The sequence below is a fragment of the Argentina silus genome, assembly GCF_951799395.1.
Source record: "Argentina silus genome assembly, chromosome: 4".
Taxonomy (NCBI): Eukaryota; Metazoa; Chordata; class Actinopteri; order Argentiniformes; family Argentinidae; genus Argentina; species Argentina silus.
In genome coordinates, this window is record NC_139658.1 from 15357019 (window position 1) to 15428603 (window position 71585).

General features: G+C 41.9%; 5 protein-coding genes across 11 annotated transcripts; 3 read left to right on the forward strand and 2 right to left on the reverse strand.

The window, feature by feature from the left end:
• The first annotated feature begins 14644 nt into the window (after positions 1 to 14644).
• Positions 14645 to 17988, forward strand: LOC310804213 (uncharacterized protein). 2 transcript variants are annotated; one of them, XM_083669335.1, is made up of 5 exons: positions 14645 to 15069; positions 16767 to 16832; positions 16984 to 17328; positions 17453 to 17680; positions 17977 to 17988. In XM_083669335.1, exons 1-4 carry the CDS (start codon positions 15043 to 15045, stop codon positions 17606 to 17608), a joined length of 594 nt encoding a protein of 197 aa, XP_083525461.1. In that variant the 5' UTR covers positions 14645 to 15042; the 3' UTR covers positions 17609 to 17680; positions 17977 to 17988. The 2 variants fall into 2 exon arrangements, with proteins under 2 accessions (XP_083525461.1, XP_083525460.1); XM_083669334.1 differs by having other exon boundaries at positions 14645 to 16832.
• Positions 17989 to 19353: 1365 nt separating this feature from the next.
• Positions 19354 to 30028, forward strand: tbc1d20 (TBC1 domain family, member 20). Its single transcript, XM_083668419.1, has 8 exons — positions 19354 to 19739; positions 20473 to 20658; positions 20835 to 20915; positions 21736 to 21922; positions 25705 to 25806; positions 26264 to 26405; positions 27452 to 27636; positions 28275 to 30028. Exons 1-8 carry the CDS (start codon positions 19682 to 19684, stop codon positions 28540 to 28542), a joined length of 1209 nt encoding a protein of 402 aa, XP_083524545.1. The 5' UTR covers positions 19354 to 19681; the 3' UTR covers positions 28543 to 30028.
• A 191-nt stretch (positions 30029 to 30219) lies between these two features.
• On the reverse strand, positions 30220 to 42279 carry rbck1 (RanBP-type and C3HC4-type zinc finger containing 1). 6 transcript variants are annotated; one of them, XM_083668351.1, is made up of 14 exons: positions 42166 to 42239; positions 41968 to 42032; positions 41785 to 41829; positions 41449 to 41593; positions 40828 to 40924; positions 39568 to 39766; positions 38966 to 39081; positions 38508 to 38681; positions 37436 to 37596; positions 37078 to 37189; positions 35917 to 36096; positions 34730 to 34828; positions 34200 to 34343; positions 30220 to 32445 (listed from the first exon to the last, which is right to left on the reverse strand). In XM_083668351.1, exons 3-14 carry the CDS (start codon positions 41819 to 41821, stop codon positions 32365 to 32367), a joined length of 1545 nt encoding a protein of 514 aa, XP_083524477.1. In that variant the 5' UTR covers positions 41822 to 41829; positions 41968 to 42032; positions 42166 to 42239; the 3' UTR covers positions 30220 to 32364. The 6 variants fall into 6 exon arrangements, with proteins under 6 accessions (XP_083524477.1, XP_083524480.1, XP_083524476.1 ...); XM_083668354.1 differs by lacking the exon at positions 41968 to 42032 and having other exon boundaries at positions 39568 to 39730; positions 42166 to 42279; XM_083668350.1 differs by lacking the exon at positions 41968 to 42032 and having other exon boundaries at positions 42166 to 42279.
• Positions 42280 to 43999: 1720 nt separating this feature from the next.
• Positions 44000 to 52412, forward strand: maf1a (MAF1 homolog, negative regulator of RNA polymerase III a). Its single transcript, XM_083669134.1, has 7 exons — positions 44000 to 44876; positions 45015 to 45143; positions 46194 to 46368; positions 46762 to 46883; positions 47228 to 47347; positions 49279 to 49374; positions 50002 to 52412. The coding sequence occupies exons 1-7, from the start codon at positions 44794 to 44796 to the stop codon at positions 50024 to 50026; spliced, it is 750 nt and encodes a 249-aa protein (XP_083525260.1). The 5' UTR covers positions 44000 to 44793; the 3' UTR covers positions 50027 to 52412.
• Positions 52413 to 52981: 569 nt separating this feature from the next.
• trib3 (tribbles pseudokinase 3) lies at positions 52982 to 58563 on the reverse strand. The gene is made up of 4 exons (XM_083668996.1): positions 57714 to 58563; positions 56238 to 56543; positions 55079 to 55371; positions 52982 to 54692 (listed from the first exon to the last, which is right to left on the reverse strand). Exons 2-4 carry the CDS (start codon positions 56541 to 56543, stop codon positions 54236 to 54238), a joined length of 1056 nt encoding a protein of 351 aa, XP_083525122.1. The 5' UTR covers positions 57714 to 58563; the 3' UTR covers positions 52982 to 54235.
• Positions 58564 to 71585: the final 13022 nt, after the last annotated feature.

Sequence of the window (71585 nt, forward strand, 5' to 3'; positions counted from 1 at the left end):
ATCTAGCATCTGAAAAAACAATGTAGCTGCAAATGTGATACTTCTGTTGCTAAGTTATATCTTTTAAGATTCAATATTTTAAAGTATGGTATGTTTCAATCATTCAGGTGCATTTGTAAATAAAATATTTATCTAATTACAAAAAAAAGTTTGAAAAGGGACTGCAGAGACCTAACCAGCATTTTGATTATTCATTTAATAACTGTGTTTTATTAGAATTATACTTATAGTCTCATCAATTTATTTATTTCATATTTAGAAAGAAATATAGAGAGTGGTGTAGACAATTCACAGATGGGCTCAGACAAATTAGTGTCAAAGTGATAAATGCCGAAAGCTGGGTAGAAATTAAAATGGGGTGGAGACTCCCATCTGGTGTGTACTTCCAACTGAGCAGCGCATTGATGAATAGTATTCCCTGAACAGCCCCCCTTCCTCCTCACGCACACACACACACACACACACACAGACACACACACACCGACACCGACACACACACACACACACACACACACACACACACACACACACACACTGAGTCTGCCATAACCAGCATGCCTGTCTACAGCAACATCTCAACATGGCTGCCAGGTTGATGGCTACCCTCAGCTGGCCCAGTCAGTACAACCAGAACCCCCCAGCAGAACCAGCAGAACCTCTGACCACAACCTGACCACAACCTGACCACACAACAGCAGCATTGGGAGAATCCAGTTACACACACAGAAGAAGTTTTCTTCTATTTTTGTCCTCACAGCAAGGGTTGTTATGATTTCTGTGGACATCTATGATTTGTAATATATTCACCAGCGCGTTTTTGAAATGTCAAAAATCTGACAGAACATATCTCTGTGATATGAAACACTTTGAACACTGCTGATGAGTTGCTAGTGTTGCGCTTTGAATGTCAGGATTGTTTTTGGGGATATGGAGGATGTTTAAAGACATTTTCATGTGTTCCAAATAACTGTACTCCAGTCTGAGCAAATAGCCTGTCAGATATATGAGTATTGGCCCTGTTAATCAGTACATATTGGCATGAATGGTACTGTATAATAATACTGTAAGTCTTGATTGGTATTGGTATCTAAAGTCTGACATGCAATAATACAGTTATTAGATCTGTATGTAGAAATAGTATGTGTCGCTCAAATGGGAGCAATGCACATAGAAGTCTCCCATGCAAAACATTTGTCAAGTTTGTGAAACTGAACTTGAGAGCTGGAGTTTGATTGTGGAATAAGCACCACAGTGCTAACGTAAAGAAGGCTGTATACACCTTGTTTTATGAATTTGCCCATAACATCATGTATTTCTGTCAATCAGTTACCATAGAGTTTTGCCATTTGAAAAGCTCACTCATCCTGTATGCAAAATGGTTTCGCTAGCTATCTCATCCATCTTAACGTCACGTTTGACACACAATTAGCATTGCTTTATCATGTATGCATCTATGTAGACCATTCTTCTGCTTCCACAGCGGGTATGTGTATAGAAATAAAAGCACTTTTTGTAAATAATGTACGTAGCTCTGAGAAACGCCATTTGTATTTTGAATAGAGTTAACTTATCTGTGTAGTGACGCTCCATCACCGAATAAAATGTCTCCATCCAAGCCAGAGTGTGTCTTTGTCTTAAACTGGCGGGACATGAACACTGGTTATAGGATTTGTGGGCCAAACAAACAGGAATCTGAATCAGAAAATTGTTGCTAGGAATTTGTCTTGGTTTTATACAGCATAAGCTATAAAAACAGCAGTGAACAATACAGAGAACATACATACGCACATACACAGATATAAGACATAAATCAGGGCACACATACAATACAAACAACAAGTAGGCCGAAGCTAGACATGGGTACCGTGTGTGGTGCAGAAGTTAAGCTAACAGTTAAACGTATAGTCTTTAAGACCTTACTGTGAGGGTGAGAGAGGACATTATCTGCGTCAGCATGCACATGTGGTTTTGTGGTGGTTTGATGTGTGTCAGTGTTGATTCCCTGATTCTAATATGATGACTTTGTGAGAGACACCTGAGAGGATTACACATTGGATTACAGGGAGCAGAGCAGCTCTCACACTAGATTGAGCGTAACTCACTGTCGTTATATTGGCAACATGTCTCTCTGTCTATCCCCCCCCCTCAGGGCTACTGTAAAAACTCTGTGATACACCATATTGGGCTACATTTTAACAGCATAAAAAAACTGTTTTAGCGCAAACACAGCCTGTGTCGGGGGCGCTGCCGGTTTCGTTGGTGCTATTTTCAAGGCCAGATTTTTCAGCACAAATGATGGCACAACCTGCTTATTTTCTGAAACACGCCTCTATTTACCGCTACTCTACCCACAGACGAGACAGTGGTCGAGCGCAGTGGTATTTTCACAATACCGGCCACACAAATTGTCAATATGCCTGCGTTTGGACTTGCGTCTGTTTTGCGCCGGCTTAAAATAAAGACCATAGGCTCAAATCCAGGTCTCTAACCACATGCTCATTATGGCCCATCAAGGCAGTCATATAGTAGAAACCCGCCATCCATTTTGGTTCACTACCTAGAGGCGTTACACCTTCAGAAGCCTCCCCTACAAAATGGGTTTGAACCCAGATCTCCAGCACATAACAAGACTGTGTTAGTCTGCTTAGCAAAAACCCCCCACTAAAAACAGCCTCTTCTTGTGGAACAGTTTATTGAGTTGCCCAGAGAGCTTGGCTAAGCACAGAGCTGTTGCTTTTAGTTGACTAACCAAATCATTGGATGCCTATATTTCACTGGGACCAACTTCCAATTGGCTCCTTTTGGAATTGTCCAATAACGGAGCAATTTTTGCACCACTTTTCTCCGGGCCAGAGAGTGAAATGTGCACTTCTGTCCCTCCTGATTTATCTGCCATCCATTGTATTACACACTCCTGATAGGAAAGGAATGAAGTCCTTCTCTAAACTGCTGCGTCAGTTCGCTGAGGTCCATACCACAATCAATTAGCGCTGCCTAATTGCTGTTCTTACAATTACCCACTGATAAGCAGGGAGACATGATTCTTGTCAGGGAGCTAGGAGGGAGAGTCTTTAAGAGTGTGTGTGTGTGTGTGTGTGTGTGTGTGTGTGTGTGTGTGTGTGTGTGTGCGCACAGGTGTGTTTTTGTCAATGTTGTGCATTTACATTCATTTGGGTGTGTGTTACTGTGTGTGTTTTGTTCATGGGCATTTGTGTGTGTGTGTGTGTGTGTTTGTTGTGGATTTGTGTTCATCCATATGTGTAGTGTTTGTGTAGTAAGCAGAGGGAAAGAGACAGGGTAGTAGGAGAGAAGAGACAGTCTAGGCCTCTGTCCTGTGGTGTCATCTCTCTCAGACGACAAGTCTTCCCTGACCTCAGTCTATGAGAGTCTGCAGCCCACAGCCAGTGACTAAGGGCTCCCACCGAATCTCTCACTCTCGCCCCCCCCCCCCCCCCCTCCCCGTCCCGTCTCCCACTCTTTTAAAACAAGCACCATGGAGTTTATTTCAATTGTTTACCTTTCTGAACAATAAACCAGACTTCTACCAAAGAGGCATAATACTGACAGAGTCACCTCCATTTGAACAAGTGGAATGTTTTTTTGTCATTTGACCAAATCCAAACCCGTTGAAGTTGCTATGTTCCATTTCCTGTCTATGCATAATGCATGTGTTCCAGTTTGGGTAAAAGGAGAGTGCAGTGTTAGTCCTCTACCCAGCAGCCTCCAACAGTCTCACTGTATGTGGTTTCTGCTTGGCTCTTTAATCCCACATATGCTGGAGGATTGACCCTCTTCTCTGGGGGTTTACAGTCAAATGTGGGGCTGGGATTCCCACTAAGCCTAGCTTGAGCCCTATAAAAAGGATGCTGGAGTTTTGGACTGCAGTGAAATGCTGCTCTTTGTGCCTGATAACTGTGCCTTGTATAGCCTTGTAAAGTTATGGCCTGAACCGAGCTACCATTGAAAATGCAGAATCACATTAGATAATTTTCCCTAACGTTAATTTATGCCCGATAAACAGCTTGCTGCTGTTCCGTCTAAATGTTGATGCTCCTCCATGACAATCAAGTAAATAATGCCATTATACGTCCTCCATATGTCCAATGGCAATGCCGCCGGTGATGTAGAAGCTAGCTTCAGGAAGCTAGTTAACCGAAGCTTACCGCAAACATTTGCACTGTAATGTTACCTGCTTGGCAAGAGGAAGATACGTTTTCTGGTCGTCATTAGCTACTGTCCAAGCTTCAAACCTGGCCAGCCTGCAACATGCAACACTACATTTTCAGACAAGGGAAGCTGCTAGTTAGCTAGCGAACTCAATGCATGAAGTAAAAGAATACCCAATAATGGATGTAAAAAGTTTAGTAAATTAATCGGATTAATAAAGCACGAACAGGCTAGTACTGTTGCCATAGCCACGCCAAATAAAGCCACTCTTTCAAGCTAGAGGACAACATTGCAAAACAACGGGTCAGTCTGGTCCCATTGTAGTTTTACTGTTTTGGTTACATATGAAGATTGGTCCAGTCCCTCCGTTTAAAGGTGACATATCAGAGGGTCATTACATTATTCATACTGTACAAACTTCGAGCCTGGTTGCCTGGCCTATAATTGCATGTTGCTTGTCTAGGGTGGCTAAAGTTTTGTTTCGTATCCAAACATGTCAGCTACTGTCATATTTATGAATAAGCCTAGTTTTTAAATGTTTTTGTTCTTTTCTAATTGGATTGTCTCACAGGATAGTGATGGGATCACATTTTTGTAATTTAACAGCAGATCACCTTCCGGTGTAAACACCCAGGACATGAATGACCAAAGACTATGTTTTAAATGAGAAGTTATGGCTTGTCAAAAACCGCAAAAGACAGGAAATTAAATTCATTATGTGTATGTAACTGTTTATAGGGACATCATACGTTCATGTTACAGGAGTCTTATAAGTCAGACATTTAAATGGAGAGTCTGACTCAATGTTTACATTTTGTGCAATGTGTCCACATCAGTTTGTAAACCGTAGCATGGATGGATGAGGAGGGCTGTGCAGTTTAGATGGAGCCTAATTTGAGGGGTGTGACTAAGAAATGCCACTATACGATAACATCTGAACATGCAGGGCAGCAAGCCCCAGAGATCTTCATCAACAGAATATCAATCAGTTTCTCTATGATGTCAATCAATACCAATCTAAGGACATACAATATGCAAAGCCCCAAGTGTGAATAAATAAGCATGAGAACATAAGCCTCTTATACGTGAAACCAGGTCATAGCTTATAATGTACATTTAGTCTGAGAGATTACTAAGCTATAATATGATGTCTGTCTAGTTGATTTGGTCTCCCTGTGAAGACCACAAGACAAAACCCTAGGCCAGCAATACTTGATCTTGTGACCTGGAAGCAGAATGTGAACAAACGTACGACGTGCCCTCCATCTCACTTGTGAATACGACCCTGTCCAGAAAAAACGTCTAGTCCTTTCTATTGTTGTGTATTTCTAGGGTGCGAATTGGCTAAGTAGGACATACTTTAGACCTACACACGTCTGGTGGGGGGTGTTTCTGGACAGGGCCTGCATGTCTTGCCTTTTTTTCACAACTACTTGTAGAAGCCGGACAGGCCCATAATTGGCTTCAAATTCTGCTTTAATTAGATTATGAATTAGATTATTGATTACTTTATCTCCTTGTCATGTGTAGTATGTTATTCAGAATTATGATCTGTGCATATCCACACAAAACTTCAAGGTGTGACCTATCATATGGCATCCTGATTTTGCATCTGATCATCATATTTCTAATGTTATAAGCAGTTTAGTTTGGGTCTGGTTTTTAGGCGGAAATTAGTCAAATATGGCTTTCAGCAGAAGAGGCTAAAAATGAATTCAGCTTGTGTAAGGTTTATGAGCAGCACTCAAGATATGTTATAAAATAAGGAAATCCAGTCTGTAAACAAGAACAAAGACAGCATCTCATACACATTTAGAGTTTAAAACTACAGAACATTGTTGTTCTACAGTACAAACATTATCCTTTTGATGTCACTAAAATACTTCAAATGTGAGCTAAAATAGCCATGACATCACAATATAACCTATAGCACATGATCTTATTACTGTGATGCTGGAGATACACTTACAATATTTTTTTGTCACAGTCGCACTGAGCCAGAGCCATACTGACATTTCCCCCACAAACAACATATAATCATACAGATCCATCTCAGAGCATTTGTCAACCTTATGGAAAACAGCAGTCGTTATATATGGTGCTAGCTTATTGGAGTTGAATTCCATATTGCGACACCACTACCCACATACTTTGTAATTAGACTTCCAATATCATTTTTGCAGAGCAAGCAAAAATGGCATTGAAGATGGGATCGTTCCAGTTCATGTTTTGAACCAATTTCACGTGCTATTTCCTCGGTGGTGGATGGGAGTGGTGTGTGACGTTGCCAAACTGTAGGCAAACTGTGGAGGTGGAGGTAACTACCACCATGACCCATCAGAGATTTCAGATCTACAATTTGGTTAGAAATGGAAACGAGAATAATGTACATACTATATAATTGTAAATTGAATATGGTGACATGACACACCAGTTACAATGTTTTGAATGTTTCATTTTCTATGTGTATTTTTGTTTGCTTTGTATTAGTTTTCCTCTCGTAATCTATTGACAGTCTGTGTAAGCAATGTCTCAGCCAAGGGTAAAGGAAAAATGCAAAACAAAAATGTTTTAATAATAATAATAATAATAATCATGGAATAAGCTTGTGGCCTCCACTGTGACTTAGGCAGACACCAAAATGTGTCTGTACATGTTTATTTACTTCCATATTTGATATACACACATTAGTATACACACATTGGTTTGATATACACAAATAGGGTTTCTGTCCTGAAATCCCAAAGGTGTGAAGTGATCCGACCACGATGGACAGACTCTTCAAAACAATGTGTTGGTAATACAGTGTTGGACATTGTTTTAATGTGTGTATTGTTGTTGTTGTGATTGTTTGTTTGTTTGTCAATGTCAGGCAGCTGTCCGTCACCATGACCTACGCTGTGGGGATAACGGACAGACTCAGACTCAGACACCTCTCAGCTCCACTGACGGGGGATGGAGTCTGGGCCACACTCCACACACAACAGCTGAACCTACACAGCAGGGTGCTCACAGCCAATCTGCCACACACACACACACACACACACACACACACACACACACACACACACACACACACACACACACACAATGTACTGTACGCATGTGGCGCTTGATGATGCATTCAGGTGAGGATTTCCAACTCAGAGAATCGAAATTCAGCTTTGCAAATGAGTTTTAATTAGTTATGTTTAATCCTTTTGGAAAGCGGTATGTCTCTTGAATAATAGATCCTAGAGGAGAATCCCCTGAGAGCAAGCTAGGGGTAACATTCTCTTCCTCTCTGGCTGGCACGAGAGCAAACTCTGACTGAAGTAGGAACGTTACTACGTTCCAATACCCACACTAGCAGATCTCATGCAATCCCCTGGACCTAAATGACAACACTCGAGTGTCAACCCCTAAACATTTCACTGTTTCTTGTATTTATTTCTCTTTTTGTTATTGTTCTATCTTTTATGTATTTAATGTCACTGCAACTTATCACAGATTCAAAGGTCTTAACGACCATCTGCTAAGTGAATTCAATAAATTAACTTGAACTTGGTACAGTAGACTAAAGCCATACATGGGCCATGCATTGTAACAGAAGTGCTAGTGTGGACGTTCTCTGGGAGGAAATGGTGGTGGTGGTGATGGATTTGGGTTGTGCTGGTGAGCTGTTTAAAGGGAGCCCCACCGCAGCACACACTTAACTGGGTCTGGCCTGAAAAATGTGCAGAGTAATCCATTTACACAGTCACACCTCGGTTTGTCAGGACAGAGCTCTGTGGAGCGGTGTAAATATGCACCCACTCGCTCTCCTGCTCACTCATCTCTATAACCCTTATCACTGAGACACACTGTGTGTGTGTGTGTGTGTGTGTGTGTGTGTGTGTGTGTGTGTGTGTGTGTGTGTGTGTGCGTGCTACAACTGCAATCAACCACAGGCTTGGGTATGTGATTTAACCAATGCAGTCACAGTGATTAAAGGAAAGATAAAAGAGGAGAGAAAGAGCAAGAGAGAGTGGAGAAACAAGAGAAACTGTCACATTCCCAGAAACGCTCGTCCCTTTATAAATGACAACAGCACTCTCTATGGGCCAGAAATGGTACTTCAACCAATGGAAAGAGCATGTCCGAGGAGGTTCCCCCAGCCAGCCTGTCTCCAATAGCATGTTTAAGCCGTTTTCAGACCATCCTAGCATGCCATACTGTGCCGTGTACAGTTCTTCTTTCACACTGAATTGTCAGCACAGGTCTGATCATTAAAAGCGAGCTCACATCATTAAAAGCGCTGCCCCACATCATCTCATATCTGATGCCAGACTGCTTACCTGTGCAGAGGGCTGGCAACCATAGCCTATTACACACTCTGGGGGCAACCTGAGCAATGCTATCCCATGGGGCCAACCCGGTCTGTGCTATCCCATGGGGCCAACACGGTCTGTGCTATCCCATGGGGCTAATCCGGGCTATGTTATTCCATGGGGCCAACCCGGGCTGTGCTATCCCATGGGGCCAACCTGAACTATGCTATCCTATGGGGCCAACCGGGCTATGCTATCCTATACTACCCCAGTACAGCACGGTATAGAACAACCTGCTACCTTGCCCTTTCCCGCTCAGGGCGAGAGCTGACATATGAAATGACCACCATCGAGTGGCCGGACGTGCTTGGACCACTTCACAATCGTCCGCCTTCACACAGGTATAAACAGGTTTGGCACCAGATATGTTGTGGGGCCAGCTCGGCACGATTTAAATGAACCAAACTCTGAAAAAAGGGCAATGTGAAAGGAAAATATCTGTGCCAACACGGTACGGCTTGGTATGGCCCAACAGTCTGAAAACGGGTCATGACGATGTCTAAACCCACCCGTGTTGAGGTTGTTAGGTTGTCAAAACATAAGGTATATTATGAGTATAAGGTTGTTTTTTAAAATATGTTTTTAGGGCATTTCTGCTTTAATGGGATAGAGACAGTAGAGATTGACAGGAAGGATGGGAGAGAGAGGAGGGATGACATGCAAGATAGGTCGAGGGTCGGAATCGAACCAGGAACCTTGCAATTATGTGGTAAGCACATTAATGTGCTACGCCACTTAGCACCCCATGAGTATAAGGTTTGATCTATAAATATACAGAGTAGTAGTACTAGTGGCTGTTATTTTATGCATTAGATTGAATTAAAAAAAGGTACAATTAACAGAAAGAGAAAAAGGCAACAGAGAATACAGAGAGAAAGTGTCACATACATGTGCAACATTTTCTAAAGCCACCAAGGATGTTTAACAGAGCATGGAGATGGCTGCACTGTAGTAGGTCTTACACTGAACCTAATAAATTAATAAACAAATTCATTACTTGGAAGGCTGCTAGGCAGACATGTAGAGAGAGCAAACTTCTTCAGGAATACACGCAGTTGAAGTCGGAAGTTTACATACACTGTAGCCAAATACATTTAAATTCCTGATATTTAATCCTAGTAAACATTCCCTGTCTTAGGTCAGTTAGGATCACTACTTTATTTTAAGAATGTGAAATGTCAGAATAATAGTAGAGAGAATTATGTATTTCAGCTTTTATTTCTTTCATCACATTCCCAGTGGGTCAGAAGTTTACATAAACTTTTAAGTTGTTTAACTTGGGTCCTTCCACAAGCTTCCTACAATAAGTGGCTTCTAAAGCCATGATATCATTTTCTGGAATTTTCCAAGCTGTTTAAAGGCACAGTCAACTTAGTGTATGTAAACTTCTGACCCGATATAGTGTAATAATAATAATATTGTAAGTGAAATAATCTGTCTGTAAACAATTGTTGGAAAAATTACTTGTGTCATGCACAAAATAGATGTCCTAACCGACTTGCCAAAACTATAGTTTGTTAACATGAAATCTGTGGAGTGGTTAAAAAATGAGTTTTATGGTATGACTTCAACATAAGTGTATGTAAACTTCTGACTTCAGCTGTATATGTACTTGCATTCCTCACATTTTGCACGGTTCCACTCCTTTAAGACATTTTTAATACCACTGTTAATTAAATTGAATACCAATATTACCAGAAATGTTCAACAATAAAAAATGTTCCAGCCCAAACCAGGTAGGCCTTTATTTTGTGTGGTCTTGGAATGAACAGCATTTAGTAAGATGCATCCTTACATTGTTTTTACATTTACATTTATGGCATTTAGCAGACGTCTTTATCCAAAGCGACTTACAACAAATACATTGTTGCGGTGTTCAATTGTTTAAGTAAGTGAATCATCTATCCATCAGTCATCATAAGATAAAGTAAGGTTGCTAGTGGGGGTGAAGAGGTCTTTAGGAGGGACCGTTAAGATGTAAGGAGGGACCGTTAAGGGTCTTCAATCTTCAGGGTTTGAACCGGGGACCTCTTGCATGGCCAGTCAAATACAAATTATTCAAAAGTATTTAAAATATATAGTTTTTTTGTCTGTGGTACAATTATACTTCATCATAAACTACAAGTTCCAGCAGAATGTTCTTTTGCACACGTCAGTCATTATTTAGCACAGCATCAAAACATAGACAGGCATATAATCATCGCAATAAATATATAGCATATACAGCACAATATGTAGCAGTTGTAATCCCTGTTTGCCCGCCATTAACCTTGTTGAGATTTTGGAAAGCCTGGGGAAATCCTTTGCAGAAAGTAGCTACAAAGGGGTGGAAACCTGTTTGAAATGTGTGACGCCTCGCAACACGTTAAGCCGTGTGGGGCACGCCCTCCTTGGGTGTTTCCCAAACACCGATTGTACAAAAACGCCCAGCTGGAAATATTACTCTCAATTTAAACGACCCGCCGGCTCTCATGCCATTTTGTATGAATTGTTAGCCTAGCTATCCACTCAGAGAAAAACATGGACAAATTCTTGTCAGTGTCTAAAAGAAAGGCAGACGCTCCCCCAAGTGTTCCAGGTAAAGCCACAGTCGAAGATTAGAAAATATGACAAGGCTCTCCTTCTCTCCTTCGGGTTCACTTTTACTGAGGTCGGTGCGGAGGACCGACCAGTGTGTGTACTGTGTCTCAAAACTCTGACAGCATGAAGCCCTGTAAGCTGAGGCGCCACCTTGACACAACACACCCAAATGATGCTGACAAGCTCCTTGACTTCTTCAAGAGAAAGCTCAATGAATACCGAGGTCAGCTGAGTCACTTTCTTAAAACGGTATCTGTACCTAGCAATGCCCAGCAAGCCTCCTACAAAGTGGCCTACAGAGTTGCCCAATGTAAGAAGCTGCACACTATAGCAGAGGAATGACTACTCCCTGCTGCTATAGATATGGTCTCTACCATGATAGACGAGGCAAGTGCCCAGCAAGTGCCCACGAGGCAAGTGCCCAGCCAAAAGCTGAGATCTATCCTCCTGTCCAACAACACAATAGCGAGACGCATCACCGATATATCCGAGGATATGAAAGAGCAGCTTATCGATAAGATCAAGGATAAATAAATAAATAAATAAATATAGATAAATAAATAATAAAGTTAGAACAACTTGATTTGGAGGTATACAATAGCTACGCGGGACTAGCCCACCAGGAAGTGAGGCTAGACAAGGTTGTCATCTGCTCTGGTTCATGTGTGCTGCTGCTGAGTGTACAGTCTTTTAATTCATGGTGAGGCAAAACCTGTTGTATGAGGTGCTCCAAACACATCTCTGTGCAATCCAGTTGGGGGTGCAGGTGGGGTTTACTTGGGGCCCGGCTGTAATGATATGCAGTAACATGTATTGTCATGTATTTGCTTGACCATAAGGTGTAGTTGTAGGCTGTGTGTTAATTCATCTTGTCATCTTGACATAAAAATGACACTAAAGAATTACTTTATTTATGCCCAAGAGATGAATAAGTGATTAGCACAAGCTAGCAGCTCGTTAAAACAATGTTTTAGTACAACAGTACATGGTACCAGGAGTGGTTACTCAAGTGAATATCTACTGAAGATTGCGAAATGCGACATGGAGACTTTGAAGCCGCTGGAGGGTTTGAAAATCACGGGAAATGTCGGGTGCAATTACCGGACTTTCAAGCAACAATTCGAGCTCTACATCTTCGCAATCGGGTTGGAAAACCAGAGGCAAGGAAGATAGCGTGACTGCTAATGGTAGCAGGTCCAGAATCGGTCAAAGTATTCAATACATCTGTGTTTGATCAAGCAGATGATAAAGAAAAACTCTACAAAGTGATAAAGACATATGATGCACATTGTTCTCCCAAAAAGAATGAAACATATGACAGGTACATGTTCACGACGCAGCAGCAAACCCAGACTTTTGATAGCTTTTTGACAGATCTGAAACTGAAAGCACAGACATGTCATTTCTCTGATTTGAAAACGTCTATGATATGTCACCATTGTATTTGGCATTCATGAAAAAAAGTATGTAAATGAGGATTTCTTCAAAATAAGGGTTATTTTAAACATGCTAAATATGGATCAAGGAACCACAAAGAATATGCTAATTATCTTAACAAATATATCAATCATCACCAATAATATTTGGTATAGTATTGCCCTAAAAGGGTTTGTAATTGTTCTTATATCCTAATTACCCTGATTAAATAGTATTGCCCCAGAATAATGGACTGGCTCTTTACTGGCGCCATACACCTCAAAGTACCCTTTCTGCACTGCTTTGCCTGGACTTTAAGTAGTAAGTTTGTGTATTTCCATTCTTGGCAAAACTTCATGAGTACTACTATTAGGTGATTTTTAGCTTGCCTTGCAGATCGTTGCCATATTTTATCCATTTACCTATTAAAATAGACGTATTTCTTACACAAGAAGAAATGATATGCTTTTTCATATATGCTTTTGTTTCCCATTTAACTAGACCATTTTTAAATGGAAATGTTGACATTTCAAACTAGGATGTATAATGTGTTGGTTGTTTTAAATACAATCAATTCTCTGATATTAAGTAATCTGTTTTGTCATCTCTTACCTGGACTTGCTAGAACAGTACCTATTGATTATATAAGGAACATTTTTTCACCTCAAAAGGAAATAAGTAAAAAAGTGACAACAGTAAAAAGCCAACAACACTCTGTATGACACCCCTCATGGTTGAAACTCACATGATTCATGTTCTAGAAGTGCTGCTGAGTAGATTGGTAGTAAAAATCGAATAATTTTCCAAGACGAAACTAATAAATGCTTAGCCTTGGAAAATGATTTGTGTACAGACAACTTTTCTAAATGATTCATATCAATTAATGCTTTTTATCTGGACAAACATGCTTTTGTTCGCATCACCAGCCACCAATGGTATTGGCATCGCATCAACAATGCAAGTTATTTATTTTGACTTGACGACTCTGAGTTCCCCAGAACCAAACGAACATACCATAAACACCTCTGAGATGAGGGCTAGCCTTCAAGTTTCAAGCCTACTGCACTCCCATCTTTCCTTCTCCCGCGAGTAGTCGGCCAACAACGTTGCGTAATGACAGGTCATAAGTGTATGCACATGACATAAAAGACGACCAAACATTATCCAGATAGCTGAGTGATAGGTGATCATAATCTGGACAAGCGAGTGGACATAGGCTCAGAAAATATCTAAAAACTATTTGATTGAATTACGGTGGAAGATTGATAGCTTCTGTAGCCTTTATCGGTCGGTCAGTATAAGCCTTTGTAGATTATCCTTGCAGTAGCCTAAGTGACACAACAATGCTTAATGATTTATTTAAGAAATTTAAAAAAAAGTCGTCAATTAAGCTTACTCAAATAGGTTTTGAACATTTGGGTATTGAACTGTAAAGACATATTTTACTCTGCACATGTAGGCCTTGTGATTGTTATACAGCCACTGCTGTATGAAAACTGAAGTCCAATGAAGTTGTAATTCATTATCTTCTATCCTTTTTCATTATCCTAAAAGTACTGGTTTGAAATACCATTTGTTTGTCTGTTGTCAATGTTTGCTTTCTACCGTATTGTGATTTTATTGTATTGTTACTCTCTATTGAACAGCCTACTTGTAAGGTGGTTGTCAAAAACCATATGGCTAAATCAGTGTAGGCTATTCAATAGAAATAGGTCTACCCCGCCATAGGTCGTTTTGTTCCATCATCTTAAATGAAATACATGTTTTCATCAAGATTGTACTCTAATAGCCTAATATTTGGTTATTCTTATCAATTAATTTCAAGGACTTTTAAATATATTCTACTTAAAAATATATATTTTTTTTAAAGTTGCATTTGGGTGCAGACTTCAATGATTTGTCATAATATAAAATAAAACTTTCCGCAGAGAATATAAACTTGTCCTCGTTCATGTTAAATGACATATGTGGCCTCTTGGTCCCGTCTCCCAAGTCAACAAGTCGGACAACCAGGAATAGGATGGACAGTTCAAGGTTTATTGCTCAAGCTGCAATGATGGGACAACATACAGAAATGAAGGGAATAGTCTGGTCGACTCTTTTGTATGCAAGTGAACAAACATTTCCCACAGCATTACTCCATGGCTCTGCGTGAAGACTAATACAACACATTTCAGTATGTAAATGTTCTATGTTTGTTCTGTGATCATACAATGGATTTACAATTTGTTTCTTTAGAAAATAATAAAAACAGGAATTTAATTCAGAATTACAAAAGTCTATATATTTTGAAGAAACGACTATCATCCATTTTATGCTTAAAATAATACATGAACATGAACGAACACAATGATGCACTCTAGTGACAAAAACTGGTATTGCACAGAATTACCAGCAGGTTATGCAACATGCATTCTACAACGAACTCGAAGTATAATATATACATTCATAAACTGCAATTTCAGACCCTTTTACCTGCAATGATTGGACAACATACAAAATGACGGAATAGTCTGGTCGCCTCTTTTGTATGCATGTGAACAAACAGCTCCTAAAGGTAAGTGACACATTAGCTACTGAGCACATGGAAACCGGAGACTTTACTCTGTAAAAATAGAATGCATGTCTCATATGACGCCAAATTAACAACAGAGGTTACTAAAAATATATTTCAGCAAAATACAAAATGGAATGTGAGTGTGTTGTACAACATAATGAGCGATTTATCCAAGACCATTCAACACCTGAATTTACTCCACAGCATTACTCCGTAGCTCTGCTGTGGATTACCCAAAATTCCCGATCTTAAAATGACAATAGGATTTCCTCACTATGCCAGAAGGTGGCGTTGTACCCATTTATGCAGGAATTTAAGCATAATTTATTTACACTGTTACATACAGACCTTATTTAGAAATATATATATATTTTTTTTTTTTACAATATATAGTCTCATAGCCAATTAGTCTACTGTTTTGTAGGCTTACTTGTATTGTTTTCTTGGCGCTGTAATGGCGACAGGTGGTGTGAATGAGTGTTGACACTCGTTTGTTGCCCACCACCACAAAATCAAACAAGTGTACAGTAAGCATGTTGCCCCCCACGAATGATGTAGCGCCCCTCCTTGTGTGAAATGCTGACAATTATTCAGACGTATGACTGAAAGGTTACTGGACTGTGTAGTGCTTATTTCATTCACTATCAGTCGTGCTTCTTACAGCTTTGCGTTTATTTGAAGGCAGTTCACGGATTTGATGTTGGCTGAAAAGTTACCGGAGATTGTAGTGCTTATTTGATTCATTACCACGGATTTGACAGTATTTTTTGAAAACAGTCAATTGTCCAAAATGTGCGTGCGGTCTGAGGTGCGCTCTCCTCTCCTCCTCTCATTTTAGCCGCACCATCGTCACCTCGAAACTTCTAACAATCTTTAAGGCAAGACGCATCATTCACCCAAGTTTCCTCAAAATTGGGCCAATCAGTTTAATTTTAAGACGCATCACGCATGACCAACATTTCGTAAAAAATATCCCAGTGGTGTCAGAGATAAAGCGTGTGACTTTTTCAGAATTGTGTGACATATGAACGGACAGAGACCGAGCTATCGTTCTGATTGTGAGACGGCCGGATTGTGAGAGGCGGCCCAACACAAGGGTACAGAGACAGCTGGAAAATTAATTTAGGAAATAACCACCCCAATAGTAGGTGCAGTAACCGAAGCAAGCAGCTATTTTCTGTGTCTTCACAGACTACCATTAAGGAGAACATTGAATTCACTGAATCACTGTTCAAGTCATCTGGGGATGGAGTCAACACCACAGCCAATCAAGAGACTCCTACCCAAGTCAGACCCTGCCACTGATAGACCCTACTAAGAGGGTGCATCTCATTCTACGAAAGTGGTTTCCCCCTTCTTGTCTCCTCGCCTTAACCTGCACTGAAAACACACAGGACAAGATAACAACTAATATGGTGGATTGTGTTTTCATATCGGTAGAACAGTTCTTTCACATTGGAGCATAGGGCATCTTGGGGACAAAGAGAGGAAGCCATAACAGACCATTGAGATGCAATATTTAAGTTAACTGTCATGAGGCTGAGGATGATACTCACTCCTTGTCCTCTAGCACTGAATCTGAATAGCAGGTAAGTAGATTTGTTTCCATCCCTTTGTACCTTTGTGCAATGTCCTATCTGATTTCTGACTATGGAGAATGTATGCATGGTGACCGAAACTGGACCTCTCTTGTACAGTCTTTATATTCCGATGCTGGCAGCCTCTCCGATGAAGACGTCATACTCCTTCCAGATGAACCGAGGGTATGTCTCAAGAGCCTAAGAGTGTCCTATGAACAGTGTGTGTGTCTCAAAGTCTTTCATTCTCACTATTACTGTATATTGCCTATTTTACAATCTTCAGGTATTTTTTTCTTCAAACCTCTGTACTTAATCCTTTATATCGTCCACCCAGATCCCAGCGTTGGAAGCCTACTGCGACACCCCCTACCCTTTCCCTCTGCGTGCCTCGAGGAAGGCCTCAGGCAAGGTGGAGCTGATCCCCTTCACGGATCAGCCCTGCAAGGAGCTGCAGGACAAAGAGGCCATGTGGACCGCAGCCAAGCAGGAGACCCTGCGGGTCATCCAACTGGGTCTGGACGCGCTGCAGCGCAACATGGATCTGTGCCTGGAGAGGCTCAGCAAAGGTCTGGACAGCGACTGGAGCTACCACACAGAGGACCGACAGGAGGATAGCGACCCAGGCAGGATGGATGGCTGTCTGAGAGGCCTGAGGAAAAAGCTCTTTGGGATGAAGCGGGTGGAGATATATATATAAATACATTACTACAGTATGTTTCAAATGGGTAAAGACAAGACAGACAGATATAATACCTCAAGACTGGTTTGACTAAGTCTAATTTGTTTGTCTTTTACCCCCACAGAGCCGAGTGTGCTGGAGACAGGATGAGCCTCGCGACAGGCTCTCTGAGACTAGCCAGTCTCCTATGTTCCCAGGGCCCTACGACGCAGTGGACGATGATGCCCGAACCATTGTGGTTCCATTTAACGCTAACAATGATGATTTTAGATCATTCTAGGTACCCAGCCCTATGGCCCTGCCTCCTGACGAAGAGTACTTCCCCTACCGCTGAAGCCCCCGCCTGGCGCGAGTAAGCCAGAGAGTTACAGTCATATAAAGCTTGTATTGTCCTCTCCTCTTGTCAATGAGGAAGTGAAAAGCAAAAAGAAAAAGAAGGCGGGGAAAAAAAGTCAAGGAAGAGATGGAACAGCAGCAGGAGACAACAAACAATGAGATTAAGAAAGAAGTTCAGAAAGCAGGCAAAAGGAGTCTGAAGGAAAGGAGATGACTGAAATAAAAGTAGGGTAAATAGGGGTGGTAGCATAACAAGGAAGTAATCGGTCTTTTCATTCTGTTGGTAACTACTGTGTTTATTTCTGACAACAGGATTATCCGGTGGCTGCTGCATAAATTGGTGTAATGGACACCTATCCACTCGTCTACCTCCCTCCCAACCCCACCTACCTCCCTTTTTAAGCCTTAAAGAATACGCACAATTATTACCAAACCTACACACACATGGACACACACATACACATAAATATCTACCTCCCTTCCTACCTACAGTAACCACATACCCACCTTCACACGCAGACACAGACAGACAGACAGACAGACAGACACACAGCCACTTACTTAACATCCTCTTAACTCTTACCTTACACATAGAGTACACACCCACCTACCTAGCTTTCTTCCTACACACACACACACACACACACACACACACACACACACACACACACACACACACACACAAAAACACACACCTACCTATCACATACAGTACCTACTTACCTACTTACCATATACCCACCTACAGTACCTCTCTCCCTTCATACAAAATACATGAGCAAAATAAACATATTTTGAATTAATTGTATCTTGTTGATTGCTGTATTAGTGTTTTAAGCTCTGAACAAAACAGCAGTTACTGGGACCTCCACAAGATGAGACTGAGTCATTCCTAAAAGAAAAAAACACCTTTTAGCAGTCAGCGTTCACCTCAGGCCTCAGGAAATTGAATTTCCTCCCCTCTACCTAAAGAAGCACTAGCAACTTTAAATCCTTGTCCATAGAGGTCAAAGTGTAGATCAAGGCACATCAATCCTCCACAAATGGACTATTTCTTAATGCACTCAAGTCTCAATGTGTTTTATGTGTTATGATGTGTCCTGTATCTATTGTATTATTTGTTGTATTGTATCTGTTATATCATGCTATACTACTGTATGAGTGATGTGTATGTGTATTTAGTTATGTTAATGTATTTAGTTATATTTAGTTCGGGACTACAGATGCAGCGGTGAAGCTGTGTTTAGCTAATTCTGGTGCAAACCTCATATTTCACTGTCTGAAATGTATGTTTTAAATTGCACATGGTCCCTTAAAATAAACTGCTTCATATTCTAGAAGTGCTGTTGAGTAGAGTGGTAGTAAATCCATCTGAGATAAAAAAAAAAATAACAATAAAAAAAATTCATGTTTCGCCATAGAATATTATTTGTGTACAGTCCATTATGTGTCCCCAATGCAGTGCAGCAGTTTTTCATCAGGGTAATTAGGATATTAAGATATATTAGAATTACAAACCCTTAAAAACACAAATAATGCATTGATTAAATATTTATTTCTAGATACAGTTACATCTAATTTGTGGTTCCTTTATCCATATTTTCTATTTCTAATGGTAATCGTTTGCGCTTTTATTTTGAAGGAATCCTCATTTCCATACACTCGAGGTAGGGGGGCGGAGTTCGACTAGGGTCGTTGACAGAACATAGATCAGTGTTTTCTCATTTTGCCTGAATATACAAGTCCTCTTTTGAAGGTTCATTAATATTTCAGAATAGCCTATTTCCGAATGACGTTTTTAAGTAGCTTTAGCTTGCAGAAAGCTAGTCTCACTACCTAGGTAGCCAATGTGATGATGTGGCCTATTTCTTTGGACAAATAGCAGCTATCTAGCTAGCTAACCGGCTAGGTGACAATATTTTCATGTATCTAGCTAGCTAGTACACATCTGGAGGAGAAAGAAGACTATAGCTTTTTTAATAATCTACGATGACGACAAGATTGTAGTGGGGAAAATATGAAGAAATCTAGAAGTGCTGGTGCGTCCTCCCCTTTGAATGGGGTCGGGAAACATGGTAAGAAGATAGCTGGCTAGCTACCCTGTTATTTTGTGTTGGCTAATTAGCCAAATGACTCTCAGCACCTGTCAGTGTCAGCATCAAACAGGATAGCTAGCTACTGTAGCTTTGCATCATACTGTTTTTGAGTATCTAGTTAGCTACTAGAGTTCTGTAGCTAACTTAGTAAGTCTTGCACTTCAATACATATTGGTCTCTAGCTAGCTAGCTACTAATACCAGGCTAAATTGGCTTTCTATCAGCCTTCATCTCAGGTTCCTTATCAGTTCAGTTGGATACGAATGATACCAGTTGGCACTCTGACACGCCCCCTTCTAAATGTCTAAGATAGCTAACATTTAAGTATTATAGACAGGCAATAGGCCTACATTGTCTTCCAACGTGTTACCTATTTTATCCTGAAGTGTAAGATCAGTCCTTATGTCATGCCATATGGATTGGTTAGCACCTATTTTGCGTCTTCCACAAGTCAGACTCTTACTCAGGCCTTCATGGTTTTGACCGTCATGGTGCAGCAAGTTAAGGGCATCACTAAATCAAAATGCAGGAATATTGCCTCATGATTCCAGGGAAAAGGTTGTGGATTACATTACATTCAGAACTAATGTTGTAATAGAATACTCCCCCCTCAATTCAGCCCATTGGTAGGTATTTGGCATTGTGTGTGAAGGATGTTTGGTTGTATGTGGCTTCTCTGAGTTGAGTTGTTGTGTGGTTGTCGTGTGGACAGACTGGGATTCGAGGAGGAAGAGGAAGGTGACGGACATCTCTCAGGCGCTGAACATGACGCCCGTGGACGTGGCTGCACTGAGGCGGATGGCCATCAGCGAGGGAGGACTGCTCAGTGACGAGATTCGCTGTAAAGTCTGGCCGCGGCTACTCAATGTTCCCACCGATACCCTGCCTGAGAAACCAGGTGAACTGATAACTTCAGACCCGGGATAAGGGAACAGACCAGGGATGAGGCTGCTGCTTTCATGTACACTGTACTACACTTATTTTCATGAACACATTGGCATAAAAGTGACTATTCATCCATGTGAACACATTTAATGTTGTTTTTCTGTGTTGTTGATGGTGTTTCCTTCTCAGAAGAGGTAGAGAGGGAGAATAACAAGGACTACAACCAGGTTCTGCTGGATGTCCGCCGTTCCCTCAGAAGATTCCCTCCTGGTGAGTGGCTGAAGCACTCCAACATCTAATACATTACCTAAACTTCTTTAACATTACCCAGACACCTCAGACATTACCCAAACATCTTTAACATTACCCAAACACCTCAGACATTACCCAAACACCTTTTAATATTACCCAAAACCTTTTAACATTACCTAAACACAATAATCTCAGACATTACCTAAACTCAACCTCCTCAGACATTCAGACATTGTGCTAGGTGGCCTTCTTTTTAGAGATTGTTTTATTGACGGTGGGCTAGAAACCCTAACAAGCAGAGTAGTAATTGGATTGCCATATGCTTTGGAATTTATTGGATTTCTGCGATGTGATTTAAGGACAGCTGTGTCTTTTGTTTTTTTGTTGTCCTGGAGAAGTCCAGCAGAAATCTAAATGACCCAGTTAACTAATTTAGTGCCGAGGGTGAATAAAGTCATCCAAATTGTCAACATTCAAGAGTGCCAACTTTATTCACAAAAAATGCATGAACTATGATGCTTCATTTTGTAGCCCACCAAAGTATCGTTGCTAGGTAAACACCACATAAAACACTTGGCACTCTAGGTGGTGAGTGTTCCGAATTCATTGGCAGTTAGTGAGTTAAAGGAGACAATCCACAAGCTGAGAAGCTTTGCTTGTGATAATCAGATGATTCATTGTCGAGATGAGTTATGCTATCAAGACATGAAGGCTGTTTTAAAGAAGGTACATTATTGTCTTGGTGCTGGGGGGGAGAAAATACTGGCGGAAAAAAAAAAAAGTCAGGAATTCTCCTGACCCTGCTGATGACCTCTGACCCCGGCCCTCCCCTGTGCAGGCATGCCTGATGAGCAACGCGAGGGTCTCCAGGAGGAGCTGATTGACATCATCCTGCGTGTGTTGAGGAGGAACACCCAGCTGCACTACTACCAGGGTTACCATGACATCGTGGTCACCTTCCTCCTGGTCCTGGGGGAACGACTAGCCACCGCTCTGGTGGAAAAGCTGTCTACCCACCACCTCAGGTATAACATCTACCTACTAGATATCATCGAACTACTAACCCCACCTGCTCTCCAACCATCACTTCAGGTATAACCTCTCCGTACTAGATAACCATCACCTAGGGTATAACATCTACCTACTAGATAACACCTTACCACTAACCCCACCCATCACCTCAGGTATAACGTCTACCTACTAGATAACACATAACTACTAACCCTACCTCTTCACCCATCACCTCAGGTAGGCCACCTAACATCTAAAACATCTAAAGAGAGCTCCTCCTCCTACTAAAACATCTAAAGAGAGCTCCTCCCCCTACTAAAACATCTAAAGAGAGCTCCTCCCCCTACTAAAACATCTAAAGAGAGCTCCTCCCCTGCCGCTTTTACTGCGCGCTCCGTGCCACTCTTTGCTTTAATGCTTCTTTCAACTTTTGAGTCCTTGATTTTACTTGCTACGCTATTTTCTGGTTCCTGCGGTGCTTCCCTGGAACTTTTAATACTATTATTTTCATTTTCAACTTCTCACCTCCACACCAATCGGGGACGAGAGGGCGTTCAAAAGACACCAGGCTGCAACAAAAGCAAGCTAACGGTATCACGAGGCCAATAACGTTAATTGTAGGTGATTCTGCTGTAAAAAATATCAACCATGGTGGTAAGAGGAATACCAAAACATACTGCTTCCCTGATGAGATGGTTTGTGAAATTCTATCTGCCTACCAAACTGTGAACAAAATGATTGTGCATGTAGGGACAAATTATGTTTCCAAGGAACAGTCAGAAATGTTGAAACCGTACTTTGTTGAACTGCAAAAAATGCTAGGCTCCCTAGATATTGAGACATACAGTAGTGATCCTCTGCCGTCAAAAAGTAAATAAATTCAGCAGGCTACTGGGACTGAACACATGGCTTTCAACTGCTTGTGCCTTAGTGAACTTTATTGACAATTTCAATCTGTTTTGGGAGCGCAGATACCTCTTCAGAGAGAATGGATTTCACCTTAACAGATCCGGAGAGGAATTGTTCACCTCTAACCTACTTTACTCCTTTTGCCATGCAACTGTGGCAGGGTGCAAGGACAGCCTAAAGATAAAGATAACCACCCCATCCCCCCCACTGTCGGACTCCAGCCCAGCAACCCATGACGCAAAACTCTGTGCCCCACCCCAGGACGACAACCTTGCAAAAGAGGCCTCTCGCATCCCCCCACCACCAGATTCAATGCCCCAATCTTCCAGATCCCCGCCCCAATCTTCCAGATCCCCACCCCAGGACGACGACCTTGCAAAGGAGGTCTCTCCCTCCCTCTCTCACCAACAGCAATCAGATTCCGCCCCAACATCCCCTGACGTGATATTCGATGATTCACGCCCAACAGCTCATGAAGTATTTGCCGCCTCCCCCTTCTCCATCTCACCCCCCCCTCCATCATTTGGCATTTATGAACGAACTGGTGAATGCTTGTCTCAAACTAACACCCCAACCCTTCCCCCACTCCATCCTAGCCAGCCCTCAGCTACCACCCCCAATACCCCCTCGACTTACTCCGCCATCAGTCCTAGCCAGCCCCCAGCTACACCCCCCAAAACCTCCTTCATCTTCTCCACCGGCAACATATTCTAGTAGTTTCTTTGATGAATTTGCTGAACTACTGTCCATAATCTCCATGGAATATGACTGTCTATCTATATCAGGACATTTTAACATTCATATTGACAACCCCAACGATAACAATGCCAAAGAACGTAATAACTTACTTGACACCTTTGGACTGTCTCAACATCCGGGCCCACCCACACCCAGGGCCATACTTTAGATTTATTTATTACAAGGCGTTTTAAGTCATCATTTGTTAAGGCTATTGATGTTGCTCTGTCTGATTGTCTTTGCATTTTCCTTGAAATGTCTGTTACTCCTGACATTCATATTAGATCGGAAAGAATAATGAGAATACTAGTGCATTATTTATGGAGGCTATTCCCCTGTCAACAACTTTTACCTTAGCCTCTGTGAATGATCTCTTAGATAATTTCAATTCTAAAATTATGAATGTTATTGATGTCATTGCACCTATTATGGTGAATTCAACTTCTGGTAAGCAAAAAGCACCATGGAGAAACTGAATCTGTAAAAATAAAAAAATAAAGTGTTGAAAAACTAAGCTCCACATTCACTATGACATCTATAAAGAGAGACTTCATTCCTACAATCTGGAATTGAAAAGCGCTAGACAATCTTTCTTCTCTGACATCAACAAAAATATTAATAATGCACGCACTTTATTTGCCACTGTTGATAGGCTGACTAACCCCCCAGCACAAATAACCCCTGAAGTCCTATCCACCGATAAATGTTTTGATAAATAAACTCGAAGCTGAGTTTGCTTCTTTCTTTACAGATAAAATTCTAAACATTAGACAAACTATCAGTAGTTCCTCATTAAACGAAAATGTGTCACCACTACATTCACATTAAAGTAACTCGATAAACATGACCCAGTTTAATGCCATTGCCTACAAAACTCTTGAGGAAACTTAACATCTTAAGCCATCAACATGCTGCTTTGACACCTTGCCAATGGGCTTCCTTAAAAATGTTTACGGCTGCTTGGTGACTGATTTACTGCAAATAGTTAACAGCTGCCTCTTATCAGGCATTTTTCCAAAGGCTTTGAAAACTGCAGTTATTAAGCCTCTACTAAAACAGTGTAGCCTGGATGCTTCTGTATGCTACACATAGCTGGAATAAACTTCCAGAAGATCTTAGATCAGCCCCAACTCTGGCTACTTTAAAAAATGGGCTAAAAACCTTTATCTTCGCCGTTGCCTTAGGCAATCTAAGTTAACTCCAAACACAGCCATGGCGCTTTGTGCAGGAACTTAAAAAGGTTAATAAAGCAGCTCCTGTGTTGGGAACAGAGTTACAATCCGGATAGAGTATTCTCGCTAAAGGGTCGACAGGCTTATTAATGATTGGTAAGTCCACGTTAATCGAGAATAGAAAGATTTTTAGGTCCACATTACTCACGATTGGTATGTCCACATTATGAATGGTAGGCCCACGGTATGATTGGTAGGTCCACGTTAATCGAGTTAACCAGATTAAGGTAAAGAACTGACAAAGATGCCACAGTAAATCATATTTGGGTTAGAGTCACAAACACCCGGGGAACAGGTATTCTAAGGTAAAGAAAACTAAATTGCTACTAATAATTTGTTTATGCTCTTTCCTTTTTATCTATTTTATGTAAAGCACTTTGAATTGCCTCTGTGTATGAAATGTGCTATATAAATCAACTTGCCTTGCCTTGCCTTAACATCTAACTACTAACCCCACCTTCACCCATCACCTCAGGTAGGCCCTAACACCTTGTTACTTTTACTAAAGGAAACACCATGTTTTCCGTGTTGTTGACCTTGAATGGTTGGCCTGCATTCATGAATCGCGTATGGTGCCTTTAACCGCTGTGGTGGAGAAACTCTCTCCACTTAGTATCTGATTGTGGTCGACTTCTTAGCACATTAGCACAAGTCCCACAAAAGCCCTGCTTTTAATTGGGGTCAAGGAATATGGGACATTTTGAAAAGACATTAACATCCATTTATAATACCAGCACCGCTTGTGAGTTTGTAGTGATCGCACGTCGTTGGCAAAATGAGGCATCTTGAAGAGTTCCTAGTGGAGACAAAAACCCAGAAAGCTTGCACAGTGCTACGTTAAACAATGCCTGTGATGTTGTTGACTCTCTTACCCGTTTGACACTTGCTGTGCTCTCTTGTTCTTTTCTTCTTTCCAGGGATTTTATGGACCCCACCATGGACAACACCAAACACATCCTGAACTATCTGATGCCCATCATCGAGAGGGTCAACCCTGAGGTGCACGACTTTATGCAGCAGTAAGCATCCGTTTCTGACATATTATTATTATTATTATCATTATTATTATTATTATTATTATTCATGGTACAGAACATAGACTCTAGTGGCTAGTAGTTTTGCGTTAAAAGGGTGGTAAACTATTTGTCACATCCCCGTGACATTAGCAGCTTGTACATTATTGTGCTATATTCTAGCGAGCCAGTGCATGCTCAGAGAAATGTAAAGCAGAGAGACTCAGCCTGCGATTACTTCCTGTTTGCGGCTCACCCTGGCATGCACCCGCAAGTCTGCTGCTTTGAGGGGTTGCAGCGAACAAACGCTTATCGTTTTAGACGGTTAGGGTTTAGTTGACTAGTAGGAGTGTTACAAGGTACAGGGTTAGGGTTTAGTTGACTAGTAGTCATCTTACAAGGTCCAGGGTTAGGGTTTAGTTGACCAGTAGGAATGTTACACTAAACACACCTGTGTCCCTAGGGCGGAGGTGGGAACCATCTTTGCTCTCAGCTGGCTCATCACCTGGTTTGGCCACGTCCTGTCAGATTTCCGCCATGTTGTGCGGTTGTACGACTTCTTCCTGGCATGCCATCCCCTCATGCCCATCTATTTTGCTGCTGTGGTGAGTCTACCCCAATGACTTAAAACCCTGGAGTAGCAATTGTGGCGCCGTTGCATTAGAGCGATTGAAGTATGCGGAAGTTGGGTAAACTATAGCTGTCTAATCAACGCAAGTCAATTTAGAAAATGTGCCAATTGCCTAGGCTATTGATAAATAAGCATACTGTCAAAGTTCTCCCATTACTTTTGGTGCCCTGAAATAGGAGGACTATATATTAATATTATTGTAATTTCAGAATGGTGAAACCAACATATAAAAAAATTATAAATCAATAAAAGCTGACAATCTCTACTTCACCTCATACTAATTATTTGATTTCAAGTCCAAACCTTTGGAGTATAGGGCCAAATAAAGAAAAAATGCTTCACTGTCCTTACACAGGGCACTGTATATCCTGTTGGTGATGCGTTTGGCAATTGTTTTTTATGCCTTTGGAAGCTGCACCTAGTACCGATGCGTGTGCATTAGAAACTTGGTTATTCTGATTGGGCAAGTAGGCTGAATGAGCGTTTACATGCCTATCAAACGGTTTATCGAAGGTAATATCCATTGGAAAATACATTTCATTCAGAATGGTCACTTTATTCGGATTGAAGTGTTTACATGAGGGTGTTTTATTCAGTTTACTTGTACTATTAATGGAATATGAGACTGCATGTAAACGTAGTCAGTGTAGCATTTTCCTCAGTCAATCTGAATATTCAAGTTTGTGTACCACCTCTCGACACAACATAAAACCTCTTTTTTAGTTTCGTCAGTGGGCAATAGCGATCATAGGGCTGTAATCAACTCCCCAACTGCCAAAGAATTCCGGAAGGCTCGTCGCCGAGATTGCCCAGTGTTTTATGTGGTATTTTCCTAGCGACAATACATTGATTGGCTACAAAATGAAGCATCATCATGTACAGTATGCATTTTGGGTGAATAAAGTCACCCATGGCACTCATGAATGTTGACCATTTGGGGTAGACTTAAAAGTCACACTCGGCACTGAATGAGTTAAACTGGGGGGAATATTTTGAAGCTGAGGTTGTGGTCTGTTTCAGATCGTGTTGTACCGGGAGGACGAGGTATTGGACTGCGAGTGCGACATGGCGTCACTGCACCACCTCCTGTCCCAGATCCCCCAGGACCTGCCTTACGAGACGCTCATCAGCCGCGCCGGAGACCTCTTCGTCCAGTTCCCCCCCTCCGAGATGGCCAGGGAGGCCGCTCAGCAGCACAGCCAACAGTAAGACCAACCCTAACCACACACACACACACACACACACACACACAATCAAACATGTCTTTTTTTTTGTATCTACCACCAGGTGTGCCCAACCCTCCTCCTGGAGAGCTACTGTCCTGCAGGTTTTCCCTCTAACCCTGACCTAACACACCTGATTCTGCTCATTAGCTACTCATCAGGACCTTGTTTAGCTGATCTGGTGTGCTAGGGGGGGTTAAAACCTGCAGGAGGAGGGTTGGGCACCCCTGCTCTACACACTCCTCTCTTTCTCTCCTCTCTTCTCTTCTCTTTCTCTCTCTCCTGTCAGAGTTCAGTCCAGAAACACATTCAGCATTCATCTCCTGTTGACGATCCTCCGCCCACACAACACGCTTTCTCCCCATCTTTCTCTCTCTCTCTCGTTCTTTCACCGACACAGAGCTCACTCTTATTCTCACGCGTCGCTATGTCCGGTTCAATCCGTGAATAAGGCTCTTTTCGCTTTCGACTTTTCCCCTCTCATTTCCAAGATTGATCTAAACGTTCGATAAATGTCTGCACAAATGACCACGTTCCAACAGTTGATTCGATGGATTGTGTAGCTAATAATAAAACAGACTTTTGTTTAGTTTTTCTTGTCTTTCCACTGTCTCCCCCAGGACCGCCGCCTCCACCTTTAAAGACTTTGAGCTGGCTTCGGCTCAGCAGAGGCCCGACTCGGTGCTGCGGAGGCGTCGTCGGGACAAGGCGGCGATGGACGGCTCGGGGGCGGCGGGGACCATGGTGGTGGCCCAGCCCACCGCCGCCAGGCGATTCGTGCGGCTGGCGGTCATGGGCTTGACCGTTGCCCTAGGGGCGGCGGCCCTGGCCGTGGTGAACACTGCCCTGGGGTGGGCGCCCAAACTGGACCTCCACCTCTTCCCCTGAGAGAGAGACTGAGAGAGAGAGAGACTGAGAGAGACTGAGACTTGTAAAGGCTAGCCAGCACCGAGCTCCTACCTCCTAGACACTACCCTCCACTCCCTAGACACTACCCTCCACTCCTTAGCCCCTACCTCCTAGCCTCTACCCTCTTAACCCCTATATTCATCCCCTCACCCGCTTCCCTCAAGCCTCTATCCCCTACCCACTTCCCCCTACCTATCAAGCTCCTGGGGGGTAGGAGGTAGGATTTAGGGGTTGATGGACACAAGGGTGGCCATTACAGCAAGACGTCCATTGAAGGGTGAGAACACGATCAGCCCATCATGAAGAAATGTGAGACTTTACTGTTGATGTTGTCTTTAATTTATATACTTGTACATAAAATAATATGAGGGTGATAAATGTCACACTCACAGAGATTAAGATATAATCTGATTCTAGCAAAGATCTTGGGATATGAGGCCAAGAGTGGTCACTGGGGTCTTGAAACTTATAGCGTGTGTGCGTGCGAGTGTGCGTCATTGCTATGTCATGTTCAGAGGTGAGTTAAATGCGGCTTGGAGGCTCCCTCAGGCGTTGTTGGCAAATAGTTCCCATACACCTCAGATCAGGGTCGAGTTCAGTAAGCACATGGAAGAAAATTAAACTTTTTAAATAGGAATGCTTTTAATTTTCCGTACCCTACTAAACACGACCCGTGTTGGGTCCCTCAGACCTGGTTGCTTCCCCCCCCCTGTCGGGAGACAGATCATTTGGAAGGTGCAGCCGTCAAAAACACGTCCCTCATCACTTTCTATGATGATACTGAGACCAAATACACAATTGTCTAAATCCTCTCTCTCTCTATGTTTAGCACATAACTTTATCATCATTTTGTAAACGTCATTATTATGGTTTTGTACAAACCTACCTACATATGTAACACAAATCAAGTCAAAATGGAGCTTTGAGCTGAGTCCAGATCCTATACTGTAGTTGACCCTGTGCTATAGTTGATTCCAGGCTATAGTTGACCTCGTACCACAGTTGATTCCATGCTATAGTTACAGCACAATAATTTAATCTCACAACATTTCTCCCTCACAATGTGCTCATATTTCAGCATTTCTCATTATACTCACCGAATGGCCTGGTCTTACATACTGCAAATGTTTTTTTTGTACACATCATTTTGCAATGTTGCTTGAGCTATTAACTACAGTTGCCATGGTTTGAATATTGTGATGCGTTGGACATATTTGTTCAAAGCAGAAGACACATACATCACACGTAGTGGACTGGATAGTCACACACGGATACTCAGTGGTGCCTACTTTGGATGTCAATCAATAGATGAACTCCATCTGTATTATTTGCAATAGTTTTCCTTGCACTAAAATAGCCTCATTTGGTGTCATTGCAGTTCATGGTTTCATCTGCAATTTATATTCATTTCTGTCATGAGAATCGTGAAAAATGTTCAAGATCTACTCAAATAAATTGTATAGGATGGGTGAACAATTGTGTGTATTGTTTGCTGTGTTTCTGCCTAATGCTCTGAAACTCCTTGGTTTGGTTCCTGCAAGAGCAACACAGTTACTGTAGCTCTGTTTCTTTGGATATTCATCTGATACCATGTTATTATCATTATTATTATAACTTTAGTCTACTTACACACTGATAAACTAAACAAGGGAACACCATGAGACACCATCCCTTTATTCACTTCATCAGAAAACAGATGTTATTCCTTCAAAGTGGAAATAATGCTTTACATTCAGCACCCTAGAACATCCAGTTGACAGGCACTGGGAACACATTTATAATTGTAAACATTTACAATGGTAATATCCTTCTGAAAATAGCTGTTGAAAAGAATATAGGTCTTGATACTGCAATGTGTTCAAGAATAAGCAGAACAGAGGAAGCTAAGAGAAAGTCAACTTGGATTACATGACTGAACTGTTGAAACTTAATAGAATTACAAGACAATACAACCTTGAGGAAAGGTTAAACCCAACTGCAGATAATATTAATAGGCTCAGTAAATGTACACAGTTGGTCAAGATGATGTGTAGTTAGCTTATAGCACACTTTCTCATCACAATATTAAAGTGAACTGTATCGATTCAGGAAGTAAATTGAATTGCAAGCAAGAATGGATAAATCCTCATTGAAAATAAATTCAACTCTTCAATTATTTGATTTGAATTACAGTTGAGCTGAATTGACTGAAATCCAATGGTATTGATCCCATATCTGATTAGTATCAGTTTTATTCATCTATAGTAGTAATGCTTCGAAGGCACATTGATAAATGGCTCATATTATATACATGCATTATCATGCTGGAAGTAGCCATTAGAAGATGGGTAAATTGTGGCCATGAAGGGATGCACATGGTCAGTAACAATACTCAAATAGGCTATGGCATTCAAGCGATGATTGATTGGTATTAATGGGCCAAAGTGTGCCAAGAAAACATTCCCTATACCACTACAACACCTCCACCATGAGAAGGTGTACAGGTGTTCCTAATAAAGTGCTCAGTAAGTGTATTTTCCCCAGAATATCTACATGGAAGACAATATTCATTCAGTGTATGAGACTCTTAACATCCAATAAAAACTTGTGTAAAAAGGAACATATGTCAAAGATATTCAACAACAATCAACTTGAATTTACATCACAAACTTATTTTGGTGGTGATAAGATATTAACAAATTGTACGCCATGTAGTGCAAGATAAAGATGGAAATCAGGTAATAAAAGTAGTGGTACATTAACACTAAAGTCGAACGCAAATGGAGTCACTAATTGGCAATGGTAGTAATACCTCAACACTTTCTTAATTTTTACAATTTAAATGTAATTCTTGGCTTTGTTTCACAAATCAATTACAGTTGCACATTCTCCAATCATGATAAGGCGCTGGCGAAGTGTGCCTGCCTGGACTGAAAACAAAGCTGCCTGCTCCAGACATGTTAGCTACTGTACCAACAACCTACACAGTAGTTGACCACCAGCTAGCTAAGACTTAATTTGCTTCACAAATAATGTCAAAACTTCAGTTTGTGCAACATTGTTGTTGCCCTGAGATAAAGATGCATAACAAAAAGTAATTTTAGCCCAATGTTAACATAACCACCAATCACATCAAGACCAGAAGGAACCCTGTATCGTTACTACACTCTAATGGCCGCATTTAAGTCCATACGCAGGCGTATTGACAAACGGTGGTAACTGGTGAAAATACCACAATGCTGAATCACCATCTCGTCTGCACTCAGGTGGGTGGAATAGCGGTAATAGAGGTGTGTTCTTGACAATGAGCAGGTGAAGTGCCATCTGGTGCGCTGAAAAAATTCTGGCCTTGAAAATAGCACTTATATTTCAAACACCACTGCGCCACCACCAGCGCCCGCAATTGTGCTAAGACTGTTTTTTATGCCTAACCCTAACCCAGTTCCAACAGAATTAAGGATTTATTTGGAAATTATAAAGTTCCTTTGAAGAGAGATCAGTCAGTGTCTTAACACACTGAGCAGTTTAAAATATTGGTCCTTGCCTCCCTGGACATATACACTGAATGCTAAATGTTCTGTCTGCTAATCAGTGCTGCAATTAACATCAGACTATATTACTCATGCTACTTGCAACCAAATAGCTAGCTGCAGTATTGCAAACTACACCCTGTCATTCTAAAATGTCATTTATTTGGGGTGAATCTGCGCATTACTGCAGGGCTGTTTAGTGGACAGAAAATGTGGCTCTCAGTGTGTGTCCCCATGTAGATTCAGATGTAGACAACTGGTCCTCAGTGCCTTTGCTGAGGACGAGGAGGTCTCAGTGACAGTTCTGGCAGTTGGGGTGACAGGGGGCCCCATTTACTCGACACCCACAGCCCCCGGACTTGTCCCCAGAGCCCTGCAAAGGAGAAGCACATACCCTAGTTACACTCACAGTACATACACAGCCCTGTCATTTCACTACAACTATTACAGTTTATCTCCATTGGTTGAGCATATTTCTTGAAACATTTCTTCCAAAACAGTTAACACGTTCCCCTGAACAATCAACGCATTTGCCAAAACACCACTACATTTCTTTTGCAAAATGCTCTATAACTCTTAAAACTTAGAATGCATGTCATAAAAGCAAATCAGTGCATCAAAACAATATCCTTTGTCATCTAATGAAATGTTCAATCCACCATTTATTTCCTAATGACACACTAAATAGTGACTATAACCATCAATATGCATTGCAGGTTGGACAACTTTCATTTGAAAACTAAGGTGAAAAACTGAATAATAAAATAAGAATAGTGAAATAAGAATTTCACTTATATTGTTTATAGTTTATGGTACTGCACCTGTTACAGAGAATAGTATACAGTATATTCACTGTAATATATTATATATACTGTATATATGAATATAAATTAAACTAAAATATTCAGAATCAAGCAGGTAGTTACAACAACAAAAATTGCATTACTGTAGAACACAAATGATGATGAGGTTCCACTCAGTTGTGCAGGATATCATCATATTACAGTGCCTTCGGAAAGTATTCAGACCCCTTCATTTTTTCCACATTTTGTAGTGTTATAGACTCAATTTAAAATGGATTAAATTAAAAGAATGACAAAGCAAAAACAGGTTTTTAGAAATTTCAGTAAATGTATTAATATTGAAATACAGAAATGCCTCATGTATATAAGTATTCAGACCCTTTGCTATGAGATTCCTATGCAAATCAGTGACCCTATAAAAACAAAGATATTAATTCCAAAATTACATGAACTATTATCCTTGCATTAAGATGGCCTCAATTCAACTTATTGAGTGATTTGTTGATGACATTTTAGCTAATTTTAAAAGTGTCATAGCAAAGGGTCTGAATACTTATGTACATGAGGTATTTCAATTTTAATAAATTTACTGAAATTTCTAAAAAACAGTTTTCACTTTGTCATTCTGGGGTATTGTGTGTGGATTGATGGCACTTATTATTCATTTTTTTTATTTAATCCATTTTAAATTGAGTCTATAATACAACAAAAAGTGGAAAAAGTGAAGGGGTCTAAATACTTTCCGAAGGCATTGTAGGCTATCTAGCTGACACTCAGTTCAACAGAATATCAATAAAGGACTCTACTGTCTGTCACCATACAAACCTACAGTGCAGAGAGAAACTATGTGAACCCCAAGTATGACAACATGTTTACTGTTAGCTTGTTTTGGTTTGCCATTGCCAATAGTTCACATACTTATTCACAAAGGCCATTTTGGTTATTAATTTTGAACTATTTCAATACATTTTGTTTCACTTTGAATGTGTGGAGTAGATTGTGTAGAAGGGTTAGGGTTAGGGTGATATATGATATACACCATAATTACACTCCACTTTCATCACGGTGGTTTATATGAGCATGAGAGATGATGATGTAGTCCTATGGTCAGAGTCAGGGTTAGAATGAGGTTCAGGGTCAGGGTCAGTTTTAGGGTCAGGTTTGGGGTTCAGGGTCAGGTTTGGGATTCAGGATCAGTCTTAGGGATCAGTCTTAGGTTCTGGGTCAGTCTTAGGGTCAGGGTCAGGCTTTGGGTTAGAACTAGGATCAGGGTCAGTGTTCAGATCAGGGTCAGGTTCAGTGTTAGGTTCAGGTTGGGCCTTACCTGGGGGCCCCAGCGAGCCTGCCTGGTGACCCAGCAGATCTCTGTCTTACACATCAGGCAGCAGATCCAGTCACAGCCGTCCTTCTTCTGCACTATGACCTTACACTTGGGGCAGAACATGGCCTCCCTGCTCTGCAGTAAGGCCTACAAACACAGCAGCAGGAGAACAACGTTAGCTGTTAACAATAGACATCATCTCACAGTTACGTGTCCAGGGCTTGTTTGCTCCAAAACAGGTTCTGCAGGACACTGGTCATGGATGGACCAAAAGCCAAAAGGGGTCCCAAAAATAGTCAAAAATAATAAAATTACTTTACTGGACAAAAAAAGTCACACCTCCCCATGCCCATGAGCAGAAGTTAATTTTGCCACAGTTTGCTAGTCTAAAACGTGTGGCTTGTGTGGTTTAATCAGACAATACATTTATTTATATTATATCATGAGTATGATGACCATGGAGTCAACACTCAAGCAAACATGTAAGGTAAACACTTGGCAACTAAACATGGATAGTGTACTGTTGCCATTACCTCCAGCATCTGTGTGGTTTGTTTGGCCGCTACGTCATTCTCAGCTCTGATCCGGAGGTCATCTTGGTACTCTTTGCAATTCATGTCTTTGTGGATAGCCTTCAAAAGAGATTGAAAATGTATATCACCAGGCTTAAGGGGTCTGAAAACTTTCCGAAGGCACTGTATATGTGGACGAGGCAGGTTTCAACCTTGCAAAAACAAGGGGCCATGGCAGAAATATCATCGGATACTGTGCCATCATCAACGTCCCGGGACGATGTGGTGGCAACATAACAATGTGTGCTGCTATTAGTCAAAACGGCGTCCTTCACCATCATGTAATCCTAGACCCACACAACACTGCACCCATTATCACATTTCTGGACACCCTCCACAACAGACTAATTCCTAATGACCAGGGGCCAGAGCAGCCCAGGTACGTTATAATCTGGGACAATGTTAGTTTACACTGGGCTGCTTTGGTCCACAATTGGTTCACAGGTCACCCACTTTTCATCGCACTCAATCTCCCCCCATACTCTCCGTTCTTGAATCCTATTGAAGAATTCTTCTCTGCATGGCGTTGGAAGGAGCATGATCGCCAATGTGTTTCTAAAATAACACAAATTGTGTCAGAGTCCAAATATATATGGACATAACTGTATTTGCGAAACATCTATGTTTGCCTTATAAAGGGTTCATAGAGGCTTCATGGGACCTTAAAAGTGGTTAATTATTTGTTTAAAGGGTTGATTCAGGATTTAAAACTCATAGTCAGATGGTTCCTTACCTTGAAAGCAGTCTATGATCATAGAGAAACTTTAATCCATGGTTCAGAGTTTTTTAAATTATTAACTTCAGCAAACTTTTGCCACCGCTAACAATAAAGAAAATGCTCTGGGAGTGATGAAAACAGTTGTGGCACCAATCCCCTTTAAATGAACTCTCTGAGATGGTTGGAATTTAGTTTGAGGTGATTTGGAGTGTATTTTTGTTAGTGGTGGCTAAAGTATTGGCTATTTAAACAACTAAACAATGGATTAAAGTTTCTCCTGGCTAATAGACTACTTTCAAGGTAAGGAACCAACTGACTCAAAATTGAAAAATCCTGAACCAACCCTTTAACATTTCTATAAGAATTCGAGAGAGAGAGAGAGAGAGAGAGAGAGAGAGAGAGAGAGAGAGAGAGAGAGAGAGAGACTCACCTTGCAGAGGAGGCAGTTGGTCTTCTTGCAGAGCTCACAGTCAAACTCATTGACCTCGTCCTCGAAGATGCACCAGCCAGGACAGTCAGGGGTCTTACAGTGGTAACTATTCTCACTGCGTGACTCAGCGATACTCAGCCTCAGCTCCATAAACTTCTGGTGCTCCTCCTGAGAGAGGAGCTACACAGCACAAGGAGCAGACATAAGCAGCTTATAGTCATAGTCGATTACTTTGTTTTTGGTCTGGTATTGTGAAGGTTATAATTGTTGTGTATGTCTCTGTATGTGTACGTGTATCGATTGATGTGTCTTTGTAAGCTGTGTCTATGTCTATATACAGTGTCCTCCATGGGTATTGGAAAGAGGAAGCATTTTGTCTTCTTTTAGCTATATACTCCAACAGTCTGGATTTGAAATCTTTGGCTCAGAAAAACTTCCTAGTTGTTGGCATTGTTTTACTGTATGATGAAGTGCCATCCAATGAATTTTTAGGCATTTGCTTGTACTCGGGCAGACAAGATTTTTCTGTACACTTCAGAATACATTCTGCTTCTGTTGTCATCAATCATCAATTAAGACAAGTTAGCCAGTTCTAGTGGCAGCTATACATGCCCAAATCATAACACCCCCTCCACCATGTTTCTCAGATAAGGTGGTATGATGTAAATCTTAGGCAGATTCTTTTTTCTCCAAACTTTCCTCTTGCAATCACTCTGGTACATGATAATATTCTTCTCATCTGTCCACAATATCCTTTTCCAGACCTCTGCAAGCTTTTTAGGTACTTTTTAGCTAATTGTAACCTGACCTAACCATTTTCCCTTAAATGAAAAGCCTAGAATCAATTCCAGACATTGCCAGCTCTCTTATGCCTGCACAACTAATGTAATGGAACACACCTGACTAACCAGAAACCCCTGTCAAGCCAATTGTCCCATTATTTTTGGTGCCCTGCAATAGGGGGACTATGTACAAAAAGTTTTGTCATTTCTAAATGGTGAAACAAATATGTACACAAATACCATCAAATAAAAGCTGAGAATCTCTACTTTAACCTTTTCACTGTTTCCATTACTGTTCCATCTATCATTGCTCTATATAATATAGTGTCATGACTAGGTACAGATTGCTCTAGTGACTGTATGCCACACCATTACTTACTGATCTGATCTCTCTGTCCTGAAGCTTACAGTCACAGGTGTAGTTCACATCTGCAAAAGGGCAGGTCACCTCCGCGTCCATGTTATTCACAATGGTTCCTGTGAGACACACTCTGTTGACAAGATACAAGATGTGAAGATGTGAGGGCTTGTTCAACATGTCAATGCCTCTCAATTGCTAAGTTTAGATGTTTCATGTGTAGACTATGGCTTGAAATATATCTTAATATTCAAAATGTTTCATATCAATACAGAAAATAGGCTAGCAATTACTAAACAAAGTAATGGGGCAAATCAACACATAGTGTGCAAGAGTTGTGAGTCCTCTAGGGTACAAGGAGTAGTCTGTGTCATCATACTTGCAGAAGCTATGTAGGCACTCTCTGAGGGTGGCGCCCTCTCCTGGTGGGATGGGGCAAAAGCAAATTGGACAGTCCAGCTCTTCGTTGTTGGGGACAAGGCTGTGGGCATCAGTCTCCATCAGACTCTGAAAGTTCCTCTGGCGCTCCTCCTGTAGAGCCTTCATCACACCACAGCAAGAGAGAAACACACACTTACCAGCTGTAGAGGTTTGAACAGGTTCTTTCTGTTCATAAAGTTTGGAGTTAGGAGGCAACAAAGCATTCCAGGGTCTTGGAAAGGAAAGAGACGTTGCAGATGGGGTTGTAATTGTTCAGGGTCAAGACCGGGATTTATTGGGCTAACAGTGGCCATTGTGTATATTTGAGAGAACTGTACCATGAGAGAGGGATAAATGGAAGATGTCAGTGAGGTAGCGCACAGAGGTGTTGTTCAGCAGACAGCAGAGGGGCAGGTAGGAGAGGGGGACTTTGTTAGAGAGCTATACTGCCCTACAAAGGCAAAGCACAGTAACTGACAAAATGATAACTGATAAAAAAAAAAAATTGTCCTATGCACTGACATGGTTTTCCAGCACTCTCAGTTTTGACTCCAGCTACAGTACGACACTAGCTTAGTAGCTTTGTTTGGCCTACTGTACTTAAAACAATTGAAGTTGATATAGGTTCAGACAGGGAACGGACAGCTGAACCCACCTATGATGTTCCTGGGACCAGGCTTTAAAGAGCCGAGTTGCAACACTCCACCATAGTGGCAGTGTTTTTGCCACTGGCTATCCTAGTTACATTTTGGTTGTCCCACCCACCACCCTAGCTTCCACCTGCAGGTTTGCTCTGTGTTTTACCTACCTACAGGGGGTTTGAAATGTTTATGGGCTCCCCGCCTTATAATATTGTATTTAATGTTTGTTTAACTTCAGGTGGGGAGCTATATCAGAGCTGAGCCATCCACTTACGCCAAACCTAATGTATTTCTATTTTCATTAAACTTAAGCTTATTAAAACAACGGAAGTGTCCTGACTAAACCTGTGGAAGCTGGTGGAGGGAGAAATAGAAGGGTGCTGGTGGTACCTGTTGGTACTGTAGATTAGCCATCTCCTCCAGCTGTAGTCTGTTGGTCTCGTCCTCGTCTGGCTGGTAGATGTCCGGGACTTTATAACCTGCAGGTTTCTCAGATCCACACATCTCACAGCCGGGCCGCGTAGGCTTGTTCACGTACGTGCACTGAAGACAGGACCAGCCCACCTGCTCATTCACACACACGCACACGCACACGCACACGCACACGCACACGCACACACACAGAGGTGGTTAACTGTATATAATAAAGCAATAATACATGAAAGGGTGTGCATTATTGTGATTATTGGCACAACGTTATGCAGTTGGCCTCATAATGTCAGGGTTATTGTTGATGACAGCAGGGCTAGAATGCACTTATAACCAGATTGTGTGGGCCGGATCTATGAAATTTCATAACAGATATTGTCATATGCGATTGATTGCATTGACATGCATTCTAGCCTTACCTTAGGTGGGCGAGGAGGGGGAACTGGCGGTTTGGGTTTAGGTGGTAGAGTTGGCTTGGCACATGCTCCTCCACCTTGCCCTCTGGGCACCAGCAGGTACATGGACTCAAGGATACCTAAACGGCAGCAAATCAATATGACAATAAGCTGCAAAAAGGTAGAAAATAATACTGTAGGAAAGGAAAATGGTCACTTCCCTCAATATCCGGTGCCACTCCTAGTCGCTAGTCATTTCAGTGTGTTGCTTGAAACACCTTTTTGCTGCTCCATGAAAATACAGCATCTTAGAGAACATTGTCTTAAGGATTCATACATAGGCATTCTTTTGATGGCAAATTCGCTCATCTAAATGTCACCACTGTACCAAATTATGAAGAAGAAGAAAGAAGAAGTGCCTGGTTTTGGTTACTGTAGGTTGGTGTGAATGAACCTGTGTCTGCTGCATGCCACAAGACAGTGTAAGCCAGCTGAGCTTAAGCCCAGACATTAGCTGGGGCTTGGGGATGTTAGTGCATGTCTGCAGATCTCAGGCAAGGTTATTCATCACGTGTGCGAGATTCATTGACACAAACCACATCTGTTCAACGAGGGAGTGTCCTTACCGGCAATGCGCCGCTGCTCCTCTTCCTGGTGCTGCTGCTGACGACTAAGGTTGGCCGTCTGGGCGGACCTGATGTACAAGAAGATCTGGTCTCCGCTCTGTCTCACGCCGTGGCAGTACAGAGTCTCAGAGTCCCGCGCCAGGCGCTTCCCAATGACCCAGCGCTGCAGCGAGGGGTGGAAGCCATATATATTACTGACCTGCAGAGAGAACGTTCAAGAGGCCACATGGAGGGGGTTTGAGACTTTGTCATTTCTGCAAACTGTCAAAGAGTGGGTCAGCAACAAAAATGTAAACAACGAGCAAATGCATTTCCATGTGTACATTGCACTTGATTTCTCTTGCAACTCTGGAATGCTCAATGAATGACATTCCATGACAGCAGCATTACTTTTTCAAAAACAATGACTTGAAACTAGTCTCCGATAACAAAACAAAAACATAAATCCATAATTGTTACAATTGATATAAATCATCATGAATCAAAGTCTAATAGCGTTTTTACACTTTATCAGTCGCTTTCATTTTTGTTTCGACACCAGTATTCACTTATTAACTTTTACTTACTACAAGGTCAAACAAAAACCTAATACAACTTCAGATCTGAGTAATATGGGAAAGTAGACATTTTGACAGACTTGGTCTCCCCTATATTTCATTAGGCCATACAAACTTAATTAATTGTTTGTAATGGATGCCCTGCTTCACTTCTTTCTTTTTTTTCTCATTAGAAATAATTTAAAAAAAAACAGTTGAATAAGCCTGGTATAGGTCTACCCCTGGATTTGGATAAATATGACTTGTAAATAGCATGATGAGGTAATTACAACTGTCTCACCTTTCCATAACCAAAACAGCAATGACTTAAGCTAAGATCTAGCCTAGGGACCCCAAATGCATTCATGTTAATGTATTTATTAATCAGACCGAAATGTATCATAATATTTCTCATACTTTTCATGTTTATCCATCTAAGCTGGATATTCATACACTATTTGTATTTTTTTTGTCGCTTGCTCACCTTACTTTTCTGAAAATGTAATCTGTTAATGAATTAATCAAGTTTGCATGGCCTTATTTGAAATTAGAACGTTACATATTATTCTATTATTAGTATCAGGGAGAATTTCATGAACATGTATTCTATTCACACAGAGAACTATGACAAAAACAACAATGGCATTGTTCACATTTCTGTTTAAAACAACTGCTGATTAAGTTGCCTGTTTAGGCATAGACTCTGTATCTATGCAACGTTTACCTCATCTTTCAGATCTGAAATGGTCATTCCAAGTGTTACAGGGATGGTGACAGGGATGTATGTATCAGACTGTCCATCTCCCACTCTCACCGTCAACCTGAGGCAAAAAGCACCAAAACAGATATGACAATGTCAGACACAACACACATACATATTACGTACATATTTATCGCCATTGTTTGTTTGGTTTCCGAAGAACATTAAAGTGAGAGTTATGTTGGAAGGATTGCATGTAATTATCACACAACTTACAGTACATGGTAATTACACAAGCCATTCCACTTGTACTACACATATACTACAACTTACACATATACTCACACTCACACAGACGTGCACTCACACACTTACTTATTATTCAGTTTTTCTGCTGCTATTCTGTGACACCTTATGCTATTGCTATTGTTATTGTTATTCTTCCTTTTTTATTATCATGACATGCACTGTTAATTGTTATTGTCTGATTGTTGCGTTGTTGAGGAGTTGCTTGCCCTAAAGCATTTCATTACACTGTATCTTGTATATTGTGTAAATTACCATTACAATTAGATTTTTGACTTGTACTACACAGGTATAAAAGGGATATAAAGTCTTTCACAGAGAAAACAACACTCAACATACTTAATAGTGTCCTGAGAAAAAGCCTCTGGGGATATCCTCACAGACACAGGGACACACAGCTCTGCCAGCCGCTCTGAACACCTCTTGGCTTCCTCTTTGTCTCCCGTACTGATGGCCTCACTCAACAGGCGGGCTATGTCCTCCGCTGTCAGAGAACATTGAACATGTGTTGATTGAGAGAACACAGTTGAAGTGCAATTTCTGGCAATGGCATTGAAAGAGTGGAAGTGAGCAGTCACACTGTCTCATATGCATTACTCGTCAGCCATCGCTCAACCTGCCTGACAGGGCTAATCTGGTCACAAACACGTTCTCTAACCTTACTGTTATACATACCCTCTTTTAAGTTGCTTCTAACATCAGGAGATGTCATACTTTGACCTATCAGACATGAAAAACAAAAGCAGTTCAGTAAAAAGTTGTTGGTAAGGAATAGATTACAGTGAAAATGAATATGGCCACTTTGACTGCATAACCCTTGCATAAGAAACACGGGATGTTATACTGCTGATACCTCACCCACTAGTATCGAGGCTACCCCACTTCGTAAGGAAATTCTCGAAATGAGTAGTCAGTAGAATCAGCTGATCGTGTGGGTGAAAGATCACTGCTTGTCAATAAGGGCCATACGTGATGATAGCGACGCCTTCTCTAACATACACGTACGGCACAGGACCACCAAAAGAAGCTCTATCTGTCGTCTACAGTTAAACTTACCTTTGACTGCAGCCAAAAGCTCGGAAAAGTCCACTGTGAACGTTGTAATGACTATATGCTATTTGTTTTTCTTCCATGTGCTATTTTCTATAAGTACAAAATGAAAAGTGAAACTAAACTTAACTTCAGGAAGTACGTTTTTAAAGGAGCCCTAGCCTCTCAGTTAAACATCTGTAATGACTTTCAGTCTAGTGTGGACCACAGTAACATAACAATAATGTTTGGTTAACCACACAAATGAATGCAATTGATCGCAGTCAAAAGCAACTTGTAGATGATTCTCATAAGGCTCAATGCACCATGAACCAGGTTCAAATATTTCATTGGGTTTTCTTGATCATATTTAAATGAAGCGTGTGCGTTTTTGTACCAATTATTAGTGGGTTTGCTTCAGCAAGTCCAACTATTGTTATTGCTCATACTTTTTGTTATTTTTATTATTACAATTATTCTTTTTCGGTATGCTACTCCTCCTATAGCTTTTAAGCTATTCACACCAATCAAACGTTAAAACGTGCAGAGAGGTCTAACTTGAGTTGCTTACATTTATATTTTTCAAACTCATTATATTTTTGACACTATTCAGCTTTTTGTGATTCAAAAACTCCTATCTTTTAACATGGTGGAATGTTGATTTAAGTCAACATTCTGAGAGCCCCATTGTTACTGCAACTGCTATGGAACTTTCACAATTGAATAAAAACAACAGGAGACCTTAACACTATCTATCTATCTATCTATCTATCTATCTATCTATCTATCTATCTATCTATCTATCTATCTATCTATCTATCAAACATTCTACCCATCCAACCAACCAACCAAACCTGTCCATCCAACCAATCTTTAACTTCAAGATTCAAGATTTCTTTATTTGTCACGTGCATACAAGTATACAGTGAAATGCAAAAATGCAAAAATTCATCCCCTACCATCATAAGACTATCTCACTTTCTTTCACTTTTACTACCCAGCAAATCTATCTATCTATCGAAACATCTTTAAACCTTTCCACTACCAAAATAATACTTTGGAAGCCCACAAAGTTTCTTCTGGAACTTTGTTTTCTAGTTGACATGTATTATATTATGTAGATGTATATACTACGGTAAGAGTACCAACGCCCCATTTGGTGGGGTCGGGTGGGTAGGGCTGATGTCAGATATCACAGCCTCTAGCCTCATTGCCACTTAGCCTCGCACAGCTTACAAAATGTATTGTTTTATTGTTCTATTTTGTACATTTGTAAATTTGTTATTGCCATGTTGTTAATTTTTTGCTATTTTGTAAATTTCTTGTCAATATTTGCTATTGTTTTTATGTCCCATGCACCAACCTCACCAAGTCAATTTCCTGTTTGTGCAAATATACTTGGCCAAATAAAAGAATTCTGATTCTGATTCTACTACGTCTGTCATGTATGTGTATACAGTATGTTAGTACCCTGGTACTACCCTGGTAGTACCGTAGGGTGTCGCTGTTTTACTGTACTACAGTTGTTGTTGCCTGCACTGTAGCTACCAGCAACCCTGGCCTCAGTGTGCATATCTTAAAACGTCATTTTTAGTGTCGCCATCTGGTGGTTAAAAGTGGAAAAACAGGGGGCGCTTAGTGGCGTAGCACACTAATCCACATTGCACCTAAATCGCAAGGTTCCTGGTTCGATTCGGACCCTCGACAGGTCTTGCATATCAATCTCTACTGTCTCTATCACAATAAAGCAGAAATGCCCTAAAAAAAACATATTTAAAAAAAAAAAAAAAAAAAAAAAACAGGAACTAGGGCTGAGAGAGAGAGAGAGAGAGAAGGGGGAGGAGGAAGTGCAGTGCAGTGCAGCAGTCACACCGAAGGACCAAATCAGCTAAACTGGGGTTACTGTTTTTCCACACAAATTCAGGCGCACAGCGAAGGCGAAGGCTTCGAGAAGCCTTGGGATTTCTCTTGAGGTTGTGACACTAAAGCTGGTGATGAAGAATTTTGTACCTCATTTCAGTCTATTTAATGGCAGGTATTGGAAATTTCACAGTAAAAAGGAAGACATTTTTATCAGACATATAAGCGCCATAAGCCCTCGACAAAGATCTATACCGCATCCGTAAACATGTACATTTCGGGCAATTTTTGGAGTTGGGTTTGAATTTGGAACTAGTGGTGTAGAATCGAGTCGGAGCTAAGGTAGCTAAGGTAGCTGTTTTTGGGCGCCAGCTGGACTGATTCTCAACCCGCTCGTCGTCTGTGAGGTCCGAAGATTTAAATGACAGCTTTGTTACTGCTCCGTTAGCTTGTGGGCTAAGTTAGCTGGATAGGCCTGAACTGAGTTCGCTTTTTTTTTTTTTTTTTTTTTGTTGAACGACACACTTGTAGTGGTGCCCATTATTGCATAACTTGCGCGGTTAATGGAAATGATTGCAACAAGAGTTAACTAACGTGTATAAAGCAATACTGGATTGTGCGCAAAATTGTCATTGCGTTTCGCAATTGAACCAGTTGTCTGGCGACTTCCTGGTGGTGACTGAGAGCCAGCTGTGTGGAGCGGAGAGTTTATTACATTACTGCCTTGAAAAGTGATGTGTGTGTGTGTATGAACTTTTGAACAAATAATAAGTTGCGTCATAAGAACCGAACAAGATGAAACTCTTGGAAAATTCAAGTTTTGAAGCCATGAACACCCGACTCACCATTGAAACGGGGGACTCTCAGATCATTGGGAGGTAAGTTGCCATCCACACCAACCAGCAAAAACATGCCACAAACATGCCACTCCTCCGCTGTTTTCCAGAAAGGCCTAGCTAGCTGCTTTCACCCAACATTTTGTTGGATAACTGATGTTGTGGTGTGACCGTTTTCAGGATTGAGAGCTACTCGTGTAAGATGGCCGGGGAGGACAAGCAGATGTTCAAGCAGTTCTGTCAGGAGGGACTGCCCCATGTCCTGCAGGCCCTGTCTCCCCCCCAGTCCTCAGGAGTCAGCCCCAGCAAGTAAGACCCCAGACCCCTACTCACCCTTAAGTCCTCAGGAGTCAGACCCCTACCAACCCTTAAGTCCTCAGGAGTCAGCCCCCCAGACCCCTACCAACCCTTAAGTCCTCAGGAGTCAGCCCCCCAGACCCCTACCAACCCTGAAGTCCTCAGGAGTCAGACCCCTACCAACCCTTAAGTCCTCGGGAGACAGCCCCAGCCAGTAAGACCCCTACTAACCCGTAAGGGTGCTTCACTTTATACCTGGCATGTCCATGTGAGGTCTGGTGAAAGTTAAATGATATTGACCTCTGGCCTGTGCTTGTGCTACCCTAAAAGTCTGCCTTGTCGGGCACGGCGGATCGGAAAACAATGGCTCACCCCGGCGTAATGGCGTTCCCGCCGTGGGTCATGTGGAAACCACCTTTAACCACCACAACAACACACTGTAACCCTAGCCATAGTCAGCCCTAATAACACAGACCCTAACCCTAACCCTAGTCAGTCCAAATAACACAGACCCTAACCCTAACCATAGTCGGTCCTAATAAAACAGACCCTAACCCACCTCAGCAACACGCTGTAACCCCAGCCATAGTCAGTCCCGCCAACAAAGACCCTAACCCTAACCATAGTCAGTCCTAATAACACAGACCCTAACCCTAGCCATAGTCAGTCCTAATAACAAAGACCCTAACCCTAACCATAGTCAGTCCTAATAACACAGACCCTAACCCTAGCCATAGTCAGTCCTAATAACACAGACCCTAACCCTAACCATAGTCAGTCCTAATAACACAGACCCTTACCTTAGCCATAGTCCTACCAACAACACATGCATGCACACCACAACAACAACAACAACAACCCAACATCTATACTAGCTCATACTGTCTCTGCACTGAACGTGTGGATAACACTGCTCTGTTTCCCTGTGGATAACACTGCTGTTTCCCTATGGATAACACTGCTCTGTTTCCCTGTGGATAACACTGCTCTGTTTCCTTGTGGATAACACTGCTCTGTTTCCCTGTGGATAACACTGCTGTTTTCCTGTGGCGTGTGTCTCAGCTGCAGGCTGAGCCAGAGTCAGAGTGGAGACGAGGGGGACGGTCCTCTCTCTGACAAGTGCAGCAGGAAGACCCTCTTCTATCTGATCGCCACGCTCAACGAGTCCTTTCGCCCCGACTATGACTTCAGCCGCACCAAGAGCCATGACTTCAGCAGAGAGCCCAGCGTCAACTGGGTGAGTAGGATATGTTCTACACCTGTTACTGTACTAATACACATAACCGGATCTATTATACAGCTTTTACTGTAGTAAAACACACAACAAGGTCTGTTATAACCCATTACTGTACTAATACACACAACAGACTCTATTATACACCTGTTACTGTACTAATACACACAACTATGACTATTATGATGTGTACTATTGTACACAAAGCCCTCAGACCAGCAGCCTTGTATCTCAGTGCTAAACTGATCTTAACCCCCTACCGTAACCAATCACACTGAAACACTTGTACACACACACACACACTCTCATTTCAGAGTACTTTCTACTGTCAGTGTTGTTGACCCAGGTGTGTGTGTGTGTGTGTGTGTGTGTGTGTGTGTGTGTGTGTGTCCTCAGGTGTTCAACGCGGTGAACAGCAGTCTGTCGGCGGCGGCGGGGGAAGGCTACAGCTGTCTTCAGCCCCAGCTGTGGGAGGCCATCGACACTGAGATCTGCCTGTCAGAGTGTGACATCTACAGGTGAGCCCAGGCGACACTCCACACTGGCCCTGACCAAGAAAAGGTCAGGGCCCCACCCGCTCCCAAACCCACCCCATAAACCCCCTACCCCTCTAGGCTCATCTGAGAGTATTGGATATGTGTAAGAGATGTGGCACAACCATATGTAGAGAGAAGCCATTACCAAGTTGCTATCTATCGAGTGCTTTCACAACTACTCACGTGGTTACGGTGGAGAGTCTAGTGATGGATTGGATTCAGGCTGTACCTCCTACCCCAGACAAGAGTCTGACAGGTCTGACAGAATGAGATGGGTCTAGTCTTACCTATACAGAGAAGTCAATCAGAATGTCATCTACTCTCAGCTACAACCCAGACCTGGTCTCTGACCCGTACGGAGAAGAAGGAAACCTCTGGTCCTTCAACTACTTCTTCTACAACAAGAGGCTGAAGAGGATCGTCTTCTTCACATGTCGCTCCGTCAGGTGAGCCCTTCTCTCTCTCTGTTCATCTCACCTCATCATGTTCTGTTTAGGTTGCGTTCCAGTTATATACGTCAGCCGGGTTTTGCTATGCACCAGATCACACAACGCCTGGAGCCTGTTTGTCTTTTACAAATTGTATTGCATTTGTATCAACTTTTTTTTAAATCAACTTTTTCACTCTAAGTAAAGAAAGTGAGACATACACCAGTGTTACATTCACTGGGATCAATCAAATGAATAATTTATCGTCGTTCATTTAAAACTCAATTCATGTTCAAGTAAGAATCAAATACAACATCAATAACCAACAGAAAGAAAAACTTGCAAGGAGAGAGCAACAACATAACTAACCCCAGATGAATATAGAATGTTTGCTGGAAGCCACAGCTCCCAAAGACTCTGACGAAAACTGTTCTCAACACTCATTTGTTTGTTATATAACAAATGAATATTGTATATGCTGAAAAGACCTTCTAAAACATGTGCGTGGAGAGGGCAGATACGTTTTTCACTGAATTTAGTCCCGTGACGCTTGTATCTCACCCCGGGGCCGTCATTGTCTATCTTGTGTTCTCAAAACATGGCTTCCTACGCACACGGCTCTACTTAATAACACATGACACAGCCAGTCTCAGTGATCCCTGAGCACCCTCTAAGGGACATAACTGTGATATACGTTTAAACCTCCTGTTACATCATTTTTAAGACATAGTTAGTCACAACAAAGTTTAAGAAATAGTATGACAGACATCAATTCACAGGACCTGGGCTCAGAATAACTTAAGAACATTCGACATTCACAATAATTAAGGCATTTTCACATTGTATTTCATCCATACGATCATATTTTTGGTGTTCATCAGGAATGCGCAACCTGGAATCCTGATGAGAGAATATGTTTGAAGATGCTCCACTATATTGACATGTTCTACTTGTCCAGCACTAGTATTTCATGTGGTACACCAGCCCAAACAGTTTTTACCTGCATTGTATGTTTGTATATTCCTATTTTCTCAATTACTGTCAGGATCACCATTATTTAGAAAGTCCATAACAACTCTGAAATACTTATGCCAACCATAATGTCCAATTTGTCAGTTTTAGTTTCCAAATAAAATGCTCCGTTCTGTTTTAAACATACTAAGCACATTGAGCTTATTTCCTGACAAATGTGCAAGTCGCTGCCTCTCGTAGAGCAGTTGTAATTGACGGGAGGCGGACATCAGAGGTCCCTTCTTATTGGCTGGGCAGTCAGAGTTGTGGAGCTTGCGACAGAAACAGGTGCCTGTTGGATTAGAACTTCTTTTAATAAAATAATGTTCAAAAGTGGGTTTATAAATGACTTACTCAAAATGTAATACAGACAAATTACTCAGAAGCAACATTGTCGTAATACATCCTTGATTTTAGTGTTCAGAGTCTGATTTGGATACTGTTACGGAATGAATGGGCTTCAATGGGAAAAACAAGCTGACTTTAAAGCTGCATGTGAATCACGAAAGAAGCGATATATGCACCTAAAAACGACTTGAGGTAATTTACCACATCAAATCCTAATGCAAAACTACTACAATATATAAATGTAGTGGAGCATCGCATTAAGGGAAATAAATGCAATAATAATAATACAAGATATCAACACAGGCTAATATTTTCACAGAGAGCACCAACACAGTCTGTCCCCATCACGTCATCTGTCAATAGTCTGTCCTCGTCATCTGTTTGTCTGTCTGGAGTCATGTGATCTGCTTCGTGGTTTGTCACAGACAATGAAACTGAAACATTGCATAATGAACAAAGTCATAAACTAAACAAATACTAATCTTTTGCTCAAAGCTTGTGGATCCTTGTATGTATGCCAAGTGCACAAATGTGCCAGAAGGTTCTATGTGTGTGTGTGTGTGATGTGTATCACTTCCCCTGTGTATCAGCTCGTTCATGGCCCAACGAGACTCCGGCATCGGTAACGAGCTGGATCTGGAGCTGGATGAAGGCTGCTACGAGGAGGAGAACATGGATGAGGAGAGGTGAGGAGGACACAGACATTCACACACACACACACACACACACACACACACACACACACACCTTGATTCTATCTGTAGGTATTAACCTCAACTCAATGATACCTGACTAGGGCTGCGTACTGGCAAGGCCCTCACAAACCATACATACTAAACCATACATGGGTCATACCATTGTGATACATTGAAATACAATACATATTGCGCTACTCTTCATATATTTACTGAAAATGTAACCTACTGCATAGTGTGACTACTACCACCTTACTCGGCCGATATGTATGTATACAATACATTATTGATATAACTTTTTTGGGGGGACAAATCGCCCAAAAAAGAAAATATATATACATTTAAAAACGCATCACAATACTAATATCTTGAAGAAGAAAAAAAATTGCGATGCTCTGTATGGATTTTATTGCACAGCTCTGTCTCTACCTGACCGTGATTGTATATGAGCTATTTGGAACATCAGGACTGATCAGGGCATTCAAAGTGAGATATCTTCACTCAGAGATGGTTTTAAAATGCATTTTTTGTGAATGTGTCTACTATTGAATATTGAAAACAACAAATCCACAATATTACAGGGTAAAATTTTGCTTTAACTATTTCCCATCTCTGCAGGTATGGTGCGCTGTGTGCCCAGTGATGCTCCAGCCCCTGGACTTTACTTCAGTTTTTACTCTTGCCCTTCAGTGGTGAAGCTCATATTTGACTGCACAAGTCAAACTGTGAGTGGAGATTTGTTACTCCTGTTCAAATGAAGACTCCCTTTCACTTTGTATTTTTTTTCCATTGCGACTTATTTCATTGGAGACAAAAGCTTCATGTTTGGTGTTTTCATGTTTTACCTTTTTTGGAGCCCAATTTTGGTGTTTATCTTTTCAGTCTTCACATTCCCTGCTCTTGTTTTTACAAGGTTTGGTTTCTATGATGTGTTTTTTTAAGCTTTATCATTCCTCATTGTGGTTTAGCACCGTTCCCAACTATGGCCACTAGGGGGCAGACTCAACTTCTCTGGTTTGTGTACAAGCATTTTCACAAGCAATGTGGTTACCAATCACAGTTGATTAAAAAACAAAACTTCCTAGCAAGAATCACTCTGCCCTCTCTCCTTCCATATCAATGCTTCTCAAACTTGACATTGTTTTTAATTCAATTCAAATTATGTATAATTATATGGGTCAAGCCAGCAAATATGTGACCCTGCTGAATGTTATGGAACATAAACACCACAGATTGATCGTTAATTCCATGCTTGACAATGTCTGTGTGCCATACATTCTCACACCAAATATAAACTCTACTTGTACAGTGTACTGTTTGAACCTAATTTACATATCTTGTTCTCAAGAACTTCAAGCCTTTTTAGGTGATGTTTTCTTTAAACCCATTTTTAGTTTGTTTTGCATCCTAAGAATTTTATTAAAGCAGAAGTAGTCACGGAGCAGATTCCCTGTAGGCTGAATTTTGCTCTCCTATTGTGTGTGGTGTTTTGAAATTTACATTTTAGCAAAAATACTTTCAAGACCAATGTAGTCTGATGTTGTACTTTTCACTAATCTTCCATGGGGAGGTCAGTGATGCCCGTGGTCCAAATCTCTGCGCATATTAATTGAGCATGATGTAAATGTACTTAAAGGGAAACACCGGTGAAATTTTTGAAATTGTTATTGTTGGGGAGCTTAGTGGCGTAGCACACTAATGCGCTTACCACGTAATCCCAAGGTTCCTGGTTTGATTCCGACCCTCAACCTATCTTGCATGTCATCCCTCTTCTCTCTCTCTCTCCCATCCTTCCTGTCAATCTCTACTGTCTCTCTCAATAAAGCAGAAATGCCCTAAAAACATATTTAAAAAAAAAATGTTCCTAAAACCCCCCCTGAGTGTCTAAATATCACACCTCTCCTTCAGTGAGAGCCTTGAAGCGATAGGTTACATGCCCCCCTGCCAACTGCAGCACAAGGGCTTTGTAAAATGTCAAAATAAATGTTCTACCACAGCTTTTTTTTGGGAAGCCCAATCGATTGTGAGATGGGGAATACACATTTTATGTGGTACAAATGTGTCATGGTTTCATGAACGTTGCTTTTCTGAGCTCTTTGCCAACAGACTCCCATACCCCATGTGGGATATGGGGTTCTATTCCCATTCCCCATATTTGCCAGTGTTTCCCTTTTTAATGCTCAATAAGTCCATTTGGAATTGGAATTGTTTAACTATGAACAGTTGGTTTGCCCTTAGCTGACCATACAGGCTCCTGTATCAGTATTGTTTATCTGTTGATTTCCAGCCGACAGTTACTGTAGATGCTGCATCTTGCCCATGTTGTTCAAGTGTAATGTGAAGTAGATTCCCAGCTGGTGTACATTAGGTACAGTTGTATAAAGGTGCAGATGGGTATTGTAAAGTTGCATACAATACCCACCTGCTTCCAGTGTATAACATGAACCCAAACCTACTCCACAAACCTGGTTTTAAAACTTTTGCCAGGGGTATTTGACCTTAAGTTACTCAATGATTTCAAATGTCAATATCCTCAGTGATCCGTGGATTAGCACGTGACAAATATGCATTGGACAGGTAACTGTGGCTACATAGTTTGTACATATTTGTACCTGTGGTCAACATGTGACCTGTTTTCAATGTGATTTGTGTTGTGAAACCAGGTAGCTATCAAGGTAGGGATAGTTTTTATTTTGTTGCAAATACACATCCAGAAGAATTATACAATTCATTACTTAGAAGGCTGAAGTAGCCAGGATATTTTGAAACAGATCAGAACCTAATTTTGTCTGAAACTGTCTGTGAAATATTTGTAATTGTAACAATTGTCACTAGATTGTCACCAGTGTAAGACTGGACTATTTATTGAATATATTGCAGAATAGTGGTCTTATTTAGTCTATTTTTGGCAGCTTACAAGGTCTCATACTTGTGATTTTATGTCTAAAAAGTTGTAGGCTTACCCATTGTATTTGTCTTAATCTTACTATGATTATGTACAATAAATGTTGTGTACAATAAAATGTATCATTGTCTCTGATTAACTAATTTGATAATCTGAGGAGCTTGGCTGTTACATTCCAAGAACCCTCTCCAACATGCCTATAGAATATTTGTTTGTTGTTATGTGCATCATCTTTTTTGACCTGGTACAACTATTGTGTAGAGAGTTGTTGCCTATACATGCAACATTGAAGAATCAAGGTATTTGATTGGCTTGACATGTTGCGTAGCGTCACTCATTTCAGCGGGTTTCCACCCTTTTGTAGCTACTTTCAGCAAAGGATTTCCCCAGGCTTTCTGAACTAGGACAACCTGGTCTCAACTAGGTTACAGGTAGGCTAATGGTAGACCATGTTCACCTTTCTCTTCCATGTTTCTACTGTGGAAGTCATGTACTCATTTTTAGAATTCTTGTGCAATTCCCACAATGCTTCTTAGAATTAGTTGAATACAGCTTCAGTTTACAAATACATCATTCAAGGAATCAAGTTATTCAACACTGACTAGGAAAATAGAGATTGGGTAAAAACAGAAATGTCACAACAACCATCTCTAACAGTTTCTTATCTCCAAAAACAACCAAAATCAATTTGTTCAAGGATTTCTTTATTTTTTACTGGCAACAACAAAAATACTTGTTTACAAAAGTAGCCTACATCCACCCACCCTCCAAAATAAGAAAGAAATAATGTAGTGTATGCTTCGTGTGACAAACCAGTATTTACAAAGTCACAAAAAGAGTTGTGTCTCAATGAAGAACAACTTCAGGTCGGAGATCTAAGTAGGGTCAGAAGTGCATGCAGCCATCACCACTAAGGACATACAGTATGTGATGTCTTTTAGTTTCAGGGAAACCAATCATTACATGGGTAAGATGTTTGAAGTACACAACATCACTATGAGGATCTAACCCCCCCATTGACTGTACATACTTCTACAGATATTACATCACGCCTGAAGTCATGACTACACTTGTCTTGGTATCTAGGAAACCATACTGACTCTGACATCAAGTTCTTCATTTAACAGACAAAATCCCTGTAACGAAGAGGTGAACCATCAGTGAATCTCAGACCACAGAATGGTTGAAGGTAGCGGAAGTTTTTGGTAAAGCAAAGCTCAGTGAAGAGAGGAAACTATACTAAACAGTCGTTTAATATGAAAACAAGGCACTTGAACGGTTGGATCCAGATTTGTCACTGTAAAACATGTAAACAACAGTAAATAAAGAAGGCACAAGACATGCATCAAGTATTCCAGGATTTCATCAAGTTCGGAGATATCTAATATCAGTCCTGTCTGATTAACAACTTCTGTTTAGTGTTCTCGACTGCGTTGTCACAATCAAAAACATGTCAAATTACTGCTTCCTACAAAGTGGGAATACTACTAAATAGACTGCCCCTATATAAGATACGGTAGCTGAACTGTTTTCACCTGTTCTACGAACTGGAAAACACACGTTTCCATTGGTTTAAGTACGACAGGTCTTTGTTGAGGTTGTGGCCCTGCAGTGTGAGGCATGTATGTCTGCATCAGGCTGTAGACTGAGAGATGAGGGCATCACACTGGGTTTAGAACTCAAGGTGCCTGTTGCATGACTCATGACTCTGTCACGCATTGGTAACACAACTTTAAGGGCCTTGCATTACACAATCATCTCCGATAAGTGATGATAGTGTAGTGAAAGGTCTTGTACATACTGTAAGCATGACTTCAACATTTACAAATGCTCATATCAGCTTTCGTCGACAGCAGGATAACAAGGGTACGCAGTGACCAACCAAACTGTGGTTGTTAAACATAGGCATGAACAACAAGCAGAAGAACAACAGAGTACATGTTAGAGTCAGTCTGTGTCCTCGGTGTGTGTGTCACCGGGGACCACCTGGTCAGTGCAGTTCCTGTGATTGAGGTGTGTGTTGTTAGGCTCCGGGTTACAGTTCAGCCAAGGGTGGAGCAGGAGCTCTGAGGCTTCCAACCTCTCGGAGGGCGATTTACGGAGCATGCAGACCACCAGCGACTTGGCCCGCGGCGAGAGCCACTCCGGGACCGTGAAGGCCCCTCTGCGGATCTTACTGAACAGCGCCGCGGGCTCCACGTCCTGGAAGGGGTAGCGTCCCACCAGGGCAGTGTACAGCACCACGCCCAGGCTCCAGACGTCCGCAGCCTTCCCTGAGTACGCGTGGCCAGAGTTGAGGATCTCCGGGCCCACGTAGGCGGGGCACCCGTGCTTGTCCGTCAAAGAGTCATCGTCCCCGTGCAGGAGACAGGAGTCCTCCAGGTTCTGAAGAACCAACTTTGTCCTGGAAGGAGAACAGGAGAGATGTTTAGTCGTCATCACGGTCAAACTCCCATGACGCATCTCAGATTAGATTTTTTGTATTTCCTGGTTTGTATGATTCACCTCTGGTGCACCAGGTAATATATACTTTCAGTGACTTGCGTACATAATATTAACCCACTAACTGCCAAAGAATTCTGGAACACTCACCACCTAAAGTGCCATGTGTTTTATGTGGTATTTACCTAGCAACAATACTTTGATTGGCTACAAAATGAAGCATCATCATTTATACACTTTTGGTGAATAAAGTCACCTGTGGCACTCTAGAATGTTGACAATTTGGGCGACTTTATTCACCCTCGGCACTAAATGAGTTAAGGACCTCAGAAGAGTATGGAAACCAACCTCTGCGGGTCCACGAAGACAAACTTGCGCAGTTTGAGGTCTCGGAGGACGACCCCGTGCTGGTGACAGTGGGCCACCGCTGACGCCATCTGGCCGAACAGACGCGCCGCCTCGTCCTCCCGCAGCCGCTTGCAGGTGCGCACATACGAGTGCATGTCGCCGTAGCTGGGCTGTGAGAAGACGTAGACGTTGATGTGGCCCATCACCACCTCATGGATGCGGCTGATGTTATCGTGGGGCGGCAGGCGGCCATAGGGGCCCAGGAGCTCCTGGTAGCGTCTCAAAGAGAACACCTGGACAACAACAACAGCAGCACAGGTTACAAAAGAGAACACCTGGACAGAAACAACACAGGTTACAATAGAGAACACCTGGACAACAACAACAACAACAGAGGAGGTCAAATATCAATGTCAGGAGGACAGACAGACAGACAGGTTACAACAGGGAAGTCAATGCTAGGAGGCCAGACAGACAGACAGACTACAATAGAAGGTCAATGTGAGGAGGCCAGACAGACAGGTTACAGTAGGGAAGGTCAATGCTAGGAGGCCAGACAGACAGGTTACAAGGGGGAAGGTCCATGTGAGGAGGACAGATAGACAGGTTACAATAGGGAAGGTCTATATGAGAAGGGTAGACAGACAGGTTACAATAGGGTTCGCGTTAGAGGATAGACAGACAGGTTACAATAGGGAAGGTCAATATGAGGAGGATAGACAGACAGACAGGAATGTTCATCTGCTGTAACTCCAGCACAACAGGCCTGTATGGTGGAAGCTGTGGCCGGAAGAGATGTGTCACACACGTTACCATCATTATTATCTTAAACAATACGGTTGCACAGCCTTTTATACTTGGTGCACTTGTCCTTTGTGTTGTGATATGTGCTATGTGTCACTGGTGGCTGCAACACTGTAATTTCCCCCCAGGGACCAGTAAAGTAGCTACCAATCTATCTATCCAGTGCATCCAGCTGTGCATCATCTGACTGTGCATACAGTGAGTCGGTTTCGAAACCTAGCCAGTTAGGCCAGTTAGATGACTTGACTAGGAAAACAGCGCATGTTGACACCACACACACACACACACACTACATATACAGTGTCCCATATCCACATACAGTACTGACTATTTCTCCTGTCATGTCCCAGCATACCTTGCAGGTGTACTGCTGCTCTGTGACCCTGTGGACGGCCCTGTAGGTGTCCGTCCCCTCGGTGGGCTCCAGGAGGACGTAGGGTCCAATACAGGACACACAGTGCTGGTCAGAGCCCTGGGGGTCAGGACCGTGGCTCAGGAGCCTGAGGCAGGGCGCCAGGCCCGGGGAGGAGGGTGGCTGGCTCAGTCTGGGCCGTTTGCATTTCAGGACGTCCGTGTCCTCCCGAGGCTCGTCCAATTCCAGCCTCTTCAGACACCGGGGTCGAGTCGCGGGGGGAGCGGGCGTGGAAAGATTCACGCTCATCTGCAAGTCAAATGGCACATTTTACACACTCTCACATGCACCTGCATTCAAACAGCTATAGGACATGCATACTCTTCATACTGTATTCCCAATACTGTTGTTGTGTTCTGCTGCTATACACTTGCCACCATATGTTATTGTTTATTATTATATTGCATTACACTGTTGATTGTTTACTGTTGGTTGTCACATTGTTGAAGAGCTAGCTTGCCCTAAGCATTTCATTGCATTGTATACTCAGTATTCTATGCATATCACAAATAAAACTTTGAGTTGAATTGATTAATTAATGTGTTGGAGAAAGCTTTAGAACAAGTTTAAAAGTGAGTTTCATTTACTACTACTCATGGTAGTCTCGGGTTACTGTGGTTGTGTTGTGGATGCTATCTTTGGAGTTTGGGGTTTTAGTGTTAGATTATAGGACATAAAGTGTGTCCAATAGATCAATCTGAGTAGGCTATCCACGTGCAATGGCTCAAACGAATGTCTGTGCACATACATCCACTTAGTTTTTTACAGCACAGACAATCCATCTAAGGAGAACTTGCATAGCCCCGACGTTGAACATGTGATGGTGTGAATCATATCCTCTTTTAAACAATGTCTCATCATGGGCTAATTGTGTTTGGATGACGCGGTCTAATATGTCACTCCCGATGACTGTCTAATGTGTTTAATGTGTCACTCCAATGACTGTCCATCTCTTTCGAAAGCGTCTGTGAGTCATTCAGCCGAACACGTCAAAGTTACAATTTAGACAGGCTTCACAAAGACTTCATGGTGCAAGGGACGAGCGGCTATCCATTTACGGGCGTACTTCTAGTCCGAAATGGCATTTAAAATAACAGTGATACATGTGTCATTAAATAACGCAAGATGGGTCTTGGTGTTTTAAAAAAATTATACGTTGTGGTAGGCCTCAAAAATGGGATATGCATATGGGCGTAACTCTTACAGGACAGTGTGATAGACCGAAGAGTGGTTGCAAAGAGTTGCACCATCACTTAATCACTTTCTAAAGTTCAACTGTGTTATTTCACAACATACACTTTCAAATCAATACATAACAGTCAACACTAGTCGGGACAACCATTAAACAACATTCATGCGTACAGTATGTTGATGCGTTGTGTCTTGGACACCGAGGTAGTCAGAAACGTGAAGACTTACCTTGGCTGTTGAGGACAAAGGCAGCAACACAGAACAATGGTCTGGCAACTCCAGTTTCGGTTGTAGACTATTGCTTGTTTGTCAATAGGTCTTCCGAAATGTTCAAGTCAAATGAGCCGAAACGCACCAGGAACAGGCAGAAACCAAGTAGAGATGTGGAAGAGGTCCAAACAAAAGTTATATTTTCTTTCAAAATAGTGTCAAAGACAGGGTAGGGTGGTTCATGGTACTTTTACATGTCCAGCAAATTCTGTAGCCTATCCATAACACTAGGGTTGAAGTGGCCTTTTACTTGATTCTTGCGCACGTCGTTTATCCAAAGCTGAAGTTTGACGAAGGAAAGTCCTTTAGAAATAGTGTAGTTTATTAGCTTTGACATGTGGCGGCAATACCGGTGTCTCCTCCGCTGATACACGTCTTTGTTCCTGATTCCCGCTGTGTGGAGACAAATGTATCCATTGGCAATACTGTCGAGTCTTGAATTGCGCAACAAGGACAGGTTATACTTTCACACCGAGGCTGTGAGCGAACAAACTTAAAACATTTACAAGTATAGAGAAAACACAAACATTTAAAGTTGTTTCAAGACTCTTGGTTCTTGCGTAATGATGAAAAAAGAAAACAGTTATCCAAATGAGTTTACTAAGTCGTCGGTGCGTCCAAATAAATAGCAATTGGCGATCAGACTCTGCGTCCCTTGGTCACTTGCGAGGTAATCCAATAAATTGGAAGTTTGAAGTTTAAATTGAGTCCCTTAAAAAAAATTATGTTCCTAATCAGACGTCCCCCTCCGCCTGGCCGTCTGAACAGAGCAGGACATAGCCGAGGCTTCAGATAGCCTTTCTGTTCTACAGATGATGTACGATTGCAACATCGTAGCTCCACCTTCTGGTCTGATGACATCAGCGCCTGAGCCTGAGCAATAGTCACCAGGGCACTACATGTTGTATTGAATAGAAGAACTGCAACACATCTGAAGTTGCAAGGTTAGGTATGTTGCAACAAGTAGGCTATCTGGTCAACCCGTCATAGTCATTCAGCGATTCAATCCAAAATGTGACCCCCCATGTGTTTTGCCCTCGTCTGTGTTTTTGTGAACTACCTCAATGCTTTGGTTTGTAACTGCACAATAGCCTAGAAATGTCGATGTAGAATGCCCTGAATGGATGTTGGGTTTCTGTTACTAAATCAGTCCAACCCTATGCTGTAAAAGGCTTGCCACACCCCTTATGACTCAATAGCAATCTAGGTATTGCACCATCCAGCTCTGTGGATACACAGGCACGTCATGGGTCATGGGAATAGCAACAGTTAAAGTTTAAACACTGAAACTATCGTAGTTAGAACAATGAAGTTGTGTTATCGTGGTTCTGAGTCCTCAAATTATTATTCCAAGGCTTGAATTATAGTGTACAATATGATTTTAAATGACAAACTTGTCTAGACAATTATTGAGTAGTTTATTTTATTTGTTAGTGAGATAAGTTATTATATAGTGAATTCCCATACTTCCCTCTTACCAAACAACTGGTTGGCCAGAAAGTTAAAATCCCCATTAAATGAGGCAGACCACTTGTTGTGTCTTAACTTCAGATGCTGTATGAAGGCAACTCTCTCCATTTCTGTCTGAATGTCATTGAAGCATTCAAGTCCATGTAAATCAAGCATCATCAGTTTTACATGGACAGCTCTATATGGCCTGAGCTGCACATTCACCAACTGATGAAAGTAAGCTACCTTCAAAGCAACCTCTGTGTGTGGCTGACTAGGATGTGCCTCTTCAGTGTGGCTCCGAGCTGAGTCAGATGCTGTTTGTGCGTGCGTCAACATGGAGCTAAAAAGGGTTCCCCTACAAGGACAAATTAAGATTTTTTTGCACTACGCAATTATTTTAGTGCACTACGCAATATTCCACATCCTGAAATCCTACATCATGATTAACATCCTTGAGAAACTTCCTGAGACACAATATTGCTACTAAAAGACACACTGCCTTTTGTGAGGTTCTCTGGTAATGAAAATGTCAGAGGGACTTTTTGACTGTGGCCAGGAAGATAAATCATCAATATAGCCGGGACTATGTGTGCGTTTACAGAAAAATAATCAACACCCTCTTGAACCAATCAAAATGGAGTACTCAACAAAGGCGTGGTATGATAGAATATAATCTTTGCTGGTCATTTTCAAAGGAAATAGAGAGAAGCTGAATTGCCATATCATCTCACTTATAGAATGAAACAAATGGGATATACAAATGATCAAAAGTCTTGATGATTTGATGCTTGATGACGATGCCATCTGGTGTGCCCTTTTCAGTTCCCCTTGATGTTGTCTTGAAGACAAAGGAAACAAAGGACGTGTCACCATCGTTTGTGTGTTTCTGTTCTGTCTAATGGCTCATTAATGGCTCATTCATGTCCCATCACCTGTCCCTATCAGTCTCTTTATTCCAGTTCAGTAACCACAGAGCTTTCAATCCTTGGTGCAATACTGTTTTAAACATAGAATGACACAATCCGACTACAAGCATAGTCAGTGACAATACATATTTAAACAGATTCCTCAACCCCACACACACCACTGTTGACATTGTCCTCTATAAAACAAGTTGTCTACAATATATTCATCCTTTTAAACTTACGCCCTCTTAAGAACATGTGCTTTTGGCAACAACGGTTCTGGGTGTTGACCGAGTTAAATGCTTCCTGTCTGCTGGGGGTTTACCGTCCGCTAGAGGAAGGCTTCAGGGCACTTGTCACCGCAGGGCTAATCCACACGCCTTGCTACCTCTACTCACTCATCAGTACAGTAACTGTGGTCATATTTATCTTGGGTTAGTGTTACCAGTGCAAAGGCCCACCCATGCAATGTAAGCTCAGTCTCATGGACTGTATATTGTATAATTTGCCAGCTTTGATCAAGACAAACTTGCAAGGTTTGTCTTGAGCAAGGTGCTGCGCAGAATCACTGATCTACAATTCACCTTGCATCTCAAAAAACTACCAATTAGGTGATCCTTGCTATAATAGAGATACAATCTGCATAGTACCTTGCTCAGCCCGATTCTAGTCTAATGCAAGGAATATCTAGGATTCCCCAGGTGCCTTGAGTGTGTCATAACACACTAATAATACAATCCAGATGCACACAACCAAATTTCTGCACAGATTATCAATCTTTAAAAATCTGGAAGAAGTGTTTGACATTGCAAGGAATTGGACAATATGACATAACTATGTGATCATTTGCGCACAACTTGTGCATCTGGAACACACAATCTTTTTGGGGTGACCCAGCATCCAGTCCTCACAGGGCACATCTGCACCCTGAAAGGCTGGCTCAGACTGCTAAAATCATAGCACAGTTGGTGTGTGTGCTCTGCAGTAATCCTCTAAGAGGGGGGAGGAGCTGTGACATACGGCCCAGCCGTGGCTTATGATAGGCCAGAGCTGAGTCCCCCCCCTCCCTACAGAAGACTTCTCTGGAGTATACTGTAAAGCCCAGGCTCCACCCCCTCCAGAAGACTTCTCTTGAGTTTATTGTATAATATATATGCCATTTAGCTGACGCTTTTATCCAAAGCGACTTACATTGCAGTGAGTGCATACATTTCAGTATATATGGTCCCAGAGGGAATCAAACCCACAACCTAAGCGTTGTTAGCGCTGTGCTCTACCAACTGAGCCACAGAGGACCTACACTCCATCACTGTAAAGCCCCCTGTAGTCCCCCCCCCGCCCCCTTTCAGTGATTTTTGAATTTACAATTGAATAATGGAAGCAACTTGATACAATAGCTTCTCAATTTCAGATAATTGAAAGAGTAAATGAAAATAATTGACCTCAACCCTGTTTCCCATTGTGCAAACTAGCTGGTGAATATCACTATGGAGACAAAAGAGGGACAGATGGTGGGGGTTAGGGTTAGGGTTATTCGGGTAAGGGAATTCAGACTCTTGAATTTCAGGTGCAGTGAAATGGAGGGGCATTTCATTGTGAAATCGCTGCAGTGTTTGTTCCACATGATGAAATATTTTTCCAACATGTGAGGAGATACTGTATGTGGGCTTCAGGGTAAATTCACACAATCACTCGTGTCACATGACCTCTGCCATGGACTTCCCTGTTCCTCTACCATGGCCATGTTTATTTCACAGGAAATTGTAGTGATTGCTGAAATGCAAACAAAGGGGAAAATGCTGATTGAAGCGGCTCTTACGACATGTTTCTCAAGAAGAAGTCACGTCAACAAAATAATGATTGGGAAGTGATGGAAACTTGAAGTCAGATTTGTTAGGGATTGCCTCTAAGTTGTGTAGTTAAAGTTAACTACACAACCTCTAAGTTATGCTATAAAGCTGAATTGATCGACTTTTATTTGGGCCAAAATAAGGTACCTGAAAAAAAAGTCTGTTTGCTTTGAGTAACACAAAAAACACAAAGAATTGTCCTGCTGCTTGTCTGTAGTCTATTGATGCTGAAGCATATTACATATCAAAGGCTTTAAACCTACGCCTGGTTTTATGAAACATAGCAAACACAGACGATCTGTTCTTGATCTATACATTCTCACAGCCTTCCCTTTCACAACAATACAAAACCTGGTCCTGTGAGTCATGTCAAACATGTGTCTTAGTCTTGTGTAAACCCAGAGCATGACACTATAGTGACCTTTCAATACCGAGCACAGCCACTAAGTAGTACTCAAGATAGCATCTAACTGAGAGCCTTAGGACTGTCATCAAATCATAATGCAGACTTAATGAAATCATACAAACCTGGCAGAATCCAAAGATTCAGGATTTGCCAATGAGCCAATGGATAGGGTCAGGGCGACTCAGGTTAGGGTTAGGATCAGGGTTAGGGTGGTTCAGATGAGGGTTATATAGTTCTGACTTAGGGCTAGGGTGGTTTAGGTGAGGGTTAGGGTTAGGGTTAGGGGTTGGGGTCAGGGTTAATGTTAGGGTTTAGGTGAGGGGTTATATGTTTGTGGTTTAGCAAAAGTTTTTTTCATTATCAGTCTTGCTTCTTACAGCTTCTTACAGCTTTGAAGGCAGTCCACGCATTTGAGGTAGGCTGAAAAGTTACCGGAGCTTGTAGTGCTTATTTGATTCATTTTCAAGGATTTTGAGTATTTTTTGAAAACAGTCAATTGTCCAAAAGGTGCGGTTTGAGGTGTGCTCTCTGCTTTGCACCCTATTATGATGTGTTTTAATGATAACAACCTATCACTCTAGCCGCACCATCACAAGATGAATCGAATGAACTCACCTCGAAACTCTATGGCAAAACGCATCATTCACCCACGTTTCGTCAAAATTGCTCCAATTAGTGTAATTTGGTAAATGCCGCATCTGTAAAATGCGCATCATTCACCCAATCGTGTGGCATACAAACTGACAGAATTGTGTTACATATGAACGGACAGAGACTAATCCATAGTCCCCTCCTCAATTTCATTGTGGAGAACAATTAAAGCTCCATGTTGAGGGATTCTTGGCAGTGAAACATTGACAAATGCATTTTGGTTCTGACTGATACTAATACAATATAAAGTATACACTCACTAATTAAACCCAGACCACAAACTATACACCAGATTTAAGCCTGACAGATCAGCAATTTCCCTTTTTCAAAATCTGCACTAAATAAACGACGCATATTTTTCACTGCTAACACCCAGAATATAGTTCCATTGCTGGATGTTGGGTCACATAAAGGAAAGTATTGTAAAAATACATACAATTTACAATTCTAAATTACATTTTCAAAGTGTGATTCTATATTGAGTTTTCTATTGCTCTTTCTGTAGCTAGCAGTGTGGTACTGTATGTCAGCGCTTGGGGTCATAAATTAGACCTGCATTATTAATAACCTAAAGCCACTGGGTTTTATCCCCCCCCACTGCTGGTGCAATATCCCCATCTCTGTATCCAAAACTACATTTCAAATGCATTTCCATACTCAGACACGAAAGTGGCCTTTTTGAGCTGCGTTTTCTCTCTGAATCACATGCCTTTCATAACAACTGTGATGAAATCAGGGGCCAAGTGCTCTGACTCAACTCTGGTCTGGCTATGCCCAGAGTCCACACACACACACACACACACGCACGCACACACACGCGCGTGCACACACACACACACACACACACACACACACACACACACACACACAAACACACACACACACACACACACACACACACACACACACACACACACACACACACACACACTCTCTCACACTTGCTCTCTCAAACTCTTAGGCTTGTTTTTCCAACAGATCAATATTTCCCCTGAAGATCAATTTGATTCCTCTGGATCCAAGACATCCTGGACATGAGTCTTTAACAATGTTTCACTTCTCTTTGACAATTGCATATGTTGTTATTGAAGCAGTCGTCTGTGATGAAGACATGTTGTTTAGGGCCCCGGGGAGACAGGGCAGGGACGCTAGTCAGGATGCTATTTTCTGGGACACTCGCTGTTGGAATCTCCGCTAGGATTTCCCTTCTCAGGGAGGGTTAGGCTTATGGCTCACTGGCCGAGCGGAGCTAGCGAGCAGGAAGGAGGGGGGCTACTGGAGTGCATGCACTGAGGTCTGTGGTTTAGCCTTTTCTGCTCTCTACTCATATAACTGTACCTATCTCTCTATCACACTTCCTGGTGAGGAAGTAAAGGGAAGTGAACGTGTTAGCTTAGCTTAGCTGGCAGGGCGCTGAGGGAACATATCGACAGGAAATGTTCTGGAACTGAAGGAGTTCATCCAATATATAGTATAGTATAGTATAGTATAGTATAGTATAGTATAGTGGTATATATACTATATACAAGTATAGTGTATATAGAAGTGAGAAAAATCGTCATTCTCAAAATGATAGTTTAGAAGACTGAACAGCATTTGATAGAGATTGCAAATAAATGCATCCATATTCATAGATTATGATATACAGTTTGGTTCAAAATGATTTAGTTCTCATATGAATATACAGATTTATACAAGGTGCTTACAAAGGAATTACAAAGGAACAAGTGCACGGCTCCTTTTCACCCTCCCCCTTCCCCGTTCTTATTATTTCTGTAGGCTTATATCAGCTTCATTCTTTATACAAGACCTAACTTGCCGGCCCAGATGACAGCCTGGGTAGTTGCAGGCATTTCGACGCACACAGGCTTGGGAATGGAGCTCTGATGAAACTCTCTGTAATGCTGTATGTCGGCGTGACAATTCAATAGAGGGTCATACACCAGGGTCAGAAACAATCTTCTTCTGCCATCGCAAACTCTGTTTAATTCAAACTGCGGGCCTCGCGTGCTTTTTGACAGTAAAACAAAAGAACGTTTGAGAGTTAGATTTTCTTCTTGGGAACTCCCACTGGGAAGAGTATGATGCAACTCAAACATAATCACATGCGCTAAATGGAAACGACTTTGCCGTGTGGTAAAAAACAGTGGATTTATGGGATTCTATAAGGTTGGCTACTGCCGTCAGTTGAGGGCTGTGATCATTGGAGTCTTTCTTCCAGATAGTTTAAGTATAAAATATGGAAGGGAACGCTATATAAAACATGCTGTCATGAGGAAGTCAAACCTGCCATGGTCTCACGGGCAATTTACCAGAAACAAACAGGCAGATACCTCACAGTACCTGTCACTGACTAGCTATGAGAGTCCTCATAGAGGCCTGCTTTATACCCCTCTTACATCACTGCCCAATGAATCTCTGCCCTGTCATCATGTGACATGGTCATATACTTGTGTGTGAGCAATAAATAACAACATCTTGTGTGGATAAATTGTTTTGCTTTTAATGAAAAGTGACTTCCTCAAACAGTAGTTTGCTCAGACACACTTCATACAAATATACCATGATGTGTATAACATAAACACACAAATCGCTAGGCCTCAGGCATACATAAACACAAGTGCTACACCTCAATGTTTAATATGTAATTGTCCTTGTGTGCGTGTGTGTTGATAGTTACTATGGTGACCCCACTCCTGGTGTGTGTCGACACAGTTCCTGTTGAGCAATCCCATGGCTGTTGCGTAAGCTGCCCCCTCTCTTTCAGGTGTGAGACTGTGTGGCTGGAAGTCAGCCCTCTTCTAGGAATGTGCTACGTGTCAGAGGAAAGGAGTGAGGTAATGCCGTGTAAATACGGCTCCAGCCTCGCTGGCTGCACAGCGAAGAGTTGCGCAACAAAACAGCAGCCGCCTGGTTTACAGTGGCAGACCCTGACTGACATGGACACAGAGGTCCACACCGGGGAAGAGAAAAACTAAGAGAGAGAGAGAGAGAGAGAGAGAGAGAGTGTGGTTACTCAGGACTGACTGAGAGACAGAGAAAGAGAGAGAGAGAGAGAGAGGGAGAGCAGGGGGGACTTAAAGGTGAGACAGGGAGAGAAAGAAAACAAGAGAGGTAGAGAGAGGCAGAAATATAGGGAGACAAAGAGACAAAGATGAAACAAGACGGGTAGGAAAGACAAAGAAAGCTAGTGACTGGCAGTTAGAGACAGAGGGAAGAGTCCCAAAAGGGAAAGTAGGAGAGAATAATGGGCTGTGAGAAGGAGAGAGAGAGACAAATAGGCAATCATTGACTAGCAGGATGGAGAGAACAGACAGAGAGACTAGAGACGAGTAACAGGTTGAGAGAGAGGGAAGCAGATACTGTTTGAACCATTTCACATCAGGCACCCCCATAAAAAATGTAAATCTCGGCACCATTCCGGATTCCCCCTTAGGAATTCTCTCTCTCCACACATGCGTTTCATAGTCATTTTCCAGACCTCACAGCACCGCAGTTACGCGGGTGGGAGTGTGAAGAGACTGGGATGACACAACAGGCAAATAGTGTTTTACTGTACACCATCAAATGCAATTCAAGGCAATAACACTATCTCCCATTGCAATACAGCAGGACTGACTGCTATCATGCCGTAACGAGTTGCAATCAGTGTGCAACGATGACCAACACCTAGGCATCACCTCTCTGTACACGTACCGCTCCTGGCTTCAAACAGCACCACAGCATCAACAGATGTGAAGGATTAAGTCATACCGAGGGATTGCAGGAGAGTTGCAGAATGTTAGCATGTTGAATATGAGTTTGCGAGAGCCAGGTTGCTCAAGAGGAAAGTGAATGGTAACTTTTTGGAGTTTGTTGTCTCATTAATACTTTACTACAAGGGGTGGAGCAACGTACAGTGTAAGGATGGAATCCTAACTGGAGTTCTGTGCAAGTAACTGACACTGGCGTAAATCTTGCATTGATGTCAATGATACGCCCGCGGATCTCGAGTTAGGATTCCACCCTAACATTTTACTACAGGGGCAATACAGTGTATAACACTTTACTATGGGTGGTACTGTACAATGTATAACACTTTACTAAGCTGTGTACACCACCTTGATTTTTATAGTATTATATAACATTCTCAAATGCAGTGAGTTGGAAGGCTACTGCATGCTCTTGTCAACCTTACATGAAATGAATGTTTATTCATGTTTTTTACTGTACCTCGTTTATATGCTATAGATTATATTGACATCTATGTTCTCAGTACCTGGGTATAAAGCCAGTTATGTTTTAGCTTGAACTTCATGTACTTCAAAAATCACCTCATTTTCCACTAGGAGTCAGGCAAATTGTGTCCTTGCGTACAGATTATGATGACATGAGAGCTAATTTATGTAGGAATACAAACCACTTTCAGTACACATTCGTAATCATGATCATTTAAAATGTCCAATGGTGTATTGGTGTGATTTTAATAGCGAAATATTCTTCGTGAAAATCTTTTGTAATTACAATGTTTCCGTATTGCGTAAAACAGGCCTACAAGACTAATAGACTGAAGCTGCCACTGCCACATGCATAACGAGATCAACCACCCCGGTTGACAAGACTCAACACGCCATTCTCCAAACAGTTCTGCTGAAGGTGAGCAAAACACATGATTGACACATCAGCAACTGAAATGTACACACTCACAGTTGCAGCGTGAACCGGTTTTTGGGGAACACACTCAAATCACGGCTAAATCACGTAAGTGACACAGCCATAGACCTAGGATTTTTATCTCATGGATGTTCAGTCCTTGCATCTATGGCTCCATCTAATGAATTTGAGAGTAGTTCTATTTCTCTCCATCCCCCAGCTGTTTACCAAACACACGCTTTGTGGTTGTTTAAATCCCAGATTGCGGGCGTTTAGTGGTGTGGCACACTAAGGTGCATACCATATCATCGCAAGGTCCCTGGTTCGATTCCGGCCATCGACATATCCTGCATGTCATCCCTCCTCTCTCTCCCATCCTTCCTGTCAAAATCTCTCTCAACTCACACTGTACAGTAGGTTGGTTTGACTAGTGCCAAAGCCATATGAACCACAGGAAAACAAATAGTTCCCCCTCTAGCTAAACGGAACTACTTCTGTGATGTTCACATGTATTGAGTGATGCTGTGGTGCGGTTTCCACTTGCAGGAAATGCTCTGAGACCAGTGTGGGTTTCTGTGCTGTGTCTGTAGAGAGAGTGTATGATCACACTGGTATTCCCCTGTTCACACGGACAAAGTTAAACGTGGAGGGCAGACACTGATGCACTTCCTTAAACAGTCTCTCTCACTGGAACAAGTTATAAGGAAAGTGGGTGTACAGCAGAGGGGTGGGTGGAAAAGCATGACTCATTCTGAGAATTCGAATGTCATATTGGAAGCACAGATTACCCAGCATGTTTCCCCTCCCGAGGGCATTTCCATGTGTTATTGACCTTTGTCAGAATAATTAGGGTTTGACTGTGAGTGTGCCTGTGTTGAGGCCCATGGCTCCTCAGTCCTCAGTGCCATACTTGTATGGAATGTAACACAGTGATGTCCTCAACATGACAATCACTAGTGAAGCTCCAGTCACAGAGATGAACTAGGTACTGTTTTCCATTATAACAAAGTGCAATGTTGGAGATACACAGTATATGGAAACCTCTAATACAGTATATGGAAACCTCTAATACAGTATATGGAAACCTCTCTAACAAACACTAATACAGTATATGGAAACCTCTCTAACAAACACTAATACAGTATATGGAAACCTCTCTAAGAGAGGCTAATACAGTATATGGAAACCTCTCTAAGAGAGGCTAATACAGTATATGGAAACCTCTCTAAGAGAGGCTAATCTCGTAAATGCAGGGCGACCGTGGGGCCTCTGATATGTCACTAGACGAGTGTCACTAGAAATCTAGTGTTTATACATTCCTAACCAGGCTATTAATAACAACGTTTTGTTCCCATGGAGGAGAGCTGTGTTGCTGTGTGTGTGTGTGTGTGTGTGTGTGTGTGTGTGTGTGTGTGTGTGTGTGCGTGTGCGTGTGCGTGTGCGTGTGCATGTACTTTAATGGAGTGTTGACCTCTTCCCCCCCTGACACATTTGACTTCCCAGTCAAACAGTTCCCATGTCATTCCCAGGAATGCCCAGAGACCGTCAACGACTTCCCGGATGAGTTGAGGTCAAGATGTTATTTGAGGTCTGTGATCCCATAGATATGGGACCAAAACCTCAGATGACAACAAGCAACAACAATCTAGTGTTGTTGGCCTGTTCTTCTGTGTGCTGGGGATGTGACAAAAAGTTGATGTAGTTTTTTAACAAGAAGGGAAAGGGAAGGGGGGTGATTGTCATTCTGCTCTGTAACATGAGGACTGTCCCTCCCTGTGGGCCAAACCGCAGATGTGCCTACATCTTCAGCATGACACACAATGAGTGTGCTTCACTTATCTACAAAAGCATCATTGTCACATGCTAATGGTTAGCGCTGGCCTACGATATCTTGCTTCCACTTGTGTCTCATGCCAACAGTTGTGACCACACAAAGACAGACTGTCTGAACAGGTCACATGTCCACCCTGGTCCAACTCTGAGGTAGTGGGTGCAAGCCTGCAGACTAGGGTGGTGTCCCCACAGTCAGGTCTCTGCATTAGTAAGACCATGCTACAGGCAGTTTGAACAGGTTTGTATTGGCTATTACTGTTTTGCAAGATGTACAATGCCATGCCTAAGTAATGGGACAGTAAAGCATTTTTTCTTCTTTTTTCCAAAACTTTGGATTTGAAATCAAACAAACATAACTATGCAGTTAAAGTGGAGATGCTCAGCTTTTATTTCATGGTATTTGTGAGACAAAAACATAGTACATCTACATATTAGTAGAAATTATACTTTTTATACATAGTCTCCCTATTTCAGGACCATAAGTAATGGGACAGATTCATATAATGTCCAAATAAAACACTTGTGTTTGATATTTGGTCAATAATCCTTTGCATGCAATAACTGCCTGAAGTCTGTGACCCATTGACCCCACCAGACGCTGGGTATCTTTTCTGGTGATGCTCTGCCAGGCCTGTTCTGCAGCCATCTTCAGTTGTTGTTATTTTTGCCTAAAATCTTATCATCAGGAAATGAAATACATGTTCAATAGGATTTAAATCTTGAATCCGACTTGGCCAGTCAACAACTTTCCACTTTTTGGCCCTGAAAAATGAATTTGCTATGGCAGTATGTTTTGGGTCATTGTCCTGCTGTATGGCAAAGCACTGTCCAATTAGTTTAGCATTTACTTGTACTTGGGCTGACAAGATGTTTCTGTACACTTCAGAATTCATCCTGCTGATGCTTTTTTTCTCCACATTTTCCTCTTGCTATCACTCTGGTACATGTTCTTCTTTGTCTCATCTGTCCACAAGACCTTCTTTTTTTCCCCCAGAAATCGGCAGACTCTTTTAGGTACTTTTTAGCAAACCGTAACCTGGCCATCCTGTTTTTGTGGCTAACTAGTGGTTGCAGTGTAGCTTCTGTAGTTCTGCTGGTGAAGTCTTCTGTGGCTGGTAGTCTCTGACACATTCACGCCTACCTTCTGGAGAGTGTTCCTGATCTGTGGAACAATTGTTTTGGGGTTTTCTTAAACATGGTGAGCATTCATCCACTGTAGAAGTCTACCTTGGCCTACCAGGCCGTTTGCGATTTCTGAGCTCACCAGTTATTTATTTATTTTTAACGATGTTCCAAACTACTGATTTTGGTCAGTTTAAGGTTTTGGATATGTTTCTGATTTTTTTCCCCCTGATATTTCAGCCTCATAATGGCTTCCCTGACTTTTATTGATGTCTCTTTGGTCCTCATGTTGACAGGCACCAATAGCAGACTCCAAAGGCAAACGCAAAGCCTAGAATCAATACTAGACATTGAAAGCTCTGTTATGACTGCACAAATTAGGTGATGGAACATACCTGATGAACCAAGCCAATTGTCCCATCACTTTTGGGTAGCCTGAAATAGGGGGAATATGCATAAAATGTGAAAATCTCTTCTTTAACCTCATAGTAATTGTTTGATTTCAAATCCAGACTTTTGGAGTGTAGAGCCAACAGAAGAACACAATGCTTCACTGTCCCATTACTTCCGTAGGGCACTGTATTTTGCTCTATCATTCCATAAGGGATACATAGAACCCATGTATGTGTTGTTGCTTGCCACTATGTGATTGTGGTGGTGCGGTTTCCTTCTCTTCGTAGCTGCATGTTTTACAGCCTGAGGCAGAACAGACCTGCTGGTTTGTATTTGAAGGACTGTATTTTGATATCTTCACACCCAAGTACAGCCGAAGCCTGTGTTACGTTAGAAAGGCTCTGTGTTTGGAGAGATTCTCAAAGGATGATGTCATTCTTTGTAATTCCCACCTCCATGTGTGTCTGCCTGTAATAAACACTGTGCTTCTCCGGCTGCCTTTTGTCTGAGTGAGTTCACCGAGAGAAACACAGTAACTTCATCGTGGTCATGGCATCATGCCAAACCTAGGAGGCAAGGAATTCAA

Coding starts and splice junctions, on each gene's coding strand:
- maf1a (XM_083669134.1), top strand. CDS start 44,794: ATGAAACTCTTGGAAAATTCAAGTTTTGAAGCCATGAACACCCGACTC. Junction 46,369..46,761: donor GAGAGCCCAGCGTCAACTGG/GTGAGTAGGATA, acceptor GTGTGTCCTCAG/GTGTTCAACGCGGTGAACAG. Junction 47,348..49,278: donor TTCACATGTCGCTCCGTCAG/GTGAGCCCTTCT, acceptor CCTGTGTATCAG/CTCGTTCATGGCCCAACGAG.
- rbck1 (XM_083668350.1), bottom strand. CDS start 41,821: ATGACATCTCCTGATGTTAGAAGCAACTTAAAAGAGG. Junction 40,925..41,448: donor TTTTCTCAGGACACTATTAA/GTATGTTGAGTG, acceptor TTTTTGCCTCAG/GTTGACGGTGAGAGTGGGAG. Junction 38,682..38,965: donor CCCCTCCTCGCCCACCTAAG/GTAAGGCTAGAA, acceptor GTGAATGAGCAG/GTGGGCTGGTCCTGTCTTCA.
- LOC310804213 (XM_083669334.1), top strand. CDS start 16,698: ATGTCCTATCTGATTTCTGACTATGGAGAATGTATGCATGGTGACCGA. Junction 16,833..16,983: donor TCCTTCCAGATGAACCGAGG/GTATGTCTCAAG, acceptor TCGTCCACCCAG/ATCCCAGCGTTGGAAGCCTA. Junction 17,329..17,452: donor AGCTCTTTGGGATGAAGCGG/GTGGAGATATAT, acceptor TTACCCCCACAG/AGCCGAGTGTGCTGGAGACA.
- trib3 (XM_083668996.1), bottom strand. CDS start 56,543: ATGAGCGTGAATCTTTCCACGCCCGCTCCCCCCGCGACTCGACCCCGG. Junction 55,372..56,237: donor AGCAGCAGTACACCTGCAAG/GTATGCTGGGAC, acceptor GTTGTTGTCCAG/GTGTTCTCTTTGAGACGCTA. Junction 54,693..55,078: donor GTCTTCGTGGACCCGCAGAG/GTTGGTTTCCAT, acceptor TTCTCCTTCCAG/GACAAAGTTGGTTCTTCAGA.
- tbc1d20 (XM_083668419.1), top strand. CDS start 19,682: ATGAAGAAATCTAGAAGTGCTGGTGCGTCCTCCCCTTTGAATGGGGTC. Junction 21,923..25,704: donor CTGTCTACCCACCACCTCAG/GTATAACATCTA, acceptor TCTTCTTTCCAG/GGATTTTATGGACCCCACCA. Junction 25,807..26,263: donor GTGCACGACTTTATGCAGCA/GTAAGCATCCGT, acceptor CTGTGTCCCTAG/GGCGGAGGTGGGAACCATCT.